The 72,089-nt window shown below is 40.9% G+C and overlaps 1 pseudogene; it reads right to left on the minus strand.

Annotated features, from left to right (window-relative positions):
• Positions 1–24,307: 24,307 nt before the first annotated feature.
• On the minus strand, positions 24,308–47,560 carry LOC148041945 (maltose excess protein 1-like, chloroplastic; annotated as a pseudogene).
• Positions 47,561–72,089: the final 24,529 nt, after the last annotated feature.

Consider the following 72,089-nt stretch of genomic DNA (forward strand, 5'->3'; position numbering starts at 1 on the left):
CATAGACCGGTCCAAAGCATGCCAATTGAAGCTAAATGCCATTGAAGAACAACCAAGTTGGAGCTTAATACAATCTTAAAAGCATTCTAGAACCAAAACAAGCTCGATGTCGTACCCCGAAGGTCAATAGTTCATTGCATATCCCAAAGACATAGCCCGAAACCAATAGACATAACCAAACATGAGATAATAGGCTTCAGCCCACTGTGGTACAGCAATGATTTACTATTCAAAACTGAGTATTTTCAGCAAGAAAATCAGTCCAAAATGATGGCATAACATGTGCCTTGCATCCCCCAAACAATCAGGCATCAATAGGTACCAAACCGGTTAAGTAGAAGTGCCCAAATAAGCATAGCATTAGATGCCAATGTTACTTCTGCATAACATGACTACGGGACTACTGTAAATAGTCCCTGGAATGTATAGATCAGACCCAAATCTTATGCCAGTGATCAAGGAGGCTTCAACCAAAGTTAGAGACCATTGCCAAGTGCATTGCCAAGCCCAAAGAAGCATGACATAGCCATTAATGAAGAGTAGGTGAGCTGTTGTAGTGTGCTATCCAAAACAACCAAAAAAATGGTGCAAATTTGTTGATCCCTTCTTCTAGTCCTTTGCATCCACGGGGCCTCAATGGTAGTGGTTGGAGGCTCCGGGGGGTGCCCAGGGAGGCCCACAACAAGCCTCAAGTGCCCAAATGCAAGAGGGAGCAAGATCTAAGCTCCAAGGGTTTGAGCTATGGCTGCCCTGTTTGATTGCAACTTGAGAACTGAAGAAAAAAACTAAAAGAACACTTCAATATCTCTGTAACAATGCTCTGAGGATGTCTCAATAGGCTAGAAAGGTGCTCGGGAAGCCGAGGAGTGACGAGAGCTCTAGAAGGTCGCCTATGGCTGTCGGGAAGGAGACCCAATGTTCTAGGTATTTGAATGGAAGCTAAGAATGCCGAGAACCAAGCTCAGGAAGTTGGGAAGCCTCGCTCTGATACCAGTTGAAAGGTGAGAAGGATCGAAGCTTTCTTGGAAGTGAGCTATGGCAGAGAGCAAGAATAAGAAGAGAGAGAGACACAAATGGGAACTCTAACGACCACAATGTGTGGCCAAGCCTTCCTTTATTCAAATTGTTACTAAAAGAATAAAGAATAAGTGATTGTGATGGGCGCCCGCCACCTGCAGTGTGCAGTGGCAGGTACTTTCAGTGTAGCAATACACGGGTGGCTAGGCGGAGGCACTTTTACCCCCAACAGTTATGAGTGCTACAAGTGAAGACTGTATGGACAGTTTTTCTATAGAACTCTTGTTGCTATGATATTTTAAATTTATCAACAGCTCCCTATAAATTGACTTTCTCTAATTAAATTTGCTAGCTCATCCATCAACCTTCTTAATGCTTCCTCCAAGTTGTTCTTCACTTTATTCTTACTTCGAGTGACTACAATGATTAGAGTTGTGTCAATGGTTTGTTGTAGACTAGTGCAAGCTATCTTTAGTTGTTCTTGGGCCTACTGATTTTGTAGGATCTCTATTTCATGCAAATTCATCGCAGCTTTCTCCTACTCTAATTGGACTATCAACTTTGCTACTTGAGCTTGTGCTTCTTCCTATTTCTCTTTTAGCTCTCCTAGTTTCCTATCTTTTGCTTCTAATACTAGGTCTCCTACTTTTAGTCATGAGGAGAGTCCCATATTGATGGTTAATTTGAACTATAAATCTACTATATGCCTCCAAGGTATCACCTAATATGTCTTGGAGCTCCCCTTTACTTGAAAGTGCTTCAATTTTATCCTTTTGAATTTCATCACATAGTAGCTCTAGGGCATCCAAATTCCTTACTACACTTACTACCAAACTATACTTTTGTGAGCTTGAGATGGACTCTACATGACATTCATGCCAGCTTATGAAGTGGCATGACTTTTTCTATGGGTTTTATCTCCTCTTTACTCTTGATTTTTTGTTGTAATCCTTGTATCTACACCATCAGTTGCTAAAGAATTTCTGGGTCAAGGTTTTGCACACTTTTCACAACCTTTTCTTTTTCCTTACTCGAGCTACCTTTCTCTTTCTCTATCATGATTGGTTCAATTTTTTGGACAAGCTTGTGGCTCATTTCTTGTCTTTGTTTAACAATTACAAAATGTTCATTTGAATGTTCTCAATGTCTTTGTTTCTATCATTTTTAACTCCTTCTTACTCTTTCTTGTGGTAGCATAGGCTATTGATCATTTCTCCAGGGTGTCTCCTTCATTAGAGCTCGAGGTAGATGAACTTTCCTCTCTCTCTCTCTCTCTCTCTCTCTCTCTCTCTCTCTCTCTCTCTCTCTCTCTCTCTCTCTCTCTCTCTCTTTTAGCTACTTTGTTCCCTACTAGATGTTTGACTTCTTCTTCCCTATTCCTCTTGCTCCTTTCTTTGTTATATTTGTTTTTCAGTCTCCTCTTCTCTAATCCCCTTGTTTGTGATTTTCCTTGTGTCAGGTCTCCTAAAGTAGCAAATTTTCCTCGTGGTGTAACAATTCATGGGGCAAGCAATGGATTGATAGAGAGTCCTAATCCTATGGTGATTATCTTAGTAAGTGCATTGTCAAAGCTAATGATCATCCCTTTTGCCTCTCAGAGGAGCTCACATCAAGAGCTTGAGTGAGTATTATCTTTGTCTTGACAATGGTTTTGTGAACTCCTTCTATTCAATGATTATGATCTCTTTAGTTAAGGATGTCTTCCACGAGGTGTTTGGAGATCCTCAGTATGGAAGAGTGAGATTTGTTGTAAGTGAACATATGTTGGAAAATTTAAGCTACTATGTGCAACACTTCTTCCATGGTGGCACTAAATAAGAGATCATGCTACCTGAGGTCAAGGTCTCATTTCCATTTTTGTAAAACAATATAAGTTCACATTGGTCCTTTATACTTCCCTTCTGTGTTTTGTATTCTTAAGGAAATTTCTATGAGTTGTGGTGTGAGTCTCTACCAGCTATCTACTCTCACCTTGCCTAGTAGGCTAATAGACTTATTTTAGAACTATGTTGATAGTTGCAAATGAAGCTCAAGTATGTAATTAAGTGAGTTAGTTCATTGCACACTTTAGCATAAAGTTGTAACCCACAATGTTCAACAAGGTCCTTAGCCATTCATTGTCATTGATAGTTGCGAATGAAGTTTAAGTATGTAATTAAGTGAGTTAGTTCACTTATTGCACACTTTAACATAAAGTTGTAGCCCACAATGTTCAACAAGGTCCTTAGTCATATCATTGTCATTGACAAGCTTCTCAAAGTTTTTGATTAGCCAAAATTTAAGAACCCCTATGCCCCATCCCCTATGACACATGTGGTGGGTTGTTGTAAGTCATACTTGCTACACTAATGCATGGTGTTGGTGAATATAATTTTTTTCTTTGTTTTTGGAGCCATTTATTAGTATGGAAAATCCAAGTCAATCATTCTCATGGATGGAGCTTCCATCTACCCATTGTAATAACAAAAAGTCATGGGAATTATGAGAACAAAAGCAATGCTTTTAGATTTGAAAACTTTCTAATACAATTCAATGATTCCATTGTATATTATTTGTATGTACAAGGGTTTACCCTATTAAGGAGTGATTGCTGATACTATGGTTCATAGTAGCCACCATTAAAAAAATGTGGGATTATATTGGAGTTCAACAAGTACTCAAATCAAATGGTCAGCATGGAAGTTTGCAAAGATAGGTCGCTATGATTATTAACAAGTTTTGGCCTTCAAGGTGACTTGAAGTTCTTCTTTGAGAAGGATTTTATCTAATAAAGGATGTTGCTCTAGTTCAAAGGGATAAGGTAGATTGCAAGTGATGAAAATTGTGTAAAGCGAGATTCCAATACAATGGGTTGGGTCATGTGGTAAGGTCTTTACAACACATTGTTATTTTACATTGGTCATTATAGTCAACTATCATTCCAATACAATGGGTTGGGTCATGTGGTAAGGTCTTTACAACACATTGTTATTTTACATTGGTCATTATAGTCAACTATCATTACAAGAAATGTCAAGGGGGTGATTGTCTCAACTTGTGAGGAAGGGATATTATCGTCCTTTTCTTTCATGATGATCGGTACCCAATTTAGAATATGAGACACATAGCTTTAGTGCCTTTGCTAGGCAATGTTTTAAGAATGCCTTTCTAATTTTCTTTACTTTTGCAAAAGATGTGTTCACTATCCTCCCAAGTAGTCCCCCACCAACTCTATCATCAATCCTCAAATCAATCATTTAATATGCTTTAGCAAGTGTTATAAATGTATTATATAGTTTACTAAGACATTCTACAATTGGAAGATTTATTTTCTTAGCCAATTTTGTGGGTGTTTGGTAGATTGACCTATGAATGGAAGGGGGCTTGAATCCAACTAGTGGTTGTGGCTTCATGACACTTGTTAAGGGCACTTTAGCGGTGACCATGAGTTCATTGTAGCCTATAGAATTTTTATTCTTAGGCTACATGTCATGAGCTATTGTCATTCTTTTCACTCTCTCTTGTATAGATTTTGGGAGTGATTTTTCTTGGTGGTACATGGTTGAGGACCCTCCTTTTTGGGTGTAGGAATGGTCGATTTACATGTAACCACACCTTGAGTGAATCTAGGTCTATATACCCAAACATTCTCTTAGATATAGTTTTGGTGACATGGGTCTTCCGCTATTAGCCAAAAAGACTACATTCAAGCTAGGATTCATAGGGCTTCATTCTCTTAGATATAGTTTTGGTGACACGAGTCTTCGGCTGTTAGTAAAAAAGACTACATTCAAGCTATGATTCATAGGGCTTCATTGGTTATTTGAGGTGAGAAAAAGAAGCTCATAGTGGATCCATATAAACTATTCACCATTGTAGTAGCATTGTGCGATTTAGTAGACCCTTGGTGGGTACCAATGTGGGAGAGATATTAGGTTTAGGTTTAATTAATGGTTGGCAATTTATTTGTGGTGCTCGATAGGTTCCTATAATCATTTTGTGTCAATCATGGTGACATTGCAAAGTTCTTGAATTGTTGAGTGGTAGGAGATGTTTAGTGCAAGCTCCCTTGGTAGGTTCTCTTTTTTTAAAAAAAGGCACCATAGGTGGTGTAGGCTTAGTTTGAGCAGTGGGCACTTATCAACCAATTCCCCATTGTTGAAAGCAAATATTATTCTAGCTTGCAGAAGCTTTACGTGAATGTGTTGCTTAACAAAATTGGCCTAACACTGAGTCTTGTATTTCAAGGAGAAAACTAGTAAGATTTCTTATCCCACATCCTCTCAATTGGGAAGTACATAGAATATCATTGGGATGCTCTTTGTTTCGATGGTTTTCATTAATTTACATTTTCCCAATACTAAATAGGGTAAGCCTTTATAGGGTTTTAGTTTTGCATCAAATAGCACAATGAGGGCTATCCTACTTTAAGCCAAAATTTGTAATGCAAGATGTTGATGTTTGAGCCTTCATCAATGAGAGAATCAACTAGGATTTATTTCAAAGTAATAAGTTTAAGGTGAAAATATGCTATTAGAATAGCCATCTCTTCTTCATCATCCAAGTTGCTTATTATGACTGCTCAAACTTGAAAATTATATTACGAGGTGTGTTGTGATATTGGTGCAAGGGTCTCATAGCTTCATTTTGTTCATTCTTACCATTGGTGGGTATCATGAAATGATTGTGTTGAGGCTGTCTTTGGGGGGGGGATTAATGCTTCTTAATGTGACTACTATTAAAGTGGTCGCATCAAGAGTAAAAGTGCAAGTCAATAATTTTGTAAAAAAGGTGCAGGGTGCACCATAATTTATTTTAAGGCTCTCACCCATGCATTTTGTAAAGGTAGATGGGTGGTAGGATGGAAGCTAGGAAGATAGGAGGACAATGGGAAAAAGGGCCTAGGCCACGACCGGCCATGTAAAAAAGGGGATAAGGGGATGACCACCCAAAAGGGATTTAGGGTTTTGTATATAAAGTTGAAAAGTGAAAGAGAAGCTCATTCTTGTGTGTGCCCAAAAGTGGTTCTCTTCTTGTTCTTGTTCTTGTTCTTGCTTGCTTGAGCTTGTGCTTGAGAGAGGGAGTGTGAGAGTGTGAGGGAGTGAGTGTGTGAGGGTGAGGGACCGGGGAGGATAAGCTCTCCATATTCTCCTCTCTTCTTCTTTTCTCTTCTCTTCTCTTGTCTTGCTTGCAGCAATGGAGCTTGGAGTGCGGAACTTGAGGATGGAGCTTGCTTGAAGCTTGCACTTGGATCGTGGAGCTACCGGAGTGCTTAGGAGAGGTGGTGACTTAATCAGGCATGGAGGTAAGCTCACTACACTCATAGAGATAGATAGCGCGTCAGCTATGTGAGAGGTAGCCATTAGTGCTCGGCTTGAAACGCTTGAATTAATAAGCGGTCCGTGGGTCTTGGCGGTTGAGCGAGAGCTCCCACATTTTGGTTGCAATGCCGAGACCAACGGATTCAAGCCTTGAGTACTTGCGTGCTTCGAATCAAGCATCAAAGTAGGGTTTTCTGCGAACCAATGCTTGAGATAGATAGGTAGGAAGCGAGGGAGTTTGAAGAGGTATTTGATCTCCTTAGCAAGTAGGTTTTTAGTTTTTGGACTTGGAAAAGCATGTTGGAATAGTGTAGGTATTTCCCTTATGATTTTTTCTTGCATTTAGGTAGGATAGGAGCAAAACATTGGAGCACGCAGTAGGGTTTTCTGTTGTTGTATAACAGACTGAAATAGAGAAAGGAAGGGCAAAAAAATGAAAATTTGGATTGAATATTGGTAAGGGGAGGAAGACTAAGGTGAGTATAGGCCTGGGCAGGGTGATAAGGGACCAAGAGTGGCAAAGAAGGCCACATTTTGCATTGCAGGGTTTCAGGAGAGCTGGAGAGAGGGAGAGAGAGCTTCATTGAGTGGACCTACTTTGATCTTGCCATCGAGGATTTCTTTGCCCACCACAGGTGATTCCACACCTTCCCCTGCATGAGTAGCTTGGATCTAGAGGTGCTCGACCAGTAGGAAGGCCTCGATCGCTCGCGGCGCATGACGAATTCTGTGGATTTCGATGAAAAATATGTCGCGCTCATCCCATCCAAGTAGTGATAGAGATTCTAGACCGAGTCCCAGAATCGGCCCTCGGCCCACTCAATTCGAACACCAACTGATCAGCCCATTCGAATCGACCACTCAGACGAGCTTAATATTCAGCCCAACTTGGTACTCAACCCTCAGCCCTTTCCACTCGGCCCACTTGGCCCTCAGACTGGCCGAACTCACCCTTCGGACCACTTGCATTCGGCCCACCTAACTCGGCCCTTGGTTCTCGGACCGAGCCGAATTGGGCATTCAACCCCTGCAATTTGGACCTACTAGGCTAAATTTGGATTTGGTCAAAATTTTAACTTGTGGATCTTGAAACCAACCTAGAGACCACATAAAGCCGAAAGCACATCATAGATCTATCATTGGGCTGAAATCTAGAGCAAGTAGTTCAAAATTTGGCTACGAACGGTCCTTCAAATCGCATATGGTATTTAGCGTAACGGCCCTATGGGCCGGGGGGGCTGCCCCCCCTCCCCCGACCCCTCTGCAGAGGGGACTCTACCCCCTCCGCATCTCCCCCAAGTAGGTTGGAGAGAAAACACACGATGTGACAGGTCCTCCAAATTAGATCCCAGTGTAGTAATGGCTCTACACAAGCATGGATTCTCACTTGCAAAAGAGCAACCAAAATCCCATACCCAAACAAAGACAGATAGAGTCCCTAGAACCTCAATGGGCCAATCTAGCCACAAGGGCAAACAGGCCACACCGCAAAAACACGTACGTGTTACATTTGGATTGTATCTAGTCAAAGTGGAAAGCAACAACATCAAGCTACAACTATGAGGATGACTAGATATGATAGTCTTGACGATAGATGCACCTTGAATAGCACTGCACAGATGATCCCAGACATCATGGAGAATCCACATCTGGTCGTGTAGTTGGGGACTTAAGGGCATTTGTCAGAAAGCTTAAAATTATAAGTCAAGACCCGAAAGATGAAGACAGAGTACCGCGTGCTTATCTTAGATTCAAACTCACCGTGAAAAAAGAGCACATTGTTGATGCTCTCATTGATGAAGGAGCTGATTTTAATATCTTGGCCTATGACACATGGACCCTACTAGTCCAACCAGAGCTCACATCGACTAGTGCAATTCTTAGTCCTTATGGGGGACACTCACAAGCACTTATAGGAAAGTGAAAAATCCTTGTAACTATTGAAACAGAAAGCTTGCCTATCCTCTTCCATGTTCCTCCAAATAGTGCTAATTGTGGAAAAGAAACCCTCCTAGGAAGACCCTTCAAAAGGGTGACAAAGTGTGAGGCTGATTATGTAGCATAGATGATACACTTGACACTGCCGAGTGTGAGGATAGTCACAACCTTTAGCAAGGGTAACCTCATCGAATCTCGAGGGAAAGGCAAAGAAGGTGCTGACATAACAGGCAAGCCTACTAACAAGAGCAAGAACTTGTTGAAAGAATTGATACAAGCACATGTTGAACAGAGAGAACCAGTGTGAGTGAGGCCATGTTTGAAACAAGAAGGTCAAGAGATAATGCCAAGGACAAGATTTGGACTTATAAATATCGTAGAAGACCACAAAAGAAGCCCAAGCCTTATAGACGAAGGCATCGATGGAGAGCCTACACAATGCCGTGATGAATATCCAAAGCGTTGCTACGTGCTCAAGGGTATTACGCAGGTAATCGATGGATTTGGGTACCAAAGCCCCGTGCTAAATCGCCTCTATTAGCTGAAGGCTAGATCGTGTCAAAAGCAAAGAAGCAGAGGAAATCTAGACAAAAATAAAAGTATTCCCTCAACAAGGTTGGAGTGACTAAGTCCCTCACGAAAATCAAGAAACCAAATGGGACTATTCGAAGGGTAGATCCTCAGCCTAGCGTGCTTAACAAGCGAATATCATGAAATCAGAATATGCAGCAAACTCAAGAAAACCAGTCCTATGGAGGAGGACATGGTAACTCTAGAGGCAGGGGGAGCCAAAGAGGTCATGGTGGATGGCAAAGAGGCCAAAATGCAAACAGCAATGTTGAATGCTACTACTGTGGTAAAATGGGTCATATGGCTAAAGACTGCTACAAAAAGCAGAATGACATCATGAATGGAAAATTGCAACAAGGGAATTATGCATCTTCTAGTAGACAGGGTGATGACAGAAATGAGCATTTGTTTATGGTGCAACACATGACCAATTCTGTGACAAGTGCAGAAGAAAGCAATGATGTGTGGCATGTTGACTCAGGTGCATCAAACCACATGACAGGTCATGCAGAATGGATGCAGGATGCAAGGAAAATGGAAAAACCAGGATTTGTGGAGACTGGTGATGATACTGCACATCCTATTGTGCAGATTGAAAATATTCATTCGTCTATGCAGGATGGGAAAAAGAAATACCTGTCGGATGTATTTCATATCCCGAATATCACCAAGAACCTGGTTTCTGTTGGTCAAATGGTTGAGCAGGGCTTGCAGGTCAGATTTAATTCTCATAGATGCTTTGTTGAGGATATGAAAAATAAAGGTCGCTTGATAGCAAAAGGAAAGAAGAAGGGCAAAATGTTTACGTTGGATGCAGACATGCCTGAATTGAGTGCAGCAATGTTTGCACATGGGACCGGTGTAGTTGCAGATATTGATATCTGGCATAACAGCATTGGTCATGTTAATGTACAACGACTTAAATCAATGCAAGGCCAAAATATTGTTGCAAGATTGCCTAAATTCAAGGTTACAGAAATGCATAAGGTATGTGAAGCCTGTCAATTTGGAAAACAGGCAAGGAAACCATTTCCTAGACATGTTCAAGAGAGTAAGAAGCCATTGGAATTAATCCACTCTGATGTGTGGACTACTAAAGCTGCATCTATTGGAGGCTGTCATTATTTTGTCACTTTTATTGATGACTATAGTAGAAAAGTTTGGGTGTATTTTATGAAAAAGAAAAGTGAGGTGTTTGGGCATTTCAAAACTCTTAAAGCTATGGTTGAAAAAGAAACAAGCCTGCAAATAAAATGCCTAAGGTCAGATGGAGGGGGAGAGTACCTCTCAAATGAGTTTGCAAGGTTCCTGAAGAGCATGGCATAAAGCAGCAATATTCATGCAATCATACTCCACAACAAAATGGAATTGCAGAAAGGAAAAACATGCATATTGGAGAGGTATCTCGTGCCATGCTCAACAAAAAAGACTTACGAGATTTTTACTGGGCTGAAGCAGTTGCTACAACAGTCTACATAATGAACAGGACTCCCACTACATCAATACATGGGATAACTCCAGAGGAGAGGTATACTGGTAGGAAACCAGATATTTCTCATTTGAAGATTTTTGGTTGCATTGCCTATGTTCATGTGCCAGATGAGTTGAGATCCAAGTTGGATCCAAAAGCTGAGAAGTGTATCTTTATTGGTTACTCTTTGCAGCAGAAAGGGTATAGATGCTATAACCCTTCTACTCATAAGTTTACAGTGAGCAGAGATGTTGTTTTTTATGAGATGAGTAGCTAGTATAAACCAGTAAATGTGATTGATGATGTAGATGCACAAAATGGTAATGCTGCACAGAATTCACAGCAGCAGTCACAAAATATTAGTGGACCTGGAGTGTCCTCTAGCAGTGGTTCACATTCTTTGCCATGGACAGGCAGATTGAGATCAAGAGAATCTCCTCAAAACAATGCAGATAGTGGTATGCAGGTTTCACGAAAAGGAAAAGAGAAGGTAAATCAGTCCATGTTTAATGTGAATGCAGGTCACTCTTATGTGGATGGTGAATCCAGTGGCTCAGAATAGAGCATTGATGATGAGTTGGGTATTCCTTCTATTGTTACACCTGGAGTAAGGAAGACCAGGGATGTTTTGAGAGTACCTGGGAGTGAACCTACTTTGCAGAGGTCTACCAGAGCTAGGTATCCTGTGGATAGGCTGAAATATGATGGATTTATAGCCATTCACTATGCCTATATGGTCAAAGTGATACAGGAACTAGAACCCACTTCTTTTGAGCAAGCCATGGGAAAAGAAAAATGGGAGAAAGCCATGGATGAAGAAATGGATGCCTAGGAAGCAAATGCTACATGAGAATTGGTACCTTTGCCTAAAGATAAAAATGCAATTGGTTGTAAGTGGGTTTATAAGGTGAAGCACAATGCAGATGGCTCTGTGAACAGATACAAGGCAAGATTAGTAGTCAAGGGGTATGCACAAACATATGGCATTGATTATGAAGAAACATTCAGTCCGGTTGCAAGGATGGCAACCGTAAGAGCAGTCATTGGTATGGCTGCATCAAAGGGATGGTCTTTACATCAGATGGATGTAAAGAATGCCTTCTTGCATGGTGATTTGCAAGAAGAGGTCTATATGGAGCAGCCACCAGATTATGTGCATGTTGTTCATCCTGAGTTTGTTTGTAGGTTGAAGAAAGCCTTCTATGGCTTGAAGCAAGCACCTAGAGCATGGTCTGACAAGATAGGAAAGTATCTTGTCACTATTAGCTTTCAGATTTCCAAGGCAAATTTCTCACTTTATGTGAGAAAAACAGAGAAATGTATTATGCTACTTATCATTTATGTTGATGATTTGATTATGACAGGTGATAGTGATGAAGATATCCTTCATGTGAAAATGCTATTGAAGCAGAAGTTTGAGATGAAGGATTTGGGAGAGCTACGTTATTTCTTGGGCATTGAGGTGATTAGATCACCAACTGGGATACGGCTCTTGCAGAGGCAGTATGGATTGGACATGTTGTCCAAATATGGGATGACAGGCTGTAAGCCTATTTCAATTCTTTTGGAGTAGAATGTGAAGCTGAGCGCAGATGCAGGTGAGCTTTTGGAAGACCCTACTATGTACAGTACTCGTCGAGTGTGCACAAAAGGCACTAGTGCCCAAGGAGCCTTTGATTTCCCAAGAGGATAACAAGCATCATAGGCACAACATTCTCATGGTAAGGTTAATTACTCAACAAAGTAAATGGCAGAATCATCTAACAGCCACAAGCAAATCGTCCAGCCAATGTCAAAGCCACTTAGGAGTCCCAAGTCTCCTACACCCTGTTTCCCTGAATGGACACAAGAAGCACAACAACAGTCGTCAAGTGTAGCTCCTCAATCCCAATCTCTATCTCCATCTGAGCTTCCAAATGTCCAAAATGCGGGACATGACACCACCCTTAGCTCCCAGCCTAAGGATATGCCTGTGCAATCCATCATGACTAGCTCAACTAATGCTCGTCAATCTGCACAGGTGAGTGCATAAAGGGCAACAAAAGACATGGCCACTTTTGATCTGATTAAGGACTTGACACTGTAGCCTACCAATAGTGGCCAGTCTGCTGAACTAGTCGTTACTACTTCCAATCAACAATCATAACAGTCACAGTCTTTGGCCGTGATGATGCCCCTTGCAGAATGTGTCCTTAGCCATTCACCAGTGGAAGAGGTGTCACAACCAACATCCTTGATACCTCGAGCACTGTCAAAGTACCTAAAGCCTACACTTAAGGAGAAACCTCTCAAAGATGTGGACCAAGAGATGGTGCATCTAACCAATCAACCTAGCAAGGTTGTTCAATAGGTCACAACTAAGTCCCATCAGAGCACACTAGAGAAAGAGAGTGCTAAGGCCCAACCAAGCACATCAACAACTGACCTAGTTCAGGTTCCTGGGCCTTTGAGGAAGACATCCTCATTTCCCACAAACAAGAGGAGAACACAGCGAGCACAATGGTAGTTACAAGTGGTTGTGGACGCCAAGAAGATTGAGACTGAGAGCACGGAAGAACTTGGGAATAAAGCATCGAGTCCACCCACTAAGGAACCCATTGCCATCTCCCCTAATAGTGGTGAAACCCCAGAAACATCCATGTGTTCTGATAAGTCAAAGCAACCATCACCATCAGCGGGTGCTTGCAACACTCAATCCATCGATAACAGAACTTGCATTGACCAATCAAGAGTGGATACAACACTGTCACAACACGGTGACAAATCTATACCAGTCGCATCCAAGGAGAACCATGACGCAGTAACAAAAAAGCTTCAAGAGAAACCTGGAAACCCTAAGGACATAAGCAATCCTAGAGTTGACCAATCTTGCTCGTTTAGGCGTGAGCCCCCAGCTATGCTAAAGCCTAGGGAAACTCCTAGAACCTTGCATGAGATAGCAACCGCGCAAGCCCTCATTGAACATAGAAGTATCACAGAATGCTTAACTGAGTTGGATGCTAAGCTCAAAGTGTTTGTACATGTCTACGTGCTCATAGACATGGGTGCATTCCCTAGGGAGCAACTTGAAGAATACTTGCCATTTCCCCTATCCTGGGAAGAGCAAGAACATCTTGATGAGCACTATGACAGGATCCTACATGAATGCATGCAACTCATCTCTGACGAGACGAGGAAGCCGATGAACTACGCTTAACTATGATATTCAATGATGTGCTCCGCCAACCAAATCTCTTAAAGATGGAGCAACTAAAGTGACAATCAGATGGTTGAAGTCAATTCAAAAATTGTTGGTTTGAAAATTGCATTACAATGGCCAAACTGGGAGCCTAGATTATGACAGTCTCAGAGGAGTGATTGGCCAAATGGCGGTCTCAAAGAGACCCAACCTGTGTGACACCACTTCCTTTCGAGTGTTAATTGCCATTCGAGGTATGTACTTAGCCAAAACTAGCTAGAAAACTCTCTAATTTATAAGGTTCTCAACTGAGGAGGAGCTACATCTTGCGAGTAGGCTCAGACAAGGTACCATGCTACTCGATGTTGCAAAATATCTATTGTTATTGAGTAAGCTGCCACGAGTACTGGATGAATGTGCCACACTCCAGTTGAGTTCTACAACTGGTTTTTATCATTGCAAAGCAACATGGATGCATAAATTGTACATAAATGAACAATGTGTTTTGTGACTGTGAATAAATAATACCCAAGCGAGCTCACACACGAACAATGATAGTCAAGCGCGCAAAGAGAAAAGTTTGGGTTTGACAGGCTAAGCCCCTAAGGTCCTCCTCTCACCACACGTCTAGAAGTCGTGTGACCATTCCTACCTCTAGGTAAAGGGTAGATAGTCCTCATGACTGCCACGAGAAGCCTTGACCAACACCTTTGAGGGTGTACACAAGGCACCATCCCTTTCTACGGGCTCTCCCTCTGCTTCCAATCTCCCCTTCTGGAAACGAGTCTTGCCTCAATTCATCACAACCAGTCCGTGTGATTTGGGGTAAGCAAAGATCTACTACTGGTGGCTGAAATACTCCCCGCGGCGGTCAAAGCATGAGAAATATTATCACGGGGGCCGTCCCTCTACAATGACTACTATGCCCTTGATAATCTACTAGTTAATCCCTATCATGCAAATAATTCCATCTTGCCTCAAGGCCTAACCCTTGGTTCACTTTTTGCAGGTTTCCTCACAATAGCTGTCATGGAGCACCCAGTGCAACTGGCCTGCAAGGATGCTATCCATCGTAGGAGGGAGCATATGGCACAAGCTCCTCCGCCAAAGCACTATGTGCCTACCCTTAAGAGGTATGCACCAAAAAGAGGCCCTAAGTAACACCGCCCTCAACACAGGCCAAAAACTTCCCAGGCCAGGAAAACGAAGGCTCAAGGGAACCCCTGGGAGGTGGCAACCCCGGCCATGCAAGCCCTCATGAGACACTCAAGCACTGGTGCTCGAAAGAGGAGAAGGTAGCTAGAAACAAGAGGGAATTTGATGAATTATCTAAAAGCATTCTTGAAACAACTGCAGCCAAGGACTACACCATTCAGGTCCCGCCTGATATCTTCCCTGCCAAGCCTGATGGGAGCCCCTCATCAGCATAGCCCCAGTCGCCCCCGACCACCCTTACTCATCCCGCCTCATACAAATAGAATAGACCCTATGTTGTATAAGCTACTTAACAAAGGCCATCTTGCCATAACTTTTTGTCCTTGAGTGGTCAAAAGTTCAAGCTCCCCCCCAACTATACAAACCTCCCTTACTACTAATACATGGCATATCTTTAACAAGCACTGATGAGATGCATCGTAGTCAACACCATAGGATTTAGATGAAGTAATATCTTTTTGCGTTGCATTTGTTCATCATAATTAACGCATGTTATTTGCATATACTCTCACAAAGCGTCAAGTAAATGCAGGATGACACAGGTCTTTGTATGAAAGTGGTTAGGGCCCAAGTCACCGCAAGACCACCAACCTCACGAAGAGCCATGGCAAAAGCCTCACCGTCGAAAGAAAAAATCACCCTTGCCAATCACCTACATTGCATGACCCAAAGCAGGATCAAGGGCCACTCTCTCTTTCTGAGTTAAACTCTACACTTGGCACATGGCAATTGTTACCTCAATTGTATCAACATCGCATGGTACAAAGAGGTTTTGTGAAATCTCTAGTGTATCTCCCCATCTCAAGAACTGTTTCTCTAGCAATCATCGCTATAATATCCATTTCCTGACCCTTTGAATCTCGACATTTCCCAATCCATTGAAAGGATGATAGCCTCAACGTATTGCAATGGTTGTACTCAGGCTATTCTTTTTTTTTTAAAGAAAAAAAGAAGAAAAGAAAAGAAAAAAGCACTCACAATCACAGCACGACACCTAGGGGTTCTCAAATGTGACCTTGGTTGGCTGGCTCTATCCCTAGTCCCCTAACCCTCTACACATCCCCCACAATTTTTCAGGGCACATCAACAGGACATACCTAGGGAGCTTGTCTTGCCTATGCTTAGACCTATCACCATGACCTAATTGCACGATTCCTTTTTGCACTCCGCCTTAGTATCATTGTAATTGATCATTGTGAGCACTGCATGAATGGCCATGAAAAGTACACCGTACTTGTCGAGCAAGCCCAATAGCTACCAGCTAATGTGTTCAATTATGCTACATCATACTGTCACAACGCAAAGGATGTCTCATACACCTTCATGTGTACTTCTCCTCAACATGGACAACTTTGCTTCACCCACACGTTGTTTTGAGGAACTAGACATGCGGTCTTCTAACTATGTAATATCTAAGTATGCACAAACATTCACATAATATCTGCACCAAAATATGTACACAGTTTGGGTCCTTAAGTACCGGACAATACTCTCAACTTGATTAGAGTTCTACGTGTCTCCCAAACTAATCAAACTATATCTTGTGCACAATAAGAAGACTAGTACTACCCCCAGGGAGAGACCACATATGAGAGGTTTTCAATTGCAAGTATTGAAGACCCCAACAAAAGTGTCATTCACCCTTTAGCAATACTCAACTCTGAATTCTTATCCTTTATCATCATGCAAACCCACCAAGAATCGTCGGCCGCAGAATACCTAGAACACCAACACCTGTGCCAACCCAGGAGTGCAACTCCCCCAACAACAACCAGCCCTATCACCAACTTCACCAACCTTACCACCAACCAGCCACCAACTACATGCTCCAAACGACCTTCATCCACCCCACCACCAAAAACTCCTCCATGGCAAACCACACTTGTCCCTTCCACCCACGTCTTCGGTGCATGCCAAAGCTTGCTACCTACAACGATGAGTGCCATGGGACTAGCACTCGTCTAGGAGGGGGTAATGCTAACCCTCAAATGAACAAGGTGAAAAAGCCGAAAAATCTAAAGCAGAAGACAATGCCAAGGCAAAATTGAAACAAAAGATGAAGGTGCGCCAAGAGGAATTTGGAAACATAAGAAGTGCAAAAAAGTCCTAAATCAAGGAGGAAGGCATACGAGAAAAAGTGCAAGTCAATACTTTTGTAAAAAAGGTGCAGGGTGTACCATGATTTATTTTAAGAGTGCTAGGCTCTCACCCATGCAATTATTAAAAGTAGATGGGCGGTAGGAAAGAAGCTAGGAAGATAGAAGGACAATGAGAAAAAGGGCCTAGGCCACAGTCGGCCATGTAAAAAAGGGGATAAGGGGATGACCGCCCAAAAGGGATTTAGGGTTTTGTATATAAAGTTGAAAAGTGAATGAGAAGCTCATTCTTGTGTATGGCCAAAAGTGGCTCTCGTCGTCTTCTTCTTCTTCTTCTTCTTCTTGCTCTTGCTTGCTTAAGCTTGTGCTTGAGAGAGGGAGTGTGAGACTGTGAGGGAGTGAGTGTGTGAGGGTGAGGGACTGGGGAGGAGAATCTCTCCATCTTCTCCTCTCTTCTTTTCTTTTCTTCTCTTCTCTTCTCTTCTCTTGCTCGTGGCAATGGATCTTGGAGGGGGAAGCTTGAGGATGGAGCTCACTTGAAGCTTGCACTTGGATCGTGGAGCTACCAGAGTGCTTGAGAGAGGAGGTAACTTGATCGGGCATGGAGGTAAGCTCACTACACCCGTAGAGATGGATGGCGTGTCGGCTATGTGAGAGGTAGCCATTAGTGCTCGGCTTGGAACACTTGAAACAAAAAGCGGTCCGTGGGTCTTGGCAGTTGATCATCTCTACAATGAGGTTGATGCTTTAGACTGGGCCTGAATGGAGGGAGTGGTTCTGGGGGTGTTATACAGAGATGTGGATGCTATGAGCCCGTAGTCAACTCGAGATAGATGTGCTACTCCTTGCTCTCATATAAGTTTGAGAGAGGGTAGCTCAAGGGAGTGTTGTGGAGGCATTGATGCAATGTCTCCATCTTGTCGTTCTGGTGGAGACGTGTCACTTGTAGGGTTTCTCACACCTAAGGGGACATCTACTCTAGTGACTAGGTTTTGTTCAGTTGTCTACATGTGGCAGCCCTATTATGGGTGCTACTCCAAGAGATACCACCCCTATGGGTGCACCAAATGTATAGAGGTCTCCTGGTTACAAGAGCGTGGTCTTAGGTGGAAGATGGCACACCTTAGACATACCCAAGAGGGGTATAGATACCTCACAGATGACAAGATAGAAGACGTAATCATGAATGATGAGGAGAGGAGGGTGATGTCTCGCATGAGAGAATTGTGCCAACAAGTTTTTTGAAACAATGTCTTGGACCATTGGAAGAACATACTCGAGGGGAACAAGGACTACATAATAGCATCCTTGCACGATGAGTTTTTGGTACTACCTATCGCAGTAAAGAGGTTTTCCACTGGGTGGATGATGGAGTGCATGCGTGCATACATGTTGCACAAATAATTGGACTTACGCAAGGCACTCAGGAGTGGTGCCGGTGCCTCCAAGCCCAAATGGCTAGACGCAGATGACTGACGGAGACTCAAGGAGGAGGCTATAGATTCCCCAAGATGTTGGCGACAGCATAGGAGGTAGCGAGGGCACGATTAAAGGCAAGGGTGGTCCATCATCTTGGGAGTGGTGGCCATAGGACTTATCTAGAGGACTTTGTAAGTTTTTCTTTTGTTCTTCTCACTTTTTTATTTGCAATATCACTTATATTGACAATCATGTTTTTAACAGTTGTATTCTGTTTTCTTTGCAGCACTCCATTACAAACTGCAATCTCACCGGCATGGAGACTTGATATACAAAGAGACACGATCTCACTACATTGATCGATAGATTGTATGCACAGAGCATTGGCCTAATAAGTCAATCATGTTTCTTGTTTGTAATTACTATTTTTATTGAAATGCATGATGTATGGTGGACTAATGTATAGTTGTTCATTTTGCAAAGTCCGTTCGATGCTCCTTTGCATCGGGATGAGCTTTTAGATGGCGATGATCTGTAGCTCGCACTTGGATTCATGGAGCACACATCCTCTTCTTTTTTGGTCATGTGATTTATGCATCTATCTTTTATATATTATGTTGTTATCATCCTTTGTATCTTGTCATAATTCCATGAGTTTTTGTCAACGATTTTGTACTTATTCTATATATTAGTCTTGTCGGTTCAAGTACATTTTGTGCTCATCTTAACGACCATTACACACTTAACATGTAATTCATTTGTAGAATATAAATATAGCACATAGTGCTATACTTCCTTGTCATTTTTAAAAAAATCTCTATAACCATCGCTACTAGCATCACAAATTTACTACATGCATCATTATTGGCATCACAATACACATTGGTATTTGCGTCACTAATCGATAAAAATTGCGACGCTAATAGAGCGACACAAATATTGATGAAAATAGCAACGATTTTATGGAGACACTAATGCCCATGCGTTTAGCAATGATGGTGTCAATTTTTTAAATGAATAATTTCTTCGCTTTAAATGTTGGTATGAGGTTTGTGTTTTGTAGTGGATCTCAATGGTGCTTTGGTGTTCACATGAATGAGGTAGCTCTATCGTTAAAGCCCTTTGAGAGCACAATGCAATGTTTATTCATGGATATACAACCTCAATGTTTTTAATTCTATAAAATTATATTTACCCATGAGTTTTCATAGGTGATATTTGTTGATCTTAGGACGATCCTATTAAGATCTTTGTTTTCTTAGTGGTAATAGAGAAAAGCCTCTAATGTTTCCTCATCCAAAAAACATTTGCATTGATTCCATGATAGGGAACTCATATGTCAATCATTCTAAAGAGAAAGGAATACATCTCCTTAAAAAATAAAGTCGGTGACCTTTTGTAAGAGGAAAGCTTTTAAAGGTTATGCTTTAAGCTTTCCTTGACCTTGAGAAAAAAGACTATCATCCTTTCTAGAGGCCTTAGAAAAGAGGAATACCACAAGAACCCTATCTCTTAAAAGAGTCTTGAAAAAGAAAAGAGATGCCATCTAACACTTCCATGGACATAAAACCTAGAGAAAACTGATGAAGGTACATAACATGAGCCTAGGATCATTGTTCATAGCTTGAGTAAGTAATGCTAAAAAGAGATAGATAATTAGTTTGCCTATCTATTGATATTTTCATCAATTTCCCAAGTCAAGAACTTCCTTGAGAGTCCTTTGGGACAAGAGGAGATTTGCAAGAACCTATTGTTAAGGTGAATCTTCAAATAGAAAAGAGGTATCCTCTTAAATTCTACCATGGGTGAATAAAGAACATTAGAGGCATTTAGAAGTTGCTCCATTGTGATTTCAAGTTGTGAATGTTGTATATAGAGCCTTCAGTTCTTATTGCTGGTCTTGTTTGGTTTAAGGATAGGTAAAAAAAAACCTAGATACTAGGTCATTATACCATACCAACAATCTTTAGTATCTCTCGACCATGCATGCTTTTGTGGGTTCTCCTAACAATCGAGTGCATGTCGACGTCAGCAAAAAATTTGATTAGCATATTGGATTGAGAAGATGATTAGTGAAAAATATTTCATACAAAAAATTCTTTCAATGAAAAGTTTATTTCATACAAAATATTGTTTCATATGAAATATTATTTTGAATGAAATACCTACTTGCAAGGAAAAATATTATCCTATAAAAATGTAGATTTCAATATTCATGCCATGTCTAACTAGCCACTATAACTAGGAGACCATAAAGTCAAAGATAAATGTATTACATTTAAATTACAATGACCTTTAATAATTATGTAATTTAGCCTAATGATTTGTTATGAGATTAGTGAGCTAAAAAGTTAGGTATATGTATACATATACATACATAGATGTGTGTGTGTGTGTGGAGAGAGAGAGAGAGAGAGAGTATATTAACGTCTCTAAAAGGCCAATGTGGCCTATGAGACCAAAACAGTACATACAATGATGATGGTGTGTTTCTCATCTAGAACGAGAAGAAAGATGAAGAACATGCCTATAAGACTGAAAAGGAAATGAAATGAAATGAAATAGTGTCCCATAAAGGGAAACATGTCAGTGATCTGAAAGTGAGAGTAGAGAAAGGAAAACTCTCCATCAATGATATGTCTATTCTCTAGGGAAGTGTATCTCTGCATAGCTAAGGCGTCTTGGCATCTGTCTCCTGTGGCGCTCAATGATGGCTTTAATTTGTCTGTGGTGTGGATGTCTAGGCCTTCGTCGGGGTGGACGTGGGCGCCTAGACCGGCTAAGTGCCACTGCTCTATCCAAAGGGACACCTACAGAAGATGAGGTCCAATGATGATGTATTCCTGTAGGCTATGTGGCAGTAGTAGTGGTATCTGGCATACTCTGTCGTGTATCCATGAAAAAGTCAGTGACTGCTCTCTGTCTATGTGAGCCGAGCTGTGGGGGGCCTCCTACTCCGTAGAATTGTTGCTCTGCGCCTCTGGAGCTCCAAGAGGAAAAATCCCAAGCATCTCTGATCCTCATACTGCATGATCCGTCTCAGGGGTCCAAAACCCTCTCGAAACAGACAGTGGTATCTACCTCGTATGTCGTAATATACAGTGCATCGGCAGATGTAGTATTCCTCTGTCTCTGGCTCTCTGTCGCATAGTGGGCATATGCGTTCTTCTGTCTGTATACCCTCCCATCTGCCTGTCTCAATCCTCAGGTGGTGGGATGAGGTGCGGATCTGACCAATAGCTGTGCGTAGTCCATGAGGCAGTTGTGTGTCCATGTAATTGGGTCGGGTGATGAAACCATCCTCAGATACCTGGAGGAAGTGGGTCTGGTAGTGTGCCATCCTCGTGCCATGGGGCGAGGGGGGTCGGATCCAGGTCTTCTCCGTATCTAACTTCAGTATGTCTGCTCTGATCACATGGTTTAGCTCTGATCGGCTTAGGTCAAGTGTAGGGCAATCCAGGCTATAGTCAAAGGGGGGTAGTCTGTCAATCTGCAGACCATGTAGACGCATCCATGTGCTCATCTGAGCATACCAACAGTGTCTGTCACCGTCTGCTGCTAGTTGTCTAGAAGAGGCCAGGGCTAGCCGTGGGTATCTATCTTGGGGGAGCTCCCATAGTCTATGTATGAAAGTCACTACCTGAACCAAGGCCTCAGCCACCATGGGTGATGCCCCCAACTCAGCTCTGATAATCTCATGTGGGGTCGAGCTCTTCGCTCATATCATGCGTGAGATCATCATGACCAGTGGTCTTTCCATATGCTCCCATCCATCATAGTATTCCTTCTATGGTCCATCCTGGTCTCCCAAAGGCTGTCTCCTCGTGTGAAACAGACTCGGACCCCAAATAGCTGCCCCATATAGGAGTGTGGGTGTAACCAAGGTGTCAAAAAGCCACAGTTTGGTGCGCGGCTCATGAAATTGTATGTGAGCACATTGCCTCTCCAATGCCCCTAAGGCTGCATATGCTTTTTCCAAACGAGCCTCTGATGTCTCTCTCCAAGAGAACTGTGGTCCCTTCAATGTGACCCCCAAATAAACATACTGCCTAACCATCTCCACTGGCTCTCCGTCAAAAGTAAACTGGTGCTCAGCTCTTGTCACCCAAGCAGCTGAAGTGTTAAATACCATAACTTTAGTTTTCCCAAGGTTCACCTTAAGATCTCTATCTCTGCAAAAAGATGATAATGCATCCAAGTGTCTATTTAGTCCCTCAGGTGAGTCAGATATAAGTACAATATCATCGGCATAAAGCAGTAATGGTATCAGCACTCTAGCTAGGCTGGCTCCGGCCCCACCTGTCCTATCCACATATTCTGAAATTTCATCTATATACAGCCCAAAAAGTGTCGGTGAAAGTGGACAGCCTTGTTTCACCCCAATGGTGCTATTGACTGTATCTGAGATGCCCTTAGGTGTTCGTACTCTGCCTGTCACTGTCTCATATAGGGCCTAGATACTCCACTGTATCTCTACGGGCACATCAATGTTTTGCATTCTTTTCATGAGTCTAGCACGTGGCACTGTGTCAAAGGCCTTGCGAAAGTCCACAAAACAGCAATAGATCTTTTTCTTGAATGCCTTGCCTTCTTCAATGATTGCCCTCAACGTAAAGATATGGTCTATATATATATATATATATATATATATATAGAGAGAGAGAGAGAGAGAGAGACGGGAGATACACAAGGGTGTATGGAGATAGAAACAAAGTCAAGGGAGAGAAAAGGAGCTTAGATAATCATAAGATGAAAATCTAGCATGCATGGAAGGAAGAAGCAAGAAAAGAAAAGTTATCATGTGTCCACATCTTGATATGGCTTTGTGAAGCTGCTTCAAAGCAGCCTAGGAATGTGAGGATATTTTGTAGAAGCTCACAATGCCAAAACTTCAATTAGATGTACATCTATAAAATCTTCTCTTATTTGACTGTGTGTGCTTGTTATACCCCATTCCATTATCACATTGTTGGTGAGATAGTCTAGTATGGATTGTGTAGCCACAAGGTCTCTCTCTCTCTCTCTCTCTCTCTCTCTCTCTCTCTCTCTCTCTCTCTCTCTCTCTCTCTCTCTCTCTCTCTCTCTCTCTCTCTCTCTCTCTCTCTCTCTCTCTCTCTCTCTCTCTCTCTCTCTCTCTCTCTCTCTCTCTCTCAATAATCACAAGTTAGCCTTGTATTATCTCAATAATTCTTTTATACTCTTAGGATTAGGGCTAGGCATTTCCATCTGAAGGTTATTCACATGCATAAAGCTCATTTAGTTTCTTCAAAATCACATGTTAGGATCCTTTCAATGTTCTAAGATTCCTCAACATTCCAATTAAAAATTCCACAAAATGGTTAGTGCTACCAAATCTAGTAGTTTCTCTTGTTCATGAAAGGTGAGGTGTTTATTGAGCTTAATTTTCATTTAAATGCTTTAAGATATGGGAGAAAATAAACAATATATAGTAATGTATAGTCTCCACAAAAATAGAAAGGCACAATATGTTGATGTTAAGAAATTGCATCTATAAATTATCATAATTAGTTCATCACTATCATTTTATGACTTTCTTCATGGCATGATGATTTATTCTATGCTATAATACCCTCATTTCATGTTTAAAAAAATAGCATTTCTCTTGGAAAAATAAGAAAAGTGTGTTGCCTCTCTTCCCACGTTACATGCTTTCTTATTTATGTGTTACCTGTCAACTGTCAAAGAAATGCATATAGGCCTTATATAGAATAATATGTAGTAGAATATATCTTATTATGAACATGCCACAGCCACTTTTGCAACTCAACTAAAGTTTTGGCTCATCATAGTACCCTTTTAAAGAATACAATACAATGTCTCATGTTTGGATACGATTCACAACATGCTCTAAGCATAAGGAAGATTTCTTTAAATTAATCATATACCCATTGGTATTTATCTCTATCCAAATGAGAAATTGCTTTCTCTTTCAAAAAATAAGAGATTTTGGAAGGCTTCGACTTCTTCAATCGCCACTTCCTCTAAGCAAGCCACCACTCAATGAAATGAGTTAGAATATACTCTATGATTATCATTTCTATATCTATTTTACATGATTTGTGGGAGAATATGTGGAAGAGTTTCACTTTAGAAACATGTAGTCTATGGTTCCAAGATATAGTTCTATTAACCCTAAGAATGGCCATCTCAAGGAGTAAGCTTTTTGGTCCATTACAAGTATTAGGCATGCCCTCAAATATTATGCAAACACAAGATATGTTAGATATTTTCTTGATTAGAACTATAGTTTTGTTATATTGTGATGGATAGAAATCCTTAGCTTATAATCTATGCAATATTGTACTAGGATTTATGGCAAATACCTAACCAACATATGGAGGAGCAAGTCACAATCCAAAATATCCAACCACTTGTAGCTTGGTATCTTCAAAATAAAAACAAACAATGAGCATGATATTGAAAAGAAAAACAATAAAAATTAATTTCTAAACATGTAAGCACGTCTCCCACTTGCAAAAAATTCTAAAATTATTAGCACATGTCTCCCACTTGCAAAAATTGTAGATTGGAGTAGAGTTGCTTACAAATACATGCTAAAAATGATAGCCCATCCTTGCACTAAGCAACCACAAGATGCTCCTGTGAACCTGTATTCAAAATGAGGTTTACTACCAACCAAACTTTAAGAAGTAAACAAAATAAAAAAAGCCAAATCTATAAAGCTCTCACCACATAAGATCTCTTATGAATAATGCTCGAGCCATCAAAAATCCATTGTCTATGAAGACAAGTAATTTTGTATACATAGAAAGGCCTTCGATATTGGAGGGGTTTAGAAAGTTTGTGTACTAAAAAACCATTGGACACCATTAGCAAATATGACACATTTGTAGCATGATTATACTTTCTTTTTCTTGGTTCAAAACCCCACCAATTGTGCTATTGGAGACCACATAAATAATAACGTTGATGTCCATCCTGATACACCGGCCATCATTCTCAATATGTATGTTGGTAACCTATCAAGCCTTGCCTATATCAACAAATCATCATTGGACAATGTTAGTACTTCAAGGTTGGACTGAAGGCCATCATAAATAGTGTGTACATGTGTATAAAAGGAGCATGTAAGTATATAACCAACAAAGCCATCGTATTTATGTCTACAGGTATGCATGCATCGTTGGACCTATGTATGCATCTATTTGTGTAATGTGCATGTGAATAGTCATGTGTGTGTGTGTGTGTGTGTGTGTGTGTGTGTGTGTGTGTGTGTGTGTGTGTGTGTGTGTGTGTGCGCGCATGCGTGCGTGCGTGTGCACATGCATGTGCGTGTGCGTGTGCGCGTGCGCGTGCGCGTGTGTGCGTACATGCGTGTGCGTGTGCGCGTGCGTGTATGTGCGTGTGCGTGTGCGTGTGCGTGTACACGTGTCGCTACATGCACATTGTGTAAAAAAATCTAGAGTGTGGCTTCCTTTTAGATTTAGAGAGCCAATGCCATTTTAAACATTAGTGTTAGTATTCATGGTCAAAAATATTAGCTTTTAGTAAATTTTTAATATTCTAGATATCATCTCTTGTAAAAAAATCTACAAAAGTAGGATTAGGATGACATGTAAAAGAAAGCATGTAGCTTTCAGCTAATTTGAGAGGATTTTATGTAAAAAGAGAGATTAGCAAAATTGCGCAACGTGAGATCACTATTTTCAGGCAGTGAACAGCACTCCGAAAGTGGGAGATGAAGAAGGAGTGATCTGGCAGGATTGTGGTCAGGTATCTTGGTATTAACCCCCCTTTCAAAGCCATTGGAAGGATCAGATTGGCGATCTGAGCAGCATAGATGAATGTATTATTTTGTACACGTTTTTATCTATTAGAGTTATATTTTCTCATAATGCTGAAAGAAATTGATAGGCTTCATCTCTACTAGTATTGTTCTATATTTTCTAATTCTTTTTTTTGAAGTATTCTTCTACATCTTCAATCTCTTTGAACCCCTCTTCTCTTCTGTCTACTCCTCTCCTTGAATCTACCTTCACCCTATTGTCACTTATCTTCAAGAACTTGGCTTGAAACCCTCAACCCTTCTCTTATCTCTACCATCTCTGGAGTCTAAGCTCTTGAACCCCCATACATTCTTCTCTTGCCAAACCCCTATAGTGACCTTCAACCCTACGTGCTGCGACATTGGTGAACCCAATGTGAAGGTCGATGTAAGAAAAATCCAAGATGGGGAATTCTTCAAGAGATACTCTACAACAATTGGTGTGCATACTGCAACAGACTCAACAACAACAAATCCAAATGTTACAACAACAACAAAGCCAAGAAGAAGAGAAGATTGATTCGACAGCTATCAAGGCCCTAAAAGAAGTTGGGTGTGAATTAAAACAATTTAATGGTCAAAATGTCTATGTTTTCATTTGTTTGTATGTTGAGAAAATGCTCTTCTTTGGTGTACCGCAACATGCATGGAGCCATTATTTTGCTAGACTAGCTAAGTATGGTCTTCAAGAAAGAATCCATGGTCTTTTCCAACAAGATGTGGATTGGGCTGCATTCAAAAAAGCCCTACGCAAAGAATTCTTCTTAGAAGACTCTGGCCTTATGACAAAGAAAAGTTACATTGAATGGGTTGAAAAACCCAACAAAGGTTTAGCTGCAACATCTCTATAATGAATTTGAAAGTAAATTTGGACAACTTGATGCTGAAGACCAACAAAGTATGGAAGGTCAGAAGATTGAATTATTCCTTAAGGCTACAGATCCCATTCTGCAAGAAAAGCTTGCTAATCGCCTAGAAGATGCTACCTCCGAATCAGGAGTCAAGACTGCATGGACAGATGTTAATGATGCAGTTAACATGATTGCTCAAATAGAGTGGATACGACTAAGATTGGGCTCTACTTCAACTTCAACAACTCCATTGATGGAGCTTGTTCCACCTTCAAAATCCCCTATTCCTTTGACTAATCAACCAACTCTTTCTTCTTCTTTTCCTTCTAAAAATGATATCATGGATGAACTTATTAAAAGCATGTGTGACCTTCATTTGAATCTTATAGAAATTAGTTTCAAAGTAGAGAAGCTGGATGTCAAAGTTGAAGAACGATGACAATCATCAACTCAAAGACCCATGAGAGAAGGCTTTAAGAGGCACTATATTTGGTGCGATAGCCAACAACATGACAAGAGTAGCTTTCTCTCACCTTCTCCAACCCATTCTTCTGCCTTCCGTGAGGCTGAAGCACAGAAGCTCGTCTTTTGGAAAGACGGAAAAATCGATGCAACTGAAACTGGTCTTCCACTGGAGGAGCCAAATTTTGGCAATGGTGGAATGAAGAAAAGATTAGAAGATTTAGCTGTAAAGAATGCCTATGCAGCAATTGATGGAGCTACCTATGGGCTGCAAATTGAGCCAACTAAATCAAGTTTGAAAGCATGTAAAGCTAATGTGCAATCTAAAGCATGGATGCAGGCACTAGATCAAATGGAATGTGCTAAAGCAGCCAAAGAGGATTTGGCTAACGCCAGTCAGTACATTCGAGGAATAACTGGTTAGAAAGAAATGGTAGATTCTTTTTCCGCCTTTGCACATTTGGCTGACGTCAATCATAAAGAAGTCTTGATTGAAGAAAAGAGAAGAAGAGAAGATGAACTAAGGCCTTCCTCTTATGGCCCTCCAAAATGGGTAACTAGAAGAATGCTTGAATAACCAAAGCTTGCTGAAAATATAACCCCAGATCAAGAGATGGAAGATGCGCCATAAACAAAGAAGACCAAAGGAAAGAAGAAAGGCAAGCAGCTAGGCTACAAATTGCAGTCTGACATAGAATCTGCAAACCGATCTCAAACGAGTCCTAGAAGAACGAAATCTAGGAAGCAAAATTGAATTCACCTTAGGTGAAATTCTTGGAATTTCCAAACATGAATTCCATGATGTAATTATTAATGTAATCAAAAGGAAAAGACAATATGTTGTTGATGAACCTGAAAAAACAGTGCATGCTTTTTTGCAAGTTCTTCGAGTTTTTGTGCAGGATGAAGATAAGCTGACTTCACAAGAAATTCATCTTGAAGCAGTTAAAGAATTAATTGCAGCAATTGAAGCTGAAAATAAAGAAAACATGAATGCAAAAATTAAAGAAGTAAAAGCTGAAAATGTAATGGTCGGCTGGTCCACACCAGTTGAACATCCCACCTCTCCAAAAGAAGGCCGTCTACAGCACATGCATGAGGAGGAAGAGGCTCGGTTCATTCCAAGCAGTCACTACTCCCGTACACATTGGGCAAGAGCAACAACGGAGACAGTCGTCAAAATTGGAGAAAAAAAAACACCATGTATTGCACTCTTAGACCATGGCTTGGAGATAAACATCATGGAAAGGAGTCTCTATGAAAGTGGCGGATGGCCCATAGATGTTGATCTAGGATGGTGAATGAGAGGTGCAAACAACTCTTCTGGAGAGTTATATGCTGGATGTCCTAATGTGCAAGTAACTATTGGAGACATAAAAGACAATTTTCACTTTTTTGTTCAAGACTCTTGTAGTTACCCTATCATTCTTGGGCAACCTTACATTTCTAAAGCCCGCTTGGAAACAAAAGCTCTTGATGATGGTTCTTCCTATGCTCGAATCCAAAGCAAGGATAATGAACGAGCTATCCAATTTCTTACTGTGTGTTAACCATCATCGAAACAGAGATCACCTACGTGATTATCCTATGCCTCCTAATGCTCGAGAATTCAAGGGTTTTCAGGCTACACTACTATAAAAGGAGGCTATGGTAGTGCATCATGTAAAAATATTGAACCTCCTTATGCTACAGAAAGTGTGTCTCTAGCAAATTTGTATGTATGTATAGCCAATAGTATGGGTTGTTATAAGTCTCTTCCGGCCATGACTAAGGCTAAAAGAAAATATTTATGTCATGTAAAAAGGGAGCTGAAAACTTATGACATGATGGCTGAAAATGAAGATATTTCGGGCATTTTTTTTGGACTAATTACTATTGACACATTGGCTGAAATATATGCAGCTGCTCATGCAAAAAATCAAGCAGAAAATCAGTCCATAGAAGTATGTACATTGGATTTTTATCAAACAATTCAATAATTTTTTGAGCAGGAAAACATTGGTTTACTCAACAAGGTTGAAGCGCAAGTGGAGACAAAATATAAGACGGTGGATAAGAAAGTCAAACCTGTGGCAGTTCCACTACCTCCTGAAAGTGAAGGGTTGGCTGATAGGGTAGTAAATCAGTCAAGTTTTCATGATCCTTCCAACATTGGTCACAAGTTTACATATGAAAGTATAAAAGAGCTCAAAATAGGTGAAAATTCTTTCCTTTCACCGACTGAAAAACACTATTTTATGCAAATGCTAATGAAACATGGAAAAGCTTTTGCATTTCAACCAAGTGAAATAGGATGTGTGGATCCAAATATTGTGGCTCCTATGGTCATTTTTACAGTCCCATATGTGCCTTGGAACCTCAAGCCTATTCCTGTTCCAAGGGTGCATTTGTCCAAATTACTGGAATGTCTGAATGAAAAGATCATAATGAAGATTTTAGAACCTTCTTTAGCACCCTACTCAAACCTATGGTTTACCGTGCCCAAGAAAAATGGATCTTTATGATTCATTCAAGATCTATAGCCTGTTAATCGTTTCACAATCCGAAATGTTGGTTCGGGTCCAATTGTTGATGAGTTTGCTAAAGCTTTTGTAGGTAGAGCAATTTATTTGTAACGTGTCCCCTAGTATCATCCGGGACACGTCTTAGCAGTCCATCGAAAAGGATGTCTAGAAAGCTCCACCCGACACTCCCATGGAATGTTACGGGTTTTGCGATCTAGTTCTTCCCACGTCTGCCACGTAGCGGAAGTATCCTGGCCGTTCCCACTTAGGATCGACCGGAATTGGGGTTTTCCTAATGGGTCACTAGCTAACAGCAACTAGCGTCAGACCCGAGCGAACTACTTTACGCAGAAATGCCAAGTCCGAAGTGGATTCACGCTGCACTTGGTTCAAGGAGAATGGGAAACGAGAGGGATGCAAAGCTCAACCTCTCTGCCATAAGGCATAGTCCCATTCCGTTCCCCTAAAACAGCGTAAATCGAGTAAGACGTAATTCTAGGTCATCGTTCTCGTTATTCTTTTTGATGATGATGATCATTCCGCTGTTCCTCGGGATTTTTGAGAAAAGTTCCCAGCTAACCGAGACCACCCAACCGTAGGATGGGCCCATGGCCCATCCTCCACACTTTCCTCGGTTTATTTTAGTTATGTAATTATCTAACACATTAATTTGACATATAACAATCAGCTTCTTTAATTAATCTTGTTTAAGCACTGGTTCCTTCACGTAATCTTATCACGAGACATATAAAAACAATATCAAGCAAGTTCTTTTAACATCTCATCATTTTATCTTTGAATTACAAGAAGTTCCGCTCATAGGCTTGTCCATAATCTGCCCGGAGGCTAACAAGTAATCTCCAGGGATTACTATTCCAAGCTTCCCCCCGTCAACTAGTATGCGGGCCTCCGGATCCAATCCCGAGTCGCCTTAGCCTCTTGTACAGGACCCGGAAGGCAAGGGATTTACGGCCAGAGCCTAAAATCTTTAGCAAGCACAAACATTTCCATTAACCAACCCAGTTGTATGGCAAACTTCTAAAGAAGTGTTCTTTCCTTTTTGAGTGTATCAGCAGTCGTTCTCAAGATGTCTTGTAACTTGGCAAGAATCTTTGTATTCGGATGTAGGGTATACCTAGCTTGGTTAACCTTAAGGTACCTTAGATATGCTAGTTTCTAATTTTACAACTTTCCTTATTTTGAAGGATATCCAAAAACTACGTCTTTTTGCAAGAACTTGCGTAAGGACCTGCCGTCTTTGAAAAGGGTTTTTCCCTTTTCTCTTTGTGAATTGATCACAAAATGATTTCATACATGTTGCGCAAGTCCGGCGACGGAATAATCTGTTTAGATTCCTTAAGCTGACATATGTCAGGCCTAGGGTTCCTTCTCTTAAGAACCTTAGGGACGAACCCTAATTTCTTATCTTTATGAATTTAGCCATTTTGCCATGATTCGTTGCGAAAGGAATAAGACTAATGGTGCAAGATATAATTTCTTCATTTTAGGACTATATTACTATAGTAAATGGATAGTTTTGCCTATTATTTTATAATGCTTGATGCAATTTGAAGAAAGTAATTTGTATACATTGTCATTCATAAGCTAACTCCTTCGTTAAAAATAACTTGAACAAATAAATATATTTCCTTAACAATTTTTCTTTGCATGATTGACTAAAAACCCGAATTAACATCAAGAAGAAAACCTGGCTTTGAGGTGAGATATCCACATGGATACCAGGAGATGACCCTCCCGCGGCTACGCCTTGGACTTTCTTAAGAGGCATCGCAATTGTAGTCCGTTGAACGTGGAAGCAGCTTTACACTTCTTTCGGAAAACACTTAGCACTCTCTTCCCTTTTTCAAGTGGGGAAAGAAGAACAAAACTTCAAGGTAATTTTGCGAGTTTGAAGGAAAGGCTAAGGACAAATTCTCTTGGGAAAAAGGGCCTTACAGAATTCGAAGGGAGGAACTCCAAGGGAGGGAAAGTAGTCCTTAAAGGATATAAAAAAAAGGGCCTAACGAGGCCTTAGGAGAAGATATAAGGGGTAGTTCGAGGGTTAGAATGAGCAAGGGCCCTAAGGGGAAATAAAGCTTGGGAAGATAAGACCTTTAAGGTTAAAAAAACCCTTTTATGGGGGGAAAATCTCCAATCCAAAAAAGACTTTTTAAGTTTTGAGTTGTTTTGAATTTAAAACCATGGGAAGGGTTTCTTTAAACCTCCGGCCTAGGGTGGGTTTTGGGGGCAAGGGGACTAAAACTCCAAGGGGGAAAAGGGGGTGTAAAGATTGTTCGGGAAGGGCTTATGGAAAACCACAGAAAGGGGGGTTTTAAACGGACCACAGGAAGGTGCTTAAATCCCGAGGTAATAAGAACCCGCTTGAGAGGGCAATAAGGAAGGGCCACGAGAAGGGGTTTAGAAACCCGGGCTAATGGGAGCTTGTGGGGAACCCAAGGGGGACAAAGGGGCTTAATTTCTAGGATAAATGGGCTTTTAAAGGGCCTTGGGTGGAACCCCACAGGAAGGGGGCTTTGGAGGAGGGCCTTAGAAGCTTTCAAGAAGCTTATTGAAGCTTCTGTGGTCTTCAAATATCCACGTGGGAGGAAAAAGGAGACGATCAGATGACGGTTGAAGGCATCGACTTCTGACGGCGGTTCAGGCTGTAGGCGGCGTAGCTCTGCTCTTCTATCTCACACGGCAGCGTCAGCTCCTCCTTACTCCTTTCTGTCTCACGTCTGGTAGCCTCCCTGTTCTTCTTGATCTTCTTCAGCCTCACGGCGCACACAGAGGCGATGTTACTCTCTTCCTTCTCACACGGCAGTGACTGCAGCGTTATGTCTCTTTTTTTTCCCTCTCCTTACTCCCCTTCCTCCCACAGGGTTTATATGGGAGGGGGGGAGAGGTACCTTCCCTCCCCACGCGGCTCGTGCATGGGTTTATCCCACCCTACGACCCCCAGCAAGGATGCTTAGTCATCCTTGCTATTCCCCTCCCTTCCAGCATGACAGCCGCTGGGGGAAGAAGGGGAATAATAATAAATAAATAAATAATTTCCTTTAATCCAAAGGTTATCCTTTTGGCTTTCTAGGAGGAGGTTCCCACGTAACTTCCTTTAACTCGTTTATGCAAGCAGAGATCAAGATATGTAGTATGTAATTCGGAAATCACACCATGGCGTATTTTTGGATGTTGGAATTCCCTTGCATGACTATCACGTGGTTTTAGAAATATTCTCATAATGGAAATATTACATTCTCTCCCCCTTGGAGGAATCGAGATGTCCTCATCTCGAAGTAAACTGGGGATATTGATGGTTGAGAGAGCTTTCATCTATCCAAGTGGCATCCTCTTCGGGATAATCTTTCCACTGGATGAGGCATTCTTTCAAGGTTCTAGATCTTAACTGTCTCTCCCTAACATCTAAAATCTTATCCGGTCTTAGTTCAAGGACTCCTTGACTAGGCATTACAATTTGTTGGTCATCAAGTACATGATTAGGGTTGGGTACACATTTTTTTAAGAGACTGATATGGAATACATTGTGAACTTTTAGGTTCTCAGGGAGTTGCAATTTATAAGCATTGGGTCCTAGGCATTTGAGGATTTTATACGGCCCACAATACCTTGGACTTAACTTCCTGCATTTTCCTAGAGATAGAGAACTCTTTTTAGGGCATACACGAATGAAGACCATGTCTCCTTCTCCGAAGACTCTTTCTTGACGTTTCAAATCTGCATATGCCTTTTGTCTATCCTTGGCTGCTTGTATGTCTTGTCTTATTGACTTTATTTGATCATCCATGTCCTCCAACATTTGTCTTGAAGCTTCAACTCTTAGGGTTGGATCAGAAAAGTTTAGGGGACTTCGACAATCATGACCATACAATGCCTGGAAAGGGGTCATTTGAATGCTCTGCTGGTAAGAAGCATTGTAGGCAAATTCAACTAATGGCAAGTATTGAATCCACCTCTTCGGCTCTCGACAGTAGTATGCCCTAAGCATATCCTCAATGATTTGATTCACTCGCTCTGTTTGTCCATCCGTTTGGGGATGGTAGGCGGTGCTAAAACAGAGTTGAGTCCCAATAGCTTCAAAGATAGCTCTCCAGAAGTGGGATGTGAAGAGAGAATCTCGATCACTAATGATTCTTTTAGGTAAGCCATGTAGCTTGAATATCTCCTTGATAAACAATCTTGCAATGTCGGAGGCTTTATAGTTTGTCTTTACTGGAATCAGGTGTGCAACCTTGGTAAGCATGTCAACCACAACCATAATGGAATTGTATCCTCCTTGGTCTTGGGGTAAGCCCACAACAAAATCCATACTGATGAATTCCCATTTCATTTGGGGAATGTCAAGCGGTTGCAGTTTCCCTGGCATCATGACATGTTCGGCCTTGATACGTTGGCAAGACAAACATTCAGTGACATACTTGAGAACGTCACCTTTGAGCCTCTCCCAATGGTAGCTCTTCCTAACTGCATTAAGAGTTTTTGCATACCCAGGATGTCCTGCGAAAGGGGAATCATGAGCTTCCCATAATATCTTCTGCTTAAGTGACTGGCTTGTTGGTATACACAGCCTTGTTCTGTAGTAGACAAGTCCATTATCAATGGAAAATTCCTGATACTTAGCTTGTAACTTCAGATTCTGCTCCTTGGTAGATATTTCTTTTATCATTGTTTGGTAGGCCAAATCATGGCATGCTTCCTCTCTAGCTAGTTCAAGTATAGGATTGTTTGGTATCGATACCTTTGTAGCCAGAGATCTGGCCGTTGATGGATTTTGCAAGATTAGGGAATTTAGGAATGCCTTGCGACTGAGAGCATCGGCAACTACATTCTCTTTCCCTGGTCGGTACTTGATTTCAAAATCATACTCCTCCAATACTTCAATCCACCGACGTTGCCTCATGTTGAGCTCGTTCTGGGTAAAAATCCATTTGAGACTCTTATGATCGGTTACTAGAGTAAACTTGTTACCCAACAGGTAGTGTCTCCAAAGCTTTAGAGCATGGATGACAGCTAATAATTCCAGATCATGCGTGGCATAATTCTTTTCATGACTCTTCAATTTCCTTGAAGAGTATGCTACTGGATGACCTTCCTGCATAAGTACACAACCCAAGGCAAGAATGCTGGCATCAGTTACTACCTCGAACTCCTTATTGAGGTCAGGAAGTTTTAGAATAGGTGCTGATACCAAACTTTGCTTCAATTTGTCGAAGCTATTTTGTTCGGGAGTTGACCATGCAATAGAAATCTGCTTCTTTAGTAAGTCTGTAAGAGGTGCTGCAATCAAAGCATAGTTTTTTATAAAGACCCTATACCATCCTATCAAGCCAAGAAAGCTACGTATTTCTTTAACGGATATTGGTATTGGCCATTCAATCACATCCCGGGTCTACTGATATTCCCTCTGATGATACTATGAATCCCAGATATTCAATCTGACGCTTGAAGAATGCACACTTCTTCATTTTTGCATACAGCTTATGAGACCTCATTGTCTCAAGGACAATCCGTAGTTGAGGTTCATGATCTTCTTCCTGTTAGGATAGACTAAAGTGTCATCAAAGAAGACAAGTACGAAATCATCAAGATATGGTCTAAAAATATCCTGCATTAATCTATTGAAGGTGGCAGGTGCATTTGTAAGCCCAAATGACATAACCAAGAACTCAAAGTGCCCATATTTTGTATTGAAGGCCGTTTTTGGAATATCTTCTTCCTTGATCCTTATTTGATAGTAACCTGATCTGAGATCAATCTTGGAGAAGATCTTTGCACCTTGAAGGCGATCAAGAAGCTCATCTATTCTAGGAATAGGATACTTGTTCTTGACTGTTGATTGATTCAACCCTCGGTAATCAATACATAGTCGAAGTGTCCCATCTTTCTTTTTCTGGAATAGTACTGGAGCTCCCCATGGTGAGTTGCTAGGCCAGATGTAACCCTGATCTAACAGTTGCTTGAGTTGTTCCTTCAACTCAATAGCTTCCGGTATGGACATTCTATAAGGTCTCTTTGCAATTGGTGCAGCTCCAGGCACTAGCCTTATTTCATGATCAACTTCTCTTGGAGGCGGAAGTTCAGTCAATTCCTCAGGGAATACGTCAGCGTATTCCTTTAGCCAAGAAGGTCCTTCATGAGACTCTTGCTTTTGATCTAACTTGTTGAGTTTGATCAGGTAAACGGGTAATCCTTTTCTAACTCCTTTTATGATCCGCGATACTTTGGCTAATTGGATTCTTGGCACTCCTGCCTCACCTTGAGTTGTAACAAACTCCCTTTCAGAGTTTCGAAAGGAAACTTGACCCTTTCCACAGTGGATGTGGGCGTCATTAGGCTTAAGCCAATCCATCCCAAGTAGACACTCATGGATACCTAAATTCATGACTCTGAATTTGACTGAGGTTTTCTTTCCTCCCAGAAAGAATTCTTCCTTAGCAGTTTGCCTGGTACAAGTTACCTCACGACCGTTTGCCAATTCCACAAGCAGGGTAGGTGCTTCTACTGTGGCTATTCCTAATCTTTTTGCACATGGTGGTGAGATAAAGGAATGTGTACTGCCACAATCAATCAAGGTTTTGAAACATTTACCTTGATAGTCCGACGGTGTTTGAATCACCGAGAACTGGCGATTCGGCCCCTTCTTGTGTAAAGCGGCATGGACTGTCGCTCTTTCGAATTCTGCTTCTATAGTCGGATCTTCCTCTTCTTCTGCTTCGCACCTTTGCCTATTGGTAATGCATGCAGTTCTTCCTCTTCCACGGGTGGCGGCTCCTTGACCGCGGCGTGCACCTTGACGATGTCCCTCGCTGAGCTTGGGACATTGCCTTTTGAAGTGACCGAGTTCGTTGCAGTGGAAACATCGGAGGTTTCGGCCATTACTTTGAGTAGGAACAAAGTTGTTGACATTATTTGTCCTTGCTTTCTTCCTTTGTCCCTGATTGTGACCTTGAACTCTCTTCACTTGGGGTCTGAATGTTCCTCTGTTCGGGTCGCTATAGGACCAATTTTTGTTACCCCTTGGTCTAACTTGCACTTCCTGAATTATAGGCGCCGCTCGAATGAGTGCATCCTGAAGATCTGACGGACGCATAGATTCGAGACGGGTATTTACGGGTGGATTTAAGCCTGCGCAAAATTTGGACACCTGTTGCGTCATGTCCATCTGTGGCGCATACTTTAAGAGTGAGACAAATTTAGAGTAGTATGCGTCAAGGGTGAGTCCTAGCTGTTTTAGCTCGTAGAACTCATTCATTTTCTGTGTACGATATGCAGGTGGCAAATATCTCCCCTGCACGGCTTTCTTTAACTTCTCCCAAGTAACGGACCCCTCTGAAGTCCCTTGATCCCTGCACCATTGTTTCCACCATAGTCTAGCTTCGCCGGTGAGTTTTAACTTGGCGAGCATGGCCTGATTGGGAGGTGCAGTACCAGCTGCTTCAAAGTAATCCTCCATAGATTCAATCCAAATTTCAACATCAGACTGGACGAATCTGCCTCTCCCGTCAAACTCGGGTGGCTTTATCTGCTTGAGGAGGAACTTCTTCTCCTGGATCACAGCAGTACTTGATGTAGGGGGCGAATTTGGAACCTGTACCTGGGGTTGTGCCTGGATAAAAGTTTTTCTTAACGTTATTATATGATAATTGACGTTAGTTTATCTTTAGTTCAGTTATCTCGTAAATCATGAAGCTACTTAACTTTTTAACAACTCTGATGCACAGTCAGATATTGATAAAAGAAGTCATTATTTATATTTACATGGGCGTAGCCTTATACAACGTCTCGTGTGTTGATAATCCAATCATTACATTTAGTTTGGGGAGAACAACGTTGTATTGCATTTGTCTACAGGAACTGTGTAATAGTAGGGTTTTGGGTCATGGATCTTTAGGAATCGATAATTCATTGGAAGTTCAGGATATCCTTTTCGTTGGAATCCATACTTCTCATGGCGGCCCAACACTTTAATCCTGTCGGCTGGGATTACACGGGTTACTTCCTCATATACATATGAGTTCATTTCAACCCTCCGACCTTGAATATGTAAAGTCGAATTTACGTGAGCTTCCACAAAAATGAACAGCTTCACGACTTTCAAGTCTTCCAACCACTTGATCCTCTTTAGGTTGGTCTGTAGATAAGCGAACCGGTGGGCAGCTATGTAGTAGATTCCTGAAGACCCTGTCCATCTTCGTTCTATGTATAAAGGTGATGGATTATAAATCTGCTCCAGGATGTTCATCATCCCAACTCTTTGTCTATAATGCGGAGAATGCATTGCAGTCATAAACATGACCCGGAACGCCAAAAACTTGTTCCACGCTTCATAGTTCTGCAAGACAGTATTGAAGATGAGGAAATGTTTGGACAGCAACAATTTCTTTACTTCATTTTAGTGAGATCTTATAAAAACAAATTCCGTTTTTGGTCGGCTCTGATACCAACTGTAACGTGTCCCCTAGTATCATCCGGGACACGTCTTAGCAGTCCATCGGAAAGGATGTCTAGAAAGCTCCACCCTACACTCCCATGGAATGTTACCGGTTTTGCGATCTAGTTCTTCCCGCATCTGCCACGTAGCGGAAGTATCCTGGCCGTTCCCACTTAGGATCGACCGGAATTGGGGTTTTCCTAATGGGTCACTAGCTAACAGCAACTAGTGTCAGACCCGAGCGAACTACTTTACGCAGAAATGCCAGGTCCGAAGCGGATTCACGCTGCACTTCGTTCAAGGAGAATGGGAAACGAGAGGGATGCAAAGCTCAACCTCTCTGCCATAAGGCATAGTCCCATTCCGTTCCCCTAAAACAGCGTAAATCGAGTAAGACGTAATTCTAGGTCATCGTTCTCGTTATTCTTTTTGATGATGATGATCATTCCGCTGTTCCTCGAGATTTTTAAGAAAAGTTCCCGGCTAACCGAGACCACCCAACCGTAGGACGGGCCCATGGCCCATCCTCTGCACTTTCCTCGGTTTATTTTAGTTATGTAATTATCTAACACATTAATTTGACATATAACAATCAGCTTCTTTAATTAATCTTGTTTAAGCACTGGTTCCTTCACGTAATCTTATCACGAGACATATAAAAACAATATCAAGCAAGTTCTTTTAACATCTCATCATTTTATCTTTGAATTACAAGAAGTTCCGCTCATAGGCTTGTCCATAATCTGCCCGGAGGCTAACAAGTAATCTCCAGGGATTACTATTCCAAGCTTCCCCCCGTCAACTAGTATGCGGGCCTCGGGATCCAATCCCGAGTCGCGTTAGCCTCTTGTGCAGGACCCGGAAGGCGAGGGATTTACGGCCAGAGCCTAAAATCTTTAGCAAGCACAAACATTTCCATTAACCAACCCAGTTGTATGGCAAACTGCTAAAGAAGTGTTCTTTCCTTTTTGAGTGTATCAGCAGTCGTTCTCAAGATGTCTTGTAACTTGGCAAGAATCTTTATATTCGGATGTAGGGTATACCTAGCTTGGTTAACCCTAAGGTACCTTAGATATGCTAGTTTCTAATTTTACAACTTTCCTTATTTTGAAGGATATCCAAAAACTACGTCTTTTTGCAAGATAACTTGCGTAAGGACCTGCCGTCTTTGAAAAGGGTTTTTCCCTTTTCTCTTTGTGAATTGATCACAAAATGATTTCATACATGTTGCGCAAGTCCGGCGACGGAATAATCTGTTTAGATTCCTTAAGCTGACGTATGTCAGGCCTAGGGTTCCTTCTCTTAAGAACCTTAGGGACGAACCCTAATTTCTTATCTTTATGAATTTATTGTCCTTGCGGTAAGGTAAGTAGTCCAGTGTTTTAGGGTATGAATGTTTCTATGTTTAGATTGGTCCGGTTAGCTTTTGGAAAGATTGGTTTGGTCAGCTTTTGGGAGGTAATCTTACTCGTCTTGTCACGGTTTTACTATCTTTGATTAACTTTCTCAATCAATACAATTTAATTTGGCATATAGCATAATGCCATGATGATACAAGGAGCGACGATACTCCTTGGGACAAAGTCCTAGCTAATGAATTGGTGAATACACACTTTATTAGTTCCAAGTCCTCAATTTGCAGGGAAAAAGTGTTAATAGAGTGTCATCCAGCAACTTCCTATTACATTTTCTTTCCAAATGAGTTCGTATATCTAATTTTTATACTTATTAATTTCTAACGTCTAACTTCCGTTTTCTTTAAAGATGAACTCATGCTAATTACAACAGTTGCCTTGCTAAGGAGTGCAACTAGCAAAGACAACTCTCTAGTAATTTGAGCATCGAAAGAAATCTTTCATGAATTTAGCCATTTTGCCATGATTCGTTGCGAAAGGAATAAGACTAATGGTGCAAGATATAATTTCTTCATTTTAGGACTATATTACTATAGTAAATGGATAGTTTTGCCTATTATTTTATAATGCTTGATGCAATTTGAAGAAAGCTAATTTGTATACATTGTCATTCATAAGCTAACTCCTTCGTTAAAAATAACTTGAACAAATAAATATATTTCCTTAACAATTTTTCTTTGCATGATTGACTAAAAACCCGAATTAACATCAAGAAGGAAACTTGGCTTTGAGGTGAGATATCCACATGGATACCAGGAGATGACCCTCCCGCAGCTACGCCTTGGACTTTCTTAGGAGGCATCGCAATTGTAGTCCGTTGAACGTGGAAGCAGCTTTACACTTCTTTCGGAAAACACTTAGCACTCTCTTCCCTTTTTCAAGTGGGGAAAGAAGAACAAAACTTCAAGGTAATTTTGCGAGTTTGAAGGAAAGGCTAAGGACAAATTCTCTTGGGAAAAAGGGCCTTACAGAATTCGAAGGGAGGAACTCCAAGGGAGGGAAAGTAGTCCTTAAAGGATATAAAAAAAAGGGCCTAACGAGGCCTTAGGAGAAGATATAAGGGGTAGTTCGAGGGTTATAATGAGCAAGGGCCCTAAGGGGAAATAAAGCTTGGGAAGATAAGACCTTTAAGGTAAAAAAAACCCTTTTATGGGGGGGAAATCTCCAATCCAAAAAAGACTTTTTAAGTTTTGAGTTATTTTGAATTTAAAACCATGGGAAGGGTTTCTTTAAACCTCCGACCTAGGGTGGGTTTTGGGGGCAAGGGGACTAAAACTCCAAGGGGGAAAAGGGGGTGTAAAGATTGTTCGGGAAGGGCTTATGGAAAACCACAGAAAGGGGGGTTTTAAACGGACCACGGGAAGGTGCTTAAATCCCGGGGTAATAAGAACCCGCTTGAGAGGGCAATAAGGAAGGGCCACGAGAAGGGGTTTAGAAACCCGGGCTAATGGGAGCTTGTGGGGAACCCAAGGGGGACAAAGGGGCTTAATTTCTAGGATAAATGGGCTTTTAAAGGGCCTTGGGTGGAACCCCACAGGAAGGGGGCTTTGGAGGAGGGCCTTAGAAGCTTTCAAGAAGCTTATTGAAGCTTCTGTGGTCTTCAAATATCCACGTGGGAGGAAAAAGGAGACGATCAGATGACAGTTGAAGACATCGACTTCTGGCGGCAGTTGAGACTGTAGGCGGCGCAACTCTGCTCTTCTATCTCACACGGCAACATCAGCTCCTCCTTACTCCTTTCTGTCTCACGTCTGGTAGCCTCCCTGTTCTTCTTGATCTTCTTCAGCCTCACGGCGCACACAGAGGCGATGTTACTCTCTTCCTTCTCACACGGCAGTGACTGCAGCGTTATGTCTCTTTTTTTTCCCTCTCCTTACTCCCCTTCCTCCCACAGGGTTTATATGGGAGGGGGGAGAGGTACCTTCCCTCCCCACGCGGCTCGCGCATGGGTTTATCCCACCCTACGACCCCCAGCAAGGATGCTTAGTCATCCTTGCTATTCCCCTCCCTTCCAGCATGACAGCCGCTGGGGGAAAAAGGGGAATAATAATAAATAAATAAAAATTTCCTTTAATCCAAAGGTTATCCTTTTGGCTTTCTAGGAGGAGGTTCCCACGTAACTTCCTTTAACTCGTTTATGCAAGCGGAGATCAAGATATGTAGTATGTAATTCGGAAATCACACCATGGCATATTTTTGGATGTGAATTCCCTTGCATGACTATCACGTGGTTTTAGAAATATTCTCATAATGGAAATATTACATTATTCTATGGGTGACCTATATTCAGGATATGACCAATTTCAGCTTTCATTAGAAAGCCGAGACATTACTACAATGAAGGCACCTCTTGTATTGGTCCGCATGTGCACTCTACCACAAGGTGTAACAAACTCCATAGCCCATATGATGAATGCCATGCACAAAGTCTTAAGGGACTTTATTCCACAACTTACTCTTCCATTTCTTGATGATATACCTATGAAGGGATGTGAAGTCAATGAAAAGAATGAGGAGCTTGATGAAGATGGTTGCATGACATTTGTAGTTAACCATATTCATGATTGTGACAAGATTTTGACAAGGCTAGAAGAGGTACATCTTACCCTTTCTAGAGCTAAGTCAATTTTTGGAGTAGAAGAAGTCCTAGTAGTCAATCATCTATGTGGCCCCTATGGATGCAAACCTTCTCCAATCAAGATAGGTGCCATTAGCAGAATGCAAGAAAAATGCACAAATGTTTCACAGGTGAGAAGATTTATTGGCGCATGTATTCTATCTCATATGGATACCACATTTTTCTCATGTAGCCAAAAATCTTTATCAATTATTAAGAAAAGGCCAAATATTCTCTTGGGGTAATGACTATACTCTCACTATGCGTAAATTAAAGAAGCTATTCATTTCAGCCCCCACTCTCAAAAGGGCTAATTATTCAAATGGTCAACCCATCATCCTTACTGTGGATACAAGTCCCATTGGGATAGGATGGGTTGTTGGCCAAGAGGATCTTGAAGGTGACAGGTATGCAACTCATTTTGGAGCAAAAGTTCTCAATGAACATCAAAGAAGGTATGCATAAGTAAAAAGGGAATTGTGGGGAGTTGTAACAGCATTAAAGTGTGATCGTGAATACTTTATAGGTGCTTCTGTAGTGGTAGAAACTAATTGTCTTCCACTCTTGGGCATGATTGCCAACTACTCTACACCTGACATTGATATGCTAACATAGATTGCATATATTAAATCTCTCAACCCCGAATTAAAGCATATTGCAGGAAAGGCAAATCCAGTTGTTGACATACTATCACGTGCAAGATATGACAATGAAGAAGAGCAGATGGAAGAAGATGAAGTTGAAGAATCTATACTTGCTAAATTTCATTCCATGGCTACTAAAAATACATTTTTAGTTATTGCATATACTAGTCCAAAGCTGAAAACAACATGATGATCAACTAGAAGCCAGCATGCTCATTGCATTGCTCAAGTTCTAGTTTATTTCCTTAAAGACAATTGGCTGAAGATCGGCCAATATTTGAGCACAATGAAGAAGAAGGAGACTTGGATTGATGAGGAGTTCAAGCATATCAAGAGGAAAGCTTATGGCTTTTTTCTTAAAGAATGACATCTATGGAAGCACGCAAAAGAAGAAGAAAGGAGCGCATGTCCGAGTTTTAGGTAACAAAAGATTGCAACAACAGGTAATGAAGGAATTTCATGAAAGCCTGCGGGCTAGCCATAGAGGCATATGGGAAACCTTTAGTAAAGTCAAAGAAGAATATTGGTGGCAAAATATGTATCGGGACATAGCACATTTTTTTGAAACCTGTTATGTGTGTCAAATGTATTCTATGGCTAAGCATCGAGATGGGTTACAACCGACTTATCCCTTGTCTGTAAATTATAGATGGGTTATTGATCTTACAACCATGCCTACAGGAATATGGAATATGTGGTATTTAGTGCTTGCAAGAGAGGATCTAACCAATCAAGTTGAAGGCAAAGCCTTAACAACCAAATCCACTTAAGCTGTTTGTCATTTTTTGCTTGAAGAAGTATTTTGTAGATATGGTTGTGTGGGTAAAGTAATTGTAGATAGAGGAGAGTTGGATGCTGATGAGGTGTGCAACTTCTTTGCTCAATTGGGTATTAAGTTGGCTTTAACGTCAGCCTACAACCTTGAAGGCAATGGAAAGAGTGAGAGAGGTCATCAATCTATTCTCAAAGCTCTAGCAAAGTCTTGTAGAGGAAATATCAAAGAATGGCCTAAAATGCTACCTTTTGCATTATGGGCTGACCAGACTACTCACAGTTCAGTGACTAGCTATATGCCAGCTGAACTTATGCATGGACAACAACCAATTATGCCAATTGAAAAATATATTCTCACATGGAGTCTTATACCTTGGGAGGAAGGCATTAGTAGAGAAGAGTTGCTGACTTTGCGCATATGGCAACTAGAAAGAAGGCTTGAAGATGTTCAAGTAGCTATTGAGAAGCTAAAGACAGCAAGACTAAAGAACAAAAGAAGATTTGATAAGCAATATTGACTTCAGCCAAGAGCAAATCGAGAAAATGACTGGGTGCTTGTCTATGACAGTAGCTTAGACAATCAATACAGTGCTTCTAGGAAGATGGTGAAGCGTTGGTTTGGTCCACATGTGGTAAAGGTCGTTCATGACAATGCCACATATTCATTGGCTGAATTGGATGGAACAAGCATGAAGATACCCATAGCTGAAAAAAGAATCTAGCTCTTCAATCGAAGAGAAAGTTCAACATATGAGCTGATTCAAGAGCATGAAGACATAGAGGAAGAAGAAGAGACAGAAGATGAAGACATTGACATGGCAGAAGATACTTCTTCTGACACTGCAAATCCGTAAGACTTTGGCACATGCCAGAGGATGTGCAGATTAGGAGGGGGTGGATGTCGTGCCGCTACGTGTACACCGTGTAAAAAAATCTAGAGTGTGGCTTCCTTTTAGATTTAGAGATCCAATGCCATTTTAGACATTAGTGTTAGTATCCATGGTTCAAAAATATTAGATTTTAGTCAATTTTTAATATTCTAGATATTATCTCTTGTAAAAAAATCTACAAAACTATAGACAACTTCTAGATTAGGATGACATGTAAAAGAAAGCATGTAGCTCAGCTAATTTGAGAGGATTTTATGTAAAAAGAGAGATTGGTGAAATCATGCGACGCACGATCATTATTTTCAGGCACACAGTGAACAACACTGTGAAAGTGGGAGATGAAGGAGTGATCTGGCAAGATTCTGGCTAGGTATCCTTGTATTTAATCCCCCTTTTGGAGCCATTTGAAGGATCAGATTGGCGATCTAAGCAGCATAGAGGAAGGTATTATTTTGTACACATATTTATCTATTAGAGTTATATTTTCTCATAATGCTGAAAGAAACTGACAGGCTTCATCTCTGTTAGTATTCTTCTATATTTTCTAATTCTTTTTTTTGAAATATTCTTCTACTTCTTCAATCTCTTCAAACCCCTTCTCTTCCGTCTACTCCTCTCCTTGAATCCACCTTCACCCTGCTATCACTTATCTTCAAGAACTTGGCTTGAAACCTTCAACCCTTCTCTTATCTCTGCCATCTCTGGAGTCTAAGCTCTTGAACCCCCATACATTCTTCTCTTGCCAAACCCCTCTGGTGACCTTCAACCCTATGCGCTGCGACAGTGTGCCCGTGCGCATGCGCACGCATGCGTGCGTGCGTGCGTGCGTGTGTGTGTGTGTGTGTCCATAAGATAAACATAAGCACATGTGTTCAAGCACACATGTAGTTAAATTTGGACACACACACACACACACACACATGTTTGCATAGGTATTTATCAATTTTTGCATTTGTTTCTAAATAATTGTGTTTATGAAAAAAATCAAAGTAACATCAATTAGTGCAGCAATGGCTCCTGGAAATATGGAACTTGGAAGAAACTCAAAAGTTGACCAAATTATATGTAACATGCAAAAGGAACTACTTAGTTTGTTCATTAGTTGAGATAACGAAAACATTTGAGAATAGGAAAATTTATATTTGATGTTTTACTTGGCACAGCACGAAGATTCCCGCCACCCCAAGGATTTCTTGCCAAATCCTCCAAACTTCCTCTTTGAGATAACTTTTGTATTGTAGACCACTAACCACAAACCCAATGAGGCACGAGATTATTGTGATCATAAGAACATACAAAGGCATGGTTGTTGTAATTGCAAGTTGTATCAACACCACAAGTGTAGTGAGCACTCCCACTGCTTGCACAATTGTTGCTCCCTCTCCTTCTTATACACAAAGTATGACATGAGAGAGAGGTTTCCCGCTAAAGATGTTAGTTGTGCCTGTAAAAACACTTTGCCAAAATTTTCACAAACATAGAATGGTCCTAGGTTTATGGTTTCATTTCCTTAAAAAAAGACATGATTAATGATACCATATTTGTACATATTCAATCTTTCTAATGAGGTTAATCTCATGTTCTATTAATTCAAAGAAACATGTAAGGACACCTTGCAATGTTCAATGAATAAGTTCTTGTAGACAAGCACACACAAGCTACAAGAAAATGTTATTCAACCCTAGAGTTGACCGTTCCTGCCTCCGGGTAAAGGGCAGATAGTCCTCATGACCGCCATGGGAAGCCCTGACCAACACCTTTGAGGGTGTACACAAGGCACCGTCCCTTTCTATGGGCTCTCCCTCTGATTTCGATCTCCCCTTCCGAAAACAAGTCCTACCCCATATCATCACAACCAATTCGTGTGATTTGAGGTGAGCAAAGATCTACTACTAGGGCTGGAATATGCCCTACAGTCGAAGTAGAATGAATCTTACCATGGGGGTCGTCCCTCTACAACAAATACTATGTGCTTGATGATCTACTAGTTAATCCCTGTCATGAAAATAATTTCATCCCGCCTCTCAGGGCCTAACCCTTGGTTCATTTTTTGTGCAGGTTTCCTCACAATAGCCATCATGGAGGGAGCACCCAGTGCAGCATGCCTGCAAGGATGGTATCCGCCGTCAGAGGGAGCATATGGCACAAGCTCCTCCACGGAGTGCTATGTGCCTACCCTTAAGAGGTACACACTGAAAAGAGGCCCTAAGAAATGCTACCCCAGATGCAGGCCAAAAACTTCCTAGGCTAGGAAAACGAAGGCTCAAGGGAACACCCGGGGGGTGGCAACCCTGGCCGTGCAGGCCCTCACCATACGCTCGGGGCACCAGATGCTCGAAAGAGGAGAAGGCAGCTAGAAACAAGAGGGAATTTGATGAATTATTCAAAAGCATTCTTGAAATAGCTGCGGCCCCAGGGACTACACCATTCGGGTCCCGACTGATATCTTCCCTGCCCGGCCTGATGGGAGCCCCTGATTGGCACATCCCCAATCGCTCGACCGCCTGAACTCACCCCACCTCATACAAATAGAATAGCCCCTATGTTGTATAACCTGCTTAACAAAGGCCATCTTGCCATAACTTTTTGTCCTTGAGTGGTTAAAAGGGCAGGCTTTCCCCAACTGTACAAACCTCCCTTCCTACTAATACATGGCATGTCTTTAACAAGCGCCGATGAGATGCATCGTAGTCAACACCATAGGATTTATATGAAGTAATATCTTTTTGTGTTGCATCTATTCATCATGATTGACACATGTGATTTGCATATACTCTCACGAGGCATCAAGTGGATGCAAGACGACACAGGTCTTTCTACGAAAGTGTTTAGGGCCCAACTCACCACAAGACCACCAACCTCACAAAGAGCCATTGCAGAAGCCTCATTGCCGAAAGTGAAAATCACCCTTGCCAATCGCCTACATCGCATAACCCAAACCATGATCAAGGGCCATCTCTCTTTCTAGGGGGTTAAACTCTACACTTAGCACTCATGGCAGCTGTTACCTCAAATTGTACCAACATCACACGGTACAAAGAAGTTTTGTAAAATCTCTAGTGTATCTCCCCATCTCAACAACTGTTTCTCTAGCAACGAGGCTAGGGCACAATCATCACTGTAATATCCATTTCTAGAGCCTTCAAATCTTGGCATTTCCCAAACCATTGAAAGGCTAATAGCCTCAATGTATTGTGATGGTTGTACTCAGGTTACAACACCTAGGGGTCCTCAAATTAGGTATGCTCACTAACCTTAGTCGGCTGGCTCCGTCCCCTAGTCCCCTAGCCCAGTACACATCCCCCACAATCGTTCAAGGCACATCAAGGGCAGGACATACCTATGGAGCTTGTCTCACCTATGGTTAGACCTGTCACCCTGACCCAATTGCATGATTCCTTTTTGCACTATGCCTAAGTATCATTGCAATCAGTCATGGTAAGCACCGCACGAATGGCCATGAAAAATATACCGTACTAGTCGAGCAAGCCCAGTAGCTACCAGATACCGAAAGTTCGGTGTCAATGTGTTCAATTATGCTACATCGTGTTGTCACAACGCAAAGGATGTCTCATACACCTTCCTGTGTACTTCTCCTCAACACGGAAAACTTTGCTTCATCCACACATTTTGAGGAACCAGACCCACGGTCTTCTAACTATGTAATATCTAAGTATGCACGAGCACTCACATAATATCTGTACCAAAATATATACACAGTTTGGGTCCTCAAGTGCTGGACAATACTCTCAGCTTGCTTAGAGTCTAACCTATCTCCCAAACTAATCAAACTACGTCTTGTGCATGATAACAAGACTAGCACTACCCCTAGGGAGAGACCACATATGAGAGGTTTTCAATTGCAGGTATTGAAGACTCCAATGAAAGTGTCGTTCACCCTTCATCAACACTCAACTCTAAATTCTTATCCTTTATCATCAGGCAAGCCCACCAAGAATCGTCGGTCGTAGAACACCCAGAACACCAACACCTGTGCCAATCCAAGAGTGCAACTCCCAACAACAGCCAACCCTATCACCAACTTCACCAACCCTACCACCAGCCAACCACCAACCACATGCCCCAAATGACCTTCATCTGCCCCACCACCAAAACTCCTCCATGGCAAACTACAATTGTTCCTTCCACCTATATCTTCGGTGCATGCCAAAGCCTGCTACCTACGACGATGAGTGCCATGGGACTGGCACTCGTCTAGAAGGTGGGTAATGTTAACCCTCAAACGAACAAGGTGGAAAAGCTGGAAACTCTAAAGCAGAAGACAAGGCCAAGGAAAAAGTGAAACAGAAGACGAAGGCACGCCAAGAAGAATGCGGAAACATAAGAAGTGCAGAAAAGTCCTAAATCAAGGAGAAAGGCGCACGAGAAAAAGTGCAAGTCAATACTTTTTGTTAAAAAGGCACAAGGCACACCATAATTTATTTTAAGAGTGTTGGGCTCTCACCGGTGCAATTTGTAAAGGTAGATGGGCAGTAGGAAGGAAGCTAGGAAGATAGGAGGACAATGGGAAAAAGGGCCTAGGTCGGCCATGTAAAAAAGGGGCTAAGGGGATGACCACCCAAAATGGATTTAGGGTTTTGTATATAAAGTTGAAAAGTGAATGAGAAGCTCATTCTTGTGTGTGGGCAAAAGTGCTTCTCTTCTTCTTCTTCTTCTTCTTCTTCTTCTTCTTCTTACTTGTTTGCTTGAGCTTGTGCTTGAGAGAGGGAGTGTGAGAGTGTGAGAGTGTGAGGGAGTGAGGGAGTGAGTGTGTGAGGGTGAGGGACTGGGGAGGAGAAGCTCTCCATCTTCTCCTCTCTTCTTCTCTTCTCATCTCTTCTCTTGTCTTGCTCGCGGCAATGGAGCTTGGAGCACGGAGCTTGAGGATGGAGCTTGCTTGAAGCTTGCAATTTGATCGTGGAGCTACCAGAGTGCTCGGGAGAGGGGGTAACTCGATCAGGCATGGAGGTAAGCTCACTACACTCGTAGAGATAGATAGCACGTCGGCTATGTGAGAGGTAGCCATTAGTACTCAGCTTGGAAGGCTTGAAGTAATAAGTTGTCCGTGGGTCTTGGCGGTTGAGCGAGAGCTCCCACGTGTTTCCATTACCCATTCTAATTCTAAGAAGCATGTGGTCCAAGCTTTCTTTCCTTTCCATCATTCTTGTATTGCAAATGCCTAAACTAGGAATCAAAAATCAATTGGCACAAAATGGCATTTGTGCCATATGTTATCCTTAAAGGCATTTTTTCAATGGCAATTTTATGAGCGGTGTGGCATGCCCACAATGCTCCCACAAGTTTGTTATCCTAGTATGATCATAATCTTGGCACTATTTTAGTAGTATATTGTTCAAGATTTTTATTGTTGATTTGGCATAGGCATTTTCTTGCAATCAATAGGGTACCAATTTTCTATGGATGATTAGGAATGTAGAGAGTAGATGCTCCACTACTTCATTTATAAAATGAGTTCCTTGATTACTCACAATTTCTATTAGATATCTAAACCTTGATATCACTTATTTTAAAATGAATTTTCATGTTGTTCTTTGCTAGCTTAATGGTCCATAAAGAAAGTGAAAGGAGTGGCAAGGAGATAGTGACAAAATTTCTTAACTATGTATACCATGCCAAGTCCTTCATTTCAATAGTTGAGTAATTCATTTCAATTTTATAAGCTACTAGCTAGTGAAGCTCATAGGAAAATCCATGTTGTACTCTCGTGGTTAGCAAATCACTGCTCCAATGGCAATTTTGGATGCATTGATGTGCATGTGGAACATTAGTTTCCAATTAGGGGCTCATAAAATAAGTGCATTGATTAGAGCCTTTTTCAAAGCTTCCTAATCTTGTTGGTATTTACTATCCACTCTCGTCTCATGAAGAGCTTGTACAAGGGTCTCACGATGGAGGCATAGTTAAGCACAAAGCATCTATAGTTACCAGTACATTTGAGGAAGCATTGCACTCCTTTTTTGTTTTTAGTAGTGGTAGCTTCAAGATAACCTAAATTTTTGACATGTCAATTGTGATTCCATTCTTCAACATGATGTATCTTAGAATGATTTCATATTTGATAAAAAAATTGACACATCAATGGATTTAAAGATAGTTGATATTGCAAGTACTATTGAAAGACTGCTTGAAGTTTCTCTAGGTGTTCGTCCCATGTGAGGAATTGGCATAGAGATCATTGACAAACACTTCAATATATTTTTGAAGCATGTCCTTAAAGATTGCACAAATTAGGCACTCAAAGATTTTAGGTACGTTCATTAACCTAAAGGGCATGCTAATATATGCAAACACCCCCACTCAGTGGTGAAGATTTCCATAGATGCTATTACTGTTGATTTAGATATGTTGAAGGTGCACCTACTCCAAGCCATCATTCATTCATGTGTGTGTGTGTGTGCGTGTGCATGTGCGTGTGCGTGTGCGTGTGCGTGTGCGTGTGCGTGCGTGCGTGCGTGCGTGCGTGCGTGTGTGTGTGGGTGTGTGTGTGTGTGTGTGTGTGTGTGTGTGTGTGTGTGTGTGTGTGTGTGTGTGTGTGTGTGTGTGTGTGTGTGTGTGTGTGTGTGTGTGTGTGTGTGTGTGTGTGTGTGTGTGTGTGTGTGTGTGTGTGTGTGTGTGTGTGTGTGTGTGTGTGTGTGTGTGTGTGTGTGTGTGTGTGTGTGTGTGTGTGTGTGTGTGTGTGTGTGTGTGTGTGTGTGTGTGTGTGTGTGTGTGTGTGTGTTTTCAATTACATACAAGAGTCAAATCTAAAAATGTTCAAGAAGTCACAAAATTTCTCATGCATCATTGTCATCCTATAGATAGTGATAATAAGTGAAGTTGAAACTTTGCATTTTACCATTTGATTTATCTTAGGCCTCCTATAATTATTGTTGTATATTGTCATTCAACATTTTTTTTACTCAAACTATGTTATTGTGCCTACATTTCATTTGTAAATATAGTGCCCCATGAGTACACAAATAAGGGGGGGTAGCGGGGGGGAGAGTTGTGGTTGGAGCCATAGGTTTGCAACTAATAGCTCCCTGGTTTTTCTAAATAACATGTTTAAGTTCTTATTAAAATATGCATGAAATTTGCAAGTAAATATACATTTATAAAGTCACTTAATTTGCAAAATTTGTGTTTAAAAACACATAAAGCATCACATATATAAGCTAAGCTATAAATGTGATTTGAGACATAGGTCTTTTGGTGAGTTATTTATCAGAAGTGTAGATGCACCTGTAAGTTTTTTCTTAGTCCAAAAAATATGTAAATGTGGTTGTCTATGAGCCTAATCCCCTATAGTGTTATTGCAATGTATCTACAAGAACAATATGAGAAATTTCCCCTCTATTGAGACTTTTTTTTTAACACATGAAATGTAAAAAAGCTCATACCCATGCATGCAAAATATATTTACCCTATTTATCCATAAGTTTATTGCCTCAAAATAAGTACCTTGTACTCAAATAATTTATTAAGTAGTTGTTCATTGTGAATAAGTACTCTTTATTTGTATCTTTTGCTTCCACCTATTTGTTAATGTCTTTTGTAGTTGAAAAACCTTAATGGTTAAGAAAGTCAAGTATGGTACAGACTAAGCTCCCTAATAGATTGCTTGTGTCAAAAAGCAAACTGGTCATCCTTATGTTGCCACATAGAAGCCTTTATCAATGGCCCTATAGCTTGAATCTTCAAGGAAAAGTATGCATAGAAGACAACAAGCTCACACCCAAGGCATAAACAAGATAGAGAAAACCATGTGGCTTGCCCTAACACCTCCACCCAACCACTCATCAAAGTAGCATAATCCAAAGTCCATGAGACCTCACATATAACATTTCATAAAAAATGGAACAAACTCACATGTAAATCTAGTGAATCCATGGAACACTATGAGTATCACCTCATCAAACATGTATCAAGAAGAAAATAACACAATAAACCCACCAAAGATCTCATCCAACATGAAGCATCAAAAGAACCAAACCACCATGGCACAACAAGTGCATATCATATGCATCTTAGCAAGAACCAAAAGTTACCCCACAAATATCCTTAGCAAAAACTTATATCAATGTATGAGATCTTAAGTTTAAGACAACTATCCACAAGATCATCTCAGCCATACAAAAGCAAAGGTGTGGAGCAACATGTTACAATAGTTGTACATCATAAGCATCAAGACAACAAACCATAGAGTGCCTTATAAGCTATTACTAAAGTGACATAATTATACAAAGATCCTACAAGAATCCTTAAGAAGTTTTCTACTACATCATATAGGCAAGAACAAATAAAAAGCACTACAAGGCCCACAACGACTCATAAATCACACATTAATAATTCCAAGTCTTATAATATCCTCTTAGCAATAGTTATTGTTGTTCATCACTTCTCTCACACAAGAATGCACCTCTAAACCCTAGTTATTGCAATATCACCCCCCTTGTGTCATGCAAGATGTACTTCTGCTCCTTACACACCTTCTGAATGAGCATCATGACCTTCTCTATGACATCTCCTCTCTTTCCCTCTGTCATTCGTTAGTCCCCCTCCTACACTCTTGTCGCCTCCTCTTTTATTTTCATCCTATCATCCATAATTCATTTGAGATGAACATATCCCATATCGACCCTTCATTTGAGATGAACATATCCCATATCGACCCTTCATTTGAGATGAACATATCCCATACCGACCCTTCACCATTTTTCTTCACTCAACATTGATCCCTCTTGCTTCAATGTGCTCAACTCCTTGCTACCCTTGCCACCACACAACGCCATATGCAATTGTTTAGGAGGATTACATTTCCAAGCATTAGATAACAGCCCTTTAGTTTGGATACCCTTGCAAATCATGATAGAGAAACCCCTTGGAGCCTCATCAAACATGTCCCATGAAACCACCATCCTCATTGATCACAACATCCAAAAGTTTACATATTCATTCACAATGCAATGAATACCTTCTTTCCATCGCGATCCTTGGAGAAATCCCCTACACCATTAACATCATCATTCATGCATTCCTACTCAATAGAAAACAACCATGTAATACATAATATATAATCCAAATCCAAAGAGTGATCCTCTAGATTACCCTCATCTTTTGGCATACAAGTGTGGTACTTAGCTTTACTATCATCATCCATCAAAACTCCATCAACCAAATATGTGATTATGTTATCGTTACCAATCACAACACTACCATTCACCAAATCACTCCTTCCATAAATTGCACCATCACACACAGCATGCAAATCATCTTTAAAAAAACTCAAGTCATGAATAGAAAGCATTACTAAACTCACATAAAACGCCCAAACCCTCTTTAGTAAACAACAATCCCAAACCAAAGACATCATGATCAAGCATGACACATGCAAGTCATGTACCACCACAAGATGAAGGGGCTTCACAAGGATCTATCCCCTCATTTGCATCACTACAACCAATAACAGTACTAGTAAAAAAGCAATCTTCATCCTAATCAGAAGAAGTATACTCTAATGTATACTATCCTCCTCATCTACATGCATGGATGTTCTCTCCTTCACATAGTGATCATTGCAACTTAGATAAACCCCGTAAGCTAGGGCATGTATTTTTTGCTGCAATTGAGGCAACATATCTCTCCATACTGCTCTCAAGTCTTACTTGTTCAAAAGAAAGATGGTTCTTTTCGTATGTGCATAGACTACATATCTTTGAACAAGTTCACAATCAAGAATCGTTTTCCTATCCCAAGGATAGATGATATCTTGGATAAGTTGTAAGGGGCTAGTATCTTTAGTCGCATTGATCTCAAGAGTGGCTATCACACCAGATATGGATAGCACCTGAAGATGTTCAAAATACAGCTTTTTGTACAACATTTAGACTATATGAATTTTTAGTCATGCCATTTGGTTTGACTAATGCACCCGCCACATTCAATCGAATGATAGAGAGAATTTTTAGACCTCATTCAAAGTTCAAGGTGTCTTCTTTGATGACATTCTAATATTTTCACGGTCTGAAGAAGAGCATAGAAAACATCTATCTATTTTTTTTCAAGAGCTTTGCAAGCATAGACTACAGGTCAATGCTAAGAAGAGTGAATTCTTCCTTTCAAAAATTCATTATTTGGGCCATATTGTTTCTCACAATTTGGTGAGAATGGATCTTGAGAATATTGAGCCATTGTTGAATGGCCTATACCTACTTCTGTACATAAAGTTAGAAGTTTCTTGGTCCTATGTTCATACTATAGGAGGTTGATACGAGGTTTTGGGTATGTTGCATCTCCTCTACATGGCCTTACAAAGAAGTGAATGCCTTTTTGCTAAGGATCAAGGCAACTACAAGCCTTTGAAAGAATTAAGTTTCTTGTGACTCAAAAACTAGTTCTCATAGTTTCGGATCTTCAAAAACCTTTTGAAGTTCACTATGATGCTTCTGGGGACTGCATTGGCAACTAAGAGCATCATGCAGTAGCTTTTGTGAGCCGACGCCTCAAGGACGATGAGCTATATGCTCCAGTATATGAGAAAGAGCTTACGGTAGTGGTATATGCTTTTCAAGTATGGAAACACTATTTACTTGGTGCAGATTTTGTTATTAAAACAGACCACCAAAGTCTAAGATACTTCCTCACTTAGAAGAAGCTCTCAGAGAAATAGATGCGTTGGGAAAATTTCTTATCTATGTTTCATTTTCAAATCCTTCATACATCTAGAACTAAGAATGTGGTAGCAGATGCTCTATCACGGCGACCTCGAGTGAATGCAATCACAACTGTTTACCATAACGAGTTTATGGATTTACCCAAAATGTATGCAACTAATTCTGACTTCTCAACCATATGGGATCATCTTAACTTAGGTCATTCGATTACACCTTACTCAATTCGAGATGGTTATTTGTATCATCATCAAGCAATTTGTGTAGCATTACCATTGCAACACAAGGTAATGGATGAAGCACATGCATCTCAATATGCTAGACATAGGGGTATTCTACCCACTACTCAAGCATTGGAAAGATATTTCTTTTGGCCCACTCTTAGAGCTGACATTGAAAGGCATGTCCGCGAGTGCAAGATATGCCAAAAAGTAAAGTATGACAGGCATAAACCACATGGTCTCTTGAATCCATTACCTATTCCCAATGAGCCTTGGGAAAGTATAGCCATGGACTTTATCATGGAGCTTTCTTGTACACAAGCAGGCAACAATGCAATCTGGACTATCATTGATAGATTCAGTAATCAAGCTCACTTTATACCTGTGCAAAAGACAATCAAAGTCGATCATATGGCTAACCTATTCATTGCTCATATTTTCAAGCATCATGGCATGCCTAAGCTCATTATAAGTGATCGACATCCCTGCATGACTAGCCTCTTTTGGCAAGCTCTTTTCGAGAACCTCGAGACAAAGTTAAAGTTTTCATCATCTTATCATTCTCAAACGAATGGGCAGAGTGAAAGTGCTAATTCTACTGTTCTAGACCTTTTAAAATCCTATGTCTCTGATAATCAAAGACAATGAAAAAAGTATTTGCCTTTAGTAGAGTTTGTGTACTATAATACGGTGCACTCTAGTACTGGTAAGGCACCCTTTGGATCATCTATTGTAACCCTCATTTACCACCCATTCTTCTTATGAAGGATAAGATCTTTGCAGCAGATGAGTTTGTTAGAGACATTAATACAACTTTCACTCAAGTAAAAGCTGCTATCCAAAGGACACAAGAAAACCATAAACGCAAAGCTGATAAGCATCGTCGTAAGTTAGATCTCTAGTTGGGACAATATGTTCTTCTTAAGTTTGAGAAGGATCTCTTAAAGAAGCAAAAATGTCAAAAGGGTAAAGTGGTTAATCTTTCTAATCACTATTATGGCCCTTTCAAGATCACAGATAAGATAAACAATGTGACTTTTTGTTTGAATCTGCCAAGTCATTGGAACATTCATAATGCTTTCCAGATATGTTTGCTATGTTCCTATATTGGAGAACCTCCAATGGAACCAATCAAGGGAGATTTACCTAACATAGAAGAAATAGAAGAGTTCCTTGTGCTTGAAATAATTTTACACCATCAGGACAATACTCTAAGGTCAAGTAAGGTATTACGGAAGTATCTAGTTAAGTTTAAGAATTATCCCCCATTCGATGCTTAGTTTACAATTGAGAGAGAACTACAAGACTTTCCAAATATTCTTAAGGACTATGTATCCCCTCTACAATTGAGGTCAACTCTATTTAGAAGCCATAGGGATGTCACTAAATTGATTGCTTATTACACATTCTCTATTTAATAAATTTATGCCAATAAATTAATGAATCATTTTTCTTTAAGTATTGATGATGATCTAGCATGGCCATGAGACCATTTAGAGACTAGTATTCCTAGTGCATCACTTAATGGGGTGATCAGAGCACTGTGATGGGGATATCTGGTACAGGCAATACAAGTTATGAAAGGGGAAAGAAGTGTCTGCCAAGTGTAAGAGTGTACACAAGAACCAAGGAGTTACACATAAATGAAGATGGATTAAGTTCTAAGAAGAGGAAAGCATTAGCATTGTGTATATGTATTTATGTGTGCATCTGGGGATGCCTAGGAACGTTTACTTGTGTGTGATGAGCATTGCAGTCATTTGGGGTTATCCTCTCCCTTACAAGTCAAGGTTTAAGGCCTTTTCTTTCATTAAGAAAGACGAGAGAGGTAATTCTCTCACTAAGAAAGACGAGAGACATGATCCTATGGAAGTGAGGAGAGAAGTGATTTTCTCTTTCTAAGGTCTAAAATGACACAAGCTTTTGTGTGGAAGTCAATCTTAAGATTGAGGCCCGAAGGCAATTTTATGAGCTCTCCTTAAGGTGGTTGCATAGACCACAAGTTAAGAGTACAGTTTAAAAAGCTGTTTTTAAAATTTTAAAAAAGATATGGTGAATCCATTTTTAAAATATCTCACGATAGAAAGACGATCTCTAAAAATGGCCCGCTAAGGTTATTGAAAACAACGAGATCTACAACTTTTATGTTGGACATTTTTTCATCCGAACAACACATAGAGAGATATCTCAAAATTGGTGCTGCAAAGTAGGTCTTGAAACAACCACATCTTACATGAAGATCAACTCAAGTCTCTCTCCAAGAAGAGAAGCTCTTGAAAGCCTATAAAAGAGGAGGCTCTCCTTGGGTGTGAGAGAGGTCAAGGAAGCATCACTTTGCAATCAAGTTCCAAGAGGAGAAGAGAAGGTGAAGTGCTACAGAAGCTCTACTGAAATCAAGTTCCAAGAGAATAAGAGAAGGTACGAGTTTTGTAGAAGCTCTGTTGAAATTAAGTACCAAGAGGAGAAGAGAAGGTGCAAGTGCTGCGGAAGCTCTGCTGAAATCAAGCGCCAAGAGGAGAGCCCTACACATATTGTGTAGGAGAGAAGGAGACTCAAGAAGGATTAAAAGGTGCCAACTTCCAAGTTATTCAAGTGTTAGCCGGTTGTATACCGTGCAAGGAACCGTGATCTTGTCTCCAAGATCTACAAGTAAAAATTTGTTTATGTGTAACAGAGGAGCTTGCTCCTTGTCAATAATATAACTCCACAAGGGGGGGACTAACCATCTTCCAGTCCCTAGTGTGATGTCTCTCTCTCTCTCTCTCTCTCTCTCTCTCTCTCTCTCTCTCTCTCTCTCTCTCTCTCTCTCTCTCTCTCTCTCTCTCTCTCTCTCTCTCTCTCTCTCTCTCTCTCTCTCTCTCTCTCTCTCTCTCTCTCTCTCTCTCTCTCTACATCTTCTTTTATCTCATATGTTCTCTCTCTGCGCCAGCATTATATTCACCATATATATTTTAAGTACATAAGAAAGTCGAGTGTGTATCTCGGATATTATAACACTAATTGCAAATTTATTAATTAAAATTAAAGTGCATTGAGTGCTTTTGTTTGTGCATGCATTTGTGATGGTCGGTTCATTTTACAAATAAAATTGTGTGTATAGTGCACAAAACATGTGCAAAAGTGATTGGTGGGATAGGTCAATTTTTATTCTAATTAATTGGTGAATGTTGGGCATAAATGCACCCACAAAAGTATCCATGGTTGTTTTTATCAATATATTTTGTGATTGCATGTGCTAGGACAGAGGAAAAGACGAAAGCCTAGAGGGTGTGAATGCACCCTAAATTTGATGGCATGATGAAGGAACTAGCATGGAGCCTGCCGTCCACTAAAGACATCATAATGGCGGCCAAAAAAAAATTCCATAGATGTAGCATAAGGAGAATGCGAACATACACCCAAAAAAAAGTATGGTAAGGGTGGTATGCAAGTTGGTTTTGTGTTTGAGTGTTGTTTTTTCCCTAAATTATAATGGTTTGGGTGAATGAGTGAGTGAGGAGGTATAATCATGGAGAATTTGTTCTTAATGTTTCTCTTTTGTAGCATAATATATCATGGTGTAGGGGTATGCTTGTTTCATTTCCTAGTTTTTATTAAAGGATGATTGGGGCTCTTTGAGATGGGAGTAAGTGGGAAGGTTGGATTGTGGGGGGGATTTTGTTCAATTTATTGTTTCGTCTTTTTTTTTTTACTTTTTGCTGACAGGAAATGTGAGCGAACAATGAAGTCCACATGCACAGGGATGGGCAACAAATGAGATGTGCTTACGAACGGCGACTAAGACATGGTCTCATGCAACATCGCACGAATCCGTCGCATGAGAACACGGAATAAGAAAGCGAGCATGCACTGAGGATAGGGAGGGGGAGGAATGCAAAGGGAGGAAGAAGGTGGGGGAGAGAGAAGGGGAGGGGGAGCGGGACGGGTATGCAAGGAGGGTGAGGGGTCAGGAGAGAGAAAGAATGAAGAAAGGGGAAGGGGCGGGGTTTGTTGGCTTGGAGGGGAGCGGGTGCGCTTTTGTTTTTTTAATTAAAATAATTAAAGATGTATTTGCTCTCATCTTTGGTTTTTTTTAATTTGAAATTGCAAGGAACAAGAATGGGTCCTCTCCCCCCCTCTCAATTACGGGCAGAACATGGGCCCAAGGGAGGCTGGAATTTAAAAAAATTTGCCATGGTCGAGTTGAAAGCACACACTGCAACAAAACAAGACAAGTCAACCAATAACATAGGGGAGACACAACACAATAAGATAAAAAAGAAGAGTTGTTTGCATGGGAAACACAATTACAAAAACCTAAAACAGCAGGATACCATACATAAAAATTAAATTCGAAAAATTTGTAGGTTGGATTCCATTGCAAAAAATAGAAGGGATTTGAAGGAATGAACAAGGCAATAACCACAAAATCTAGTTCTAATGCCCTCATGAAGCATTCATATGGAAAAATATCAAAATCATGGAAAAGATCATGCGAAAATAGAAAAAAATTTAATAACTTAAAAATCGTGAGTTAGAACAATCAATTCTTAAAAGGAAATATATCCAATTCGAAGGAACGAATAGGGCTAGCACATCAAATCCTAAAGTTGACCTTAAAAAGGTGTACTTGTATGGTAAATTGGTCAAAAAACGCTACAAAAACACCATCAAAATTTAAGAATGAAAATTTTGTAATTGAAAACAATGGATAGTAAATAGGAAAGATATCCAATTCGAAGGGACAAATGGAACTGTATGATGAAAACAATCTTCTTATAAGAAAAAAGCATGAAAATCTATTTATTTCATTAAGAAAAACTTGTAAAATCCTATGGGAAGGAGTATATGATGCACAACTCAGAACAAGGGACTATAAGAAGGGAAAAGATCCAGTTCAAAGGGGCGAACAAGATTGGAAGGCCAAACCCAATTTTGGCACCAAATGGATGTTTCACATGGAAAAACATCAAATGTATGTAAAATCCAATAAATTTTAATGTGGGGGGATCCCCAACTCCAAACAGGTTGCAATACAAAGGTAAAATGTCCAAGTTGATGGAGAAATCAAGATTATACAGTCGAAATCCACTTTCAAGTAGAAGAGGGTGTGTTCACATGGACGGAACGAAAGTAAAAAGAAGAACAAAATACCCATAGGCAAGACTCGACTAGGAGCTATAATATGTTAGGCAATCACATCAGTGAAGGGACCCAAAAGGCATGAGGCAAGAAGGATACATTATTTAGAAGGTCGATAAGAGCATTGATATGGGAAAATATAAAAATGACATGTAGGGGTGCATCCCCACACCTAAAACCTTTATGTGGGCCAATCAATAAAGTAAAGGAGGTCTAAAGACTTGAAGATAGGCCTACCCACACGTGACCACACTTAAAATGGCAAATACACACATGCAAACATCAAGTGTAGGTCGAGAAACATTTGGCCCATTTCAATTTTTGTCACAGATGTTTGTAGGGTCGGAGTAGACTTCAAGAGGCACTATGACTCATCATAGAATACATCCATCATGGCAAGGACCTTGAGGCAACACCCAAGGAGATAGCTTCATTATTGGAGATAACCACACTATTATTGCCAAAGCATGCATCACACAATTTACCAATCATACAATTTCAAATTATAGAATATGTTAATTGCAAATGCTCATACCACTCAAAGATTAGAAAGGAACCTCGGATTAGAAAATGATAAGATTAAGGAACTCGGAGGGAGTATACCAACATGCACATTTAATGGTGCATTAGTGTAGCCCACCTTGACTATCACATGCGTGGAACTAAAGATCAAGGAACCTTATAGTGGAATGTACAAAACAAAAGTGTCATGTTATGCTATGTTGGAAGAGACCTGTCCCATATGTGCAAAGGGAAATGAGGTTGTAATTGGCAGCAGTTGTAGTAATGTCCCTCAATTCTCACCTCTCAATTTATTGAAGAGAAGACTTGTCACACTTAGTCCCCCCATTATCTCATGCTCAATTGAGAGATATAGGAGGGAAACCCATGTCCTAACACCCATTGGTTGAATCCTCGCAGTCACTTGTGCGAAGTTAATATGCCTTATGTGCAATTGATGGTAAAAATGTGCATCCTTCCCTATGCTAGTATGTGATGCAAGAAACAGAAGGTCATAGAGCCTTATAGCACTGTGTGCAGAAAAAATTGTGCGTTGTGCATTGAGAGACCCAACTCATGCATACAACACTCGGATTCACACATCTTACCTCTTAGTTGATTTGAGGGGCAAAAATAAGTCGCTCACCCCACCCTCTATCTAGATATAGAAGGCAGCCTCTTGTACACACAACCGCATCCAGTCAGGATGAAAGCTCATGTCACTCAATTTCTGATGAAGACCCACTTATCAATTATGCTAGAAATTGATTGCTAATGAAGAGCCATACCCAAAGAGGCAGTAAATAGATTAGGAACTAGTGGGCAATGCTAAAGAACATCACAGTTGCAAGATACAATGCATTTAGGTAGCTAGCTTTGGAATTGCATCCTGGAAGTATGAGTTGATGATTCAAAGTATCAACTAGGACTTCCTTCCAAGTAGTGAGTTTAAGGTGTAAATAGGCTAGTAGTAAATCCATTTCATCCTCGTTGTCTAAGTTTTGAAGCCCAACTATCCATAATTGAATTTCTATCAATGGGATGTTTCCTGATCTTGATGCAAGGGACTTGATGGTCTACAAAGAAAGTAAAGGAAGTGATAAGGATATTAAATTTCTTGATACTATACACCATATCAAGTCCTTTGTGTTCTATGGTTGAGTTGTTCATCTTGCTTTCTATGAGTTGATGACTAGGAGAGCTCACAAGAAAATCCATGTTGTGTCCTCGTTGGCTGGAAAATCATTGCTCCAATGGCAATCTTGAATGCATCGATGTGCATGTGAAGCATTATCTTCCAATGAGAGGCTCATAAAATGGGCATACTAATTAAAGTCTTTTTTAGTGCTTCCTAATCTTGCTGGCATTCATCGATCCACTCCTAGTTCACCAAGACTTTGTATAGTGGTCTCACAATGGCTTTATAACTAAGCACAAAGAGCCTATAGTAATCAGTGTGTTAGAGGAAGGCAGTGAAACTCCATGATAACCCGAATTTTTGATGTGTCAATTGCTATCCCATTCTTGGATGTGACATGACCTAGAATGATGTCATGGTTTACCAAAACTAACATTTCAATGGATTTAGTGAGAGTTGATATTGCCTCCACCTCTCAAAGCCCACTCAAAGTTTGTCCAAGTGCTCATCCCATGAGGAGTTGACACAAAGGTCATCAACAAACACTTGAAGGTGCTTGTGAAGCATGTCCTTGAAGATTATATAGATTAGGCATTGAAAGGTTGTTGGTACATTCCTCAATCCAAAGGCTATGATAATATATGTGAACACCCTCCATTCAATGTGAAAAAAAATATTACGTTGATAATCAAGGTGAACCTATCTCGAGAATCAATTGAGGGTATAATAAGCCTCTTTTGTACCATGTGCTCAATCATATGTTTAATGTAGGGATTGGATATAGTCATCTCCTTTATAATTATGTTAACTTTCTTGTAATTCATGCACTCTCAAATTTTTTTCATTTTTATTGAGTACAACCATTCCATGCAAATATATCTTAGAGTTCCTTAAGCAATGCAATAAGGTTACTCTTGTTCTTTTCCAAAATATTGTTAGCAATGCATAGAATTTTAGGAGATTCTCACTTCCTAGAAATGTTCATGTCCTTGACCTTTGCAAGTCTCGCGATTGGTTCTCTCAAATTTCCTTCTCATTTAGCCCCTAATAGAATGTCCATGCAATGCATCTTTCTTATATCGGGTGAGTCCTTTCAAGAGATCATGCAGCTTCTTCTATTTGTTGGCATCAAAGTCTTATGTTTCCTTTAGCTTTCTTCGCCTTAAATACACCATTAATTTTATGCACAATTTCTTGGATGGAATTGGCTATGGAATCTCTAGATTGGAATCTATGCTATCATCCAACTATGAGCTCATTGTTATTAATTCTTGAAGGGAGACTTTGTTCTCATCCTTGGCTACTTCAGCTGTGAGGACATCAAGAGTTCTTGTCAAGGGTCGAAACCCTAAGGACCACCAAATATTCTAACCATTCCATCCTTGACTTCACTCTTACTAGTCCTACATCCAAAAGCATTCCTTCAATATTTTGGGATTTGGGTCTGCTTCAATTTGTTCTATGGTCTTTTTGTTAAATTCATAAACTCTAGTTTCATCATCTAGTCCATCCTCACTTTCTCATTAGTGAACTCTTTCTCAAAATCACTCTTTTCCTCCTCATTTGATTCATTGAGCTTCATTAAATATGCAAACTAATTCAACATGATACTCAAAAAATACTTGATGTAACCTTGTCCACTTCCATTATCCTTATTGAAATAGTTCATTTGTTGGCCTCAAGATGAGATGCTATTGCCACACTGAGTGTGACTTTTTCTCAATTCCCAATGGTTGGCAAGAATTTTGAACTCGATGACATCATATTGAGATGATCCTTCGTTCATCTTCATGATGATATGTACTGTTAGTTGTATTGGGCTAGGCTCAATTAGTTGCATAATGAACTTTTCTTTATCTACCTAATTCAATGATCCACTCACTCTTCGATATCCTTCTTTCTTTGTAAAGAGTAAATCATGGTGGTGAGAATGTGCATCCAGTCTTCTTCTTCATGTGGGCAAGGAATGTATTTGTTGTAGGGTGTTTGCAGTGACGGCACAATTTGCATCCCTCCAAGCATATAAGATCTTGCATCTAGGTCTATGGGCACGGTTTTCCAATTTTCGATTTCCACCTTCACTATGTCTTGACATTTTTGTCCATGGATTGTGAGAGTTTGGATCATTCTAATTTCAATTGGTTTGGAGAATAAGATCGGAGACTAACTTTTTTGTGTTGAGATTTTGTCTTAGTAGGGAGGATAATGCCATGATGCTTGACAATCCTATGGCACTCATGACAAACATAAAGTTTGGGACTTGCCCCACTTCTTGTCCTTCTTGCACCCATTTCTTGACTTTGTCAATTACTTCTAGCATTTTCTCAACATTGTAATACTCTCTTTCTTTTGTGGTCACAACCTTCTTGGTTTGAGGGACTATAATGGCACTCTAAGCATTGAACACAATCTTGTTGGTCAATTCGGTAATCCCTTCACTTTGCAATATTTTCTTTGTTGTTTTCTTTTCCTCTTCTTGGCATCCTTCTTCCCTGTAATAAATCCATTATACTAATGGATGGTCTTGGAATGTTGATGCCAATGTCCTTGCTCTGAGGTCTTATAATGGCATTGACAAGTGTTGGTAGTGTATCCTCATTGTGGATCATCTCTACTCTTCTGAAGAGCATGAGAGGCACTAGCAGAATGATGGCCTTACACATACTAGCTTTTCATCTAGGGCAGTCAATATACATATGTGTTATGTTGTATTTAGAGCATCATTGATCCACTTGACCATCCTTAGTTGGTTCATTCGGCCTTTTGATCAAGTGCTATGTGTTCAACTTTTCTATTGTAGACTCAAGGAGTTTGCAGTCTTCCCCTAAACTCAATTGGTTCTTATCTCCCAATGAAAGTGGGCTATTGTTTCAAGATGGTTTTGTAATGCCTACACTGGTCATTGGTATTTGAATTTCTAGAGTGAGCATCAAGAACACCAACTTGGTCAAATGCAATCAAGTCTATGATGGTTAAATGTTTGGCTCTTCTAGGAAATCCAAGTGGATCATCAACAAACCCTTGTGATCCCTACCTTGATGGTGCTTCAGGCCCAAAATGTATCTCTAAGGCACAAGCACCAACTCTACCTCTTAGGTACTGCATGTGATAATTAGTATTTAGGGTGAGACTTATATCTAAGTGAGTGTGATTATATGCAATGCCCTACATATGTGTGCTATGTGCATTGCCTTCTATAACCATGTTTGTGGATTAGAGTGAGTGTAATAAGGAAATACAATACCTAGTGCACTAATGTGTGTCTAACTAGCTTCTATGTGTGTGTGTGGCATGTGACTAGTGCTTTATATCTAAGTGCATGTGATGACACAACCCATGGCCATACTAGGCTTAGTTTGCATTAAAGGTTGTGAGGTGTAGGGTCCCATGATGGATGAAATTTTTGACAAAGACTATGAGATGGACAGACAACAATTCGATGATCCATTCAACTCTTGTTCTAAAGACTTCCTGTATGCCTAATAGTTTGTGTGAAGAGCACTTTTATGTGATGTTAAGTTCATGTGATAACAACTTCCTATGTTAATGAGTTTAATGGGCCGATAAGTTTATGTGACAATGCAATCTGTGATGGAGTATTGATATTCTGAAGGTTCGTAGATTGAACAAGTTCTATGAGTTGACAAGTTTGTGTATCGATGAGTTGATTAGTTTTTTGTGCCAATAAGTTGAGCAGTTTATGTGTCAAGTGTGCCGAGTAGTTCCTTGTGTTGATGACTTGCAAATTTTATGTCCTGATAAGTTTCCATGTATCAATAAGTTTCATGTGTTGATGACTTGAAAAGTTTATGTCTTGATAAGATTCCATGTATCAGTAAGTTTCATGTGATGACAACTTTGTGTGTTGACACGTTCCTATGTGATGAGAAGCTCATGTGTTGATGAGTTGTGTGTCGATGAGTCTCTATGATGATGATTTCTTGTGGTGATAGGTTTATACGACAAATAATTCTTCTATCAATGAGGATGTGTTGAAGGTTTGTGTATCGACAAGTTCTACGTGATGAAGAATGGGTGAGTTTATGTGGTGAATAGCTTTATGTGCCAATGACTTGGGTGTTGATGAGCTGCATGTTGAACAGTTCATATGTCGATGAGTTAAGTGTTGAGAGTTGAATGTTGAGAGGTTGACAAGTTTCATGTGCTAAAGAGTCTGTGAGTTCATGTGCTAGTCATATGTGCCAATGAGTTGAGTGAGAAGCTCATGTGTTAATGAGTTGAGTGTTGAGAAGTTCACGTACTAGTGAGTTGAGTGTTAAGGAGTTCATGTGTTGATGAGTTGAGTGTTGAGAAGTTCATGTGTTGAGGGTGGGGCTTCACTATTAGACATACCTCTCATATTTTAGGGTAAACTGCTAAACACAAGCAAAACACAAGAAATCCCCCTTTATAACTAATTCTTATTATAACCGAATTGCTTTCAATGTAGGACTACCCCACTCCACTCTTATTTATATTGTATCCACTCCTCCTAGTGATCATCACAAAAGCACCAAGATATTGCATAGGGAAGAATCAAAAAATCATAATCAAATAGGGTATACCTTGAATTGAGTGGTGGCTTTCAAACAATTCTTTTTTCCTTGCTTTCTTATCTCAATAGGTAGCTCCTCCTCTCACAATGGCAACTTGTTCCCTTTGTGGTGGTGGCTTGTAATGGTTCCTCCTCTCTCAAGATGGCTATGGTGGTTGGAGTTGTGGTGATAGAGGGTTTAAGAGAAAAGAAAGGGATATGACACAAGTTGTGGTCTAGAAGAGGGGATAGTGGTAGAGAGGGTAAAGATGGAGGATGTAGGAGAGGCAAGTTAGGTGAGTTAGGTGGGGATAAGTGGATGGTAGGGAGAAATTGTGGTGATGGTAAAGTGGAAGAGGTGGTGGTTATTATTTGTGGTGTTTGTAGTGGTTTAGTGGATGTGGTGGAGAATTGTGATGGGAGTTGGAGGGAAGAGTAAAGGGGGGCAAAGAGAGATGTGGGGAAAAGGGTGTTCTTATGGTGTTAGAAGGGTTGTTTCAATGACGAGAGTGTCCATGGTGGCTAGATGCCTACTGCAATCATCATGGCCCATGCCTTAAATAAGAATTGCATGGAAAAAAGATAACTTGGACAACCGCCATGGAACTTTTTTACATGAACAAGGTTAGTATTCCAGAATGAGTTCACTAATCTCAAGTGTGTACAAGACAAAGAGGGTTCTTTATAAGAGAGTCAAATCATGGAGCTTCAAAGAGTTCATTCGCTCCTTATTATTGTTACTAAATTGATTGCTTATTACACATTCTCTATTTAGTACATTATGTCAATAAATTAATGACTCACTTTTCTTTAAGTGTTGATGATGATCTAGCATGGCCATCTGGGGACGCCTAGGAACCTTTAATTGTGTGTAATGAGCATTGCATTCATTTAGGGTCATCCTCTCCCTTACAAGTCAAGGTTTAAGGTATTCTCTCTTAATGAATTAAGGAGAGAAGTAATTCTTTCACTAAGAAAGATGAGAGAGGTAACTCTCTCATTAAGAAAGACGAGAGACATGATCCTCTAGAAGTGAGAAGAGAAGTGTTTTTCTCTTTCTAAGGTCTAAGATGACACAAGATTTTGTGTGGAAGTCAATCTTAAAGTTGAAGCCCAGTGCAATCTAATGAACTCTCCTTATCTATGGCTCAAGGTGGTTGCATGGACCATAAGTTAAGAATAGAGTTTAAAAAGCTGATTTTCTTAAAATAGACATGGTGAATCCATTTTTAAAATATATCGCAATAGAAAGTCGATCTCTTTAAACGGCCCATCTAAGTTATCAGAAACAACAAGATCTACAACTTTTGTGTTAGACGTTTTTCCATCTGAGCAACGCACAGAGAGAGATATTCCAAAATTGGTGTTGCAAATTAGGTCCTAGAATAGCCACATCCTGCATGAAGATCAACCTTTCCAATCCTGGCACTCAAGTCTCTCTCCAAGAAGAGAAGCTCTTGGAGTCTATAAAAGGGAGGCTCTCCTTGGGTGTGGAGGAGGTGAAGGAAGCATCACTTTGCATGCATGCAAGAGGAGGAGAGAAGGCGGTTTGAGACTCACAAAGTGCTGTGGAATCTCTGCTCATCCTTGACATTACACACGACTATGAGATGGAATCTTTCTTATAGCCCAAAATGGTATCGTGAAGGATTGTCTCTACTACCATTTCCTTTAAAGAATTTGGTGATATTGCCCCTGACTAGTTGGAAGGCATGGATTTTTTATGATATTTTTGGCATGCATGGTATCCGTGAATGGAATAATATGTTACCTCTTCCTCTAAATGAGTAGTTGGACTTCCTCGAGTATCATTGAGAGTTTGCACTGTCAGACATGGAAAAAACTCACTTGCAAATTAGGGCACTGTAGAGGCAAGCTTGAGCTCAACCACCAAGACCCACGGACCACTTATTATTCAAGCGTTTTAAGCGAGCACTAATGGCTACCTCTCACATAGCTGATGCACCATCCCTCTCTACAAGTGTAGTGAGCTTACATTGATGCCCGATACAGTTGCTTCCTCTCTCAAGCACTCCGATAGCTCCAGATTCTTGATGCAAGCTCAAGCATCCTCAAGCCTCCACCTCCAAGCTCCATCCTCCATAGCCGCACACAAGACAACACACAAGACAAGGGAAGAGAAGAGAAGAGGGGAGAAGAAGAAGAGAGGAGAGGGTGGAGAGCTTCACCTCCTTAATCCCTCATGCTCTCACTCTCCCTCCCTCAAGCACACACAAGCAAGCAATAAGAAGAGACGAAGAGAAGAAAGTGAGTCTCTTGTTGACACACCAAAGAATGAGCTCTCATTCATCTTTTGAACTTTATATACAAAGCCCTAAATCCCTTTTGGGTGGTCATTCCCTTTTTACATGGCCCTAGGCCCTTTTTTCCATTGTTCTCCTATCTTCTTAGCTTCCTTTCTACCACCCATCTACCTTTACAATTTGTACGACGATGCTCTTAAAATAAATCATGGTGTACCTTGCGCTCTTTTATAAAAGTATTGACTTGCACTTTTTCTTGTGCTCCTCTCCTTGATTTAGGACTTTTTCACACCTTGTGTTTTTCGATTTTTCTTGGCATGCCTTTGTCCTCCATTCCGCTTTTGCCTTGGCCTTGTTTTTTGCTTTAGATTTTCTGGATTTTTCACCTTGTTTGTCTGAGGGTCAACATTATCCCCCTCCTAGTTGAGTGCCAATCCCATGGCACTTGCTGGGTGGTGAGTCGAACAGTGTTACTAGGGTAGCCAGGTGGCTTTTTTTGTGACAAGCCGTGTTGGGGGTGTGTTGGAGGGATTTATGGAACCGAAAGGCCCTTGAGTTGGAAATGAACCCTGGTGTTGGAGGGATTTATGAACCTGCTGGAGGGATTTATGGAACTAAAAGGCCCTGGAGTTTGGAATGAGCCCTAATTTTGGAGTGGACTTGAAAGGCCCTTGCATTGGATATGATCCCTAGTGCTAGAGGGATTTATGGACTTGTTGGAGGGATTTATGGACTTGTTAGAGGTATTTATGGACTTGTTGGAGGGATTTATGGAACTAAAAGGACCTTGAGTTTGGAATGAGCCTTGGTCTTGGAGGGATTTGTGGACTTGAAAGGCCCTCCGTGGTAGCTAACGTCTCCAGTGCAATTTTAAATGAGCTTCTTCATTCACTTCTTGACTAGGGATGTTGCATCCGCCCCTTGCTTTGTTGTGCATGCATGATGACATGTCACATAAGATGGGGAGTACAGTGCATGGCTGATGGGGTCTCTGGAGTTGGTGGTGGGAGCCTTTGTTTGTACTTGGGAAGAAAAGAAGGTGCACTAACTGGGGGTGTGTCTGCCTTACCGTGGAGTGCATGGTGCCAGTGCTTGTGGAATTGGGAGATGGGGCTACCTTGGGCAAGCCCTCAGTGGTGTCCCATACTTGAGGACCCAATTGGTGCATAAGGGAGGTGTGGTACAGGGGGCTTAGGGTGGCAGGTCTACGTAGGCGAGTGTTACCTCCCTAGGTGTGTCCTACCCTTGATGTGCCCTAAGGAAGAAGGGAAAATTAAAATGAGGCTAGGGGTTTAGGGATGGAGCCGGCCCCCAATCAAGGCCATTGAACGCACCTAACTTGAGGACCCCTAGGTGTAGTGATTGTGGTCGATGTGCAACTTGTGGTGGCTATGTGTGATATATTTTTCTTTTTCTTTTTCTTTTTCTTTCTCTTCTTTGTTTCTCTCTTTCTTTCTTTCTTTCTTTTAATTATAAAGTTACATGGTCGTGAGACAGAAGTTTAATCTTCATCGTCGAAGTGAGGTGGAGAAGGAGGCTTAATAGATTTGTTAAGGAATCGATGTCTTTGGAGATACCCCTTGAGGTTTGAAGGGTGGTGGTGGAGAGGAATGGATGGTTGCAGTGGGTGAAGCGGCTATCATTCATGTCCTCCAGTAGAGCTAAGTAAAATGAAGGTGATAGAGTAGCTCACATCATTAGTTGTGCCATCACGCAACTATCTATAGCGTTAGAATCAAAATGGAGTACTAAAAGGCTGCGCTCCTACAGGATGGGATCTTGCCTAAGGAGTATCCTAAGCAATCTAAGGTAATTACAAGTAGTAATAAAGGCAGGGCCAAGGCATGAAGAGAATCCATTAGTGAATTGGATTAGGGTAAGAGAATTCATTAGTGAATTGGATTAGGGTATCATACAAGTTTTCTGATGTGAAGACGAGGGCATCTTCATATGTAGTACAATGAAAATTATAGATCATAGGGAAGTCGTAGCGACCATGGACACTGGAGTCAAAATCCACTCTTACCCTTCGAGGGTAGGGCATAAAGGTTGGGTCATTCCGCTCGAAGGGTTGAGTGTTGCAAAAGGCCATCTAAGTATCCAGGTTGGTGTCGTAGACTCTTCTTCTCCATGTAGGTTGGCATTCGTAGCCAAGCACAGACCTTGGTACTTCAAAAGCTTTATTTCGCCAAAATTTGGCATCTTTAGTGGCTCATAATGTGGGGTTCTATGCTGTCTCCTCCAACCATTTCTGCTCGAGCCTACTTTCAATGTTAATTACCTCCTCCACAACCTTGATGGGCAAGATCCTACGCAAGGTAATGGGGAACTAGAAGTTAAAATCGAAGGGCCTTCTGGACGTTTCTTGCCTCTCCCAAATTACAAGGTTGACGTGGAAGCTTGCTGGGGCATTGTCCTCACATGGTGGAATAGGTGCCTAGGGTGCCCTCACTCCCTTGGTGTTCTATTTTCTCCTTGTCTCCTCCACCATTTGTTTTCGTTTTTCCCTCGGTGCCACATTTCTTTCTGTGGAAGTGCCTTGGTGTTGCTGCTCTTCAAGCCATGGGGAAGGAGGTGGTGGGACAAGCTTCTCTTCATGTGGTCCCATTTCCAAGTTCACATCCACCTCTCTTTCCTAGCTTGGCTCTTGCTGCTCTCCTTTGATGAACCCGAGTGCATCCACTTCCTGCAAGGTTAGGCCTCCCAATAGGAGATAATGGCATTGCCCTTCCAGGCTTGGGATGACCCCACTAGGTTGTGGCAGCATCTGCAATCCTGCTTTCAGTGCTCTACGAGCCATTCCCAATTTCCTTTTCATTGCCTCTATGGACTCTCCCTCTTCTATCTGGGTGATGTCGAATAGCATGTCTAAGAAGGTGCCTTGTTGGGTCTGAAAGCTCACTTGGGCGGCCTCTGCTCTGTTTTCAGCAAGTATTTTTTCTTTTTCTACTTGAGGGACATGGTGTACCAAGGCTTTAACTCTTTTTTTGTTCCGATTAGCCCATTATTTTGCCCTTCTATCC

Source organism: Lygodium microphyllum, chromosome 1 (genome assembly GCF_053477565.2).
Source record: "Lygodium microphyllum isolate KBCC chromosome 1, Lygodium_microphyllum_v1.1.10, whole genome shotgun sequence".
Lineage (NCBI taxonomy): Eukaryota > Viridiplantae > Streptophyta > Polypodiopsida > Schizaeales > Lygodiaceae > Lygodium > Lygodium microphyllum.